General features: G+C 36.2%; 1 pseudogene; it reads left to right on the top strand.

Annotated features, from left to right (window-relative positions):
* Nucleotides 1-23733: 23733 nt before the first annotated feature.
* On the top strand, nucleotides 23734-71785 carry LOC124102889 (spindle and kinetochore-associated protein 2-like; annotated as a pseudogene).
* The last annotated feature ends 304 nt before the right edge of the window (nucleotides 71786-72089 follow it).

The raw sequence follows: 72089 nt of genomic DNA, 5'->3' as shown, positions 1-72089 counted from the left end.
CCTATTGCTATCTTTAACCTAATATCCTTTTTGAAAAAATGTTATATTTCCTGTTATATGCCAGTTGGCTATTATCTTCTATAGCTGAGGCAGTGGCATTTTAGCAAAGAGGCATAAAGAGATTGGAAAACACACTGTATTTCTTAAAATGAAAGAAGTTGTGGGTCTCTGTGCATTCAAGAAAAAGGTACACAAGTAAACCTTCTCTTGAAAAGATGTAGGGAAAAGACAGTACAATGAATTGTACATAACTTTTCATTTTCCTATATGAATACATGACTAATGTAACTCCACATCATGGACAACCACTCAATGGGATCTTAATTAGAATGTTATACCCAATGTATGTACATATGTCAAAAAACACTCTACTGTCATGTATATATAAAAAGAACAAATAAATAAATAAATTTAAAAGAAAAGATATAGGGATGATATCACACACACACAAAAAGAGTTGGTATAGGCTAGTGGAAATCTTTAAATAAGAAAATCTATGAACCTAATTCTAGTGATTAGGCTTGTACTAATCTTCACATAAAAATGACACTTTCATTATTGCTTATGTCATTACCCCCACTTCAAAACTATTTTAAACACTAATACACAGGGCAGCTTTGTATGATTGTATGTGTCGTACACTGCCAGATCTATTCAAATGACCAAACTCATATATTTTTATTTTACTTGAATAATAATTTGACCTTTAAAATGCCAGAATATGATAACTTTTCATCAAATTATAATAAAATTTTGAAGAAAGAGTACCTTTTAAAATGTATTCGAAGTTGCCAGAGAAGCTAGTTGGTGATTGTTTTTCAATAACCCTATATGAAGAAGAACTTTAAAAATAAAAAGATGCATCTGTCAACATTAAAATTGAATGTTTTTTCAACTTTTAACTGAAAAAAAGCCATATTTAATGACACATCTTTGAGAGTCAAGCTATAAAAACTATAAACTATGAAAGTGTTCATATGTTCATTCACTTGTTCATCCAACAGTTATTGGTTAGAAGTCTGTTTTGTGCCTGGCAGCATGCTTGCCAGGTAATAATTATTTAATAAAAATTAAAAATTTAGGTGACCTTAAGTTAACTCACAAATGTAAAACAGTGCCCAATAAAAATGTCAGCAATATTTTTTTTTGTGGAATGAAACAAGTTTATACAAAAATTGATATTTTTTTAAAAAAATAAAATAATAAACATACAAGAATAACTACAAAACCAATGATAGAGGAAGTATTAGAGGGAGAAGATATAGAATGCTAAACATACTGTAAAATAATCAATGAGTTTCTGGCATATGAATAATTAGACAAAAAAAATAAATCAGTCCAAAAATTGACTTAAATATATGAGAACATTAACTATCTCATCATCTTGAGTCATAAGAGTAAAAGATTTTTTAAAATTCATTATTTGGTACTATCAGATATCTGTTTGAGAAAAAAAAGATTTAAAACATCTGTATCTCAAACCATACACAAAAAATAGACTTAAATGAACTAGAGATCTAAACACAAAAATATGAAACTCACACAGATACTAGAAGAAAGCATGTGGGAAAATGTCTTATAACTATAGTTTGAAATACAGATTCAGTAAAATAAAATATTAATAAATTTAATTACACACAATTTTAAGAAAATACTGTAAGTAAAATCAAAAGATACTCAACTACAGAAATACAAACAATAAAAGGTTACTGTGAACATTATTTCAACTTATTTGGAAACTTTTACAAATGAGAAAATTTTCAGAAATATGACTCCCTAAGACATGAAAGAAATTAAATTTGTGGCTAAAAAATTATCACCCTATTCCAGCCTACACACTTAAAACAATATTCTCAGGTTTTACAGGGAAATGTACACCAAAAGAACAAGAATTATTTAATCCAAATGTTTAAAATCGCTAGAAAAGAATAGAAAAATAGGAAATGTTCATTAATTATTTTATGAAGTTAATATAATCTAGAAAGTCTTACAAGGGACTATGTAAGAAAGAAAAATTGAATGCTAATTTCACTTATATTGTGAGGTCACCAAGTGTATGGAGAAAAGTAAATATCCTAGCTAAATATTAGAAAACATTAATTAATGTGTATGAATTTAAAAAAATATTTATGTTATTTACCACACTAATAAATTAATGGAGAAAACTGATGTCAATGGATACATGAAAACATTTACTTTAAAGTTTGAAATATTTCTACATTTAATTAAATTTGTCCCTGTGTTAGATTAAATATTATGAAAATGTTAATTCTCTACAAACTAATTCATAATCAATATAATTTTTTGTTAAAATCTTTTTTCTGTTTCTTCATAGATTTACTGAGATATAACTGATATATAACAGGCCACGTTTAATATATATAATTTGATGATTTTGAATATCCGCATACACCCATGATATACATCCTCACCATAATTAAGTTCATACATATATCAACCACCTCCAAAAATTTGTTTCCCTTTACAAATTTTTTTGTGGTAAGAGCATTTATCATGAGATCTACCTTCTTAGCAAATACTTGAGTTCACCATACAATATTATTAACTACAGGCCCTATGTTATACAGCATTTCTTCATAATTTATTCATCATGCACATCCATAACTTTATACCTAATGAACAACTCTCCAAAAATGCAATACCCTGAAAAAGTGAGGTATTTTATAAATGATATAATGAATGAATGAAGTAAAATTGAGAATCATTCATTCACTGTGAGCAAGATTAATGGAGTGAGTACCTACCAAATAAAATTCTGGGTATGAAAGAAAAACTACTTTTGAATTCCAGTTTCACCATGTGCTGTATGAATTTGAACTAGTTAATCATTCTGTTAAAATTTTGAAAGGGCTGGGGTTGTGGCTCAGTGGTAGAGTGCTTGCTTTGCATGCATGAGGCACGGGTTGGATCCTCAGTACCACATAAAATAAATAAATAAAGGTATTGTGTTAATCTACAACTAAAAAACAAAACAAAAAAATTGAAAGGTTTTTTAAATTTTATTTGTTCTGTTTAGATATACATGACAGTAGAGTGTATTCGGACATGTTTTACACAGATGGAGTATAACATAGGATCCCATTCTTGTGGTTATATGTGCTATGGAGTTTCACTGGTTGTGTATTCATGTGTGAACATAGGAAAAGTATGTCCAATTCATCTTACTGTCTTTCCTATTCCTATTACCCCTCTCTTCCCTTCATTCCCCTTTGTCTAAACCACTAAACTTCTATTTTTACCTCTACCACCCTTATTATGTGGTATCATCAGCATATCAGAGAGAACATCAACCTTTAGTTTGGGGGGATTAGTTTATTTCACTTAGCATAATAATCTTCAGTTCCATCTATCTACCAGAAAATGCAATAACTTCATTCTAATTTATGGCTGAGTAATATTCCACTGGGTATATATACCAAATTTGCTTTATCCATTCATCTGTTGAAGGGCACCCAGGTTGGTTCCATAGCTTAGCTATTGTGATTTAAGCTGCTATGAACATTGATGTAGTTGTGTCACTGTAGTATACTGATTTTAAGTCTTTTGGGTATATGCCAAGAAGTGGGATAATTGAGTAAAATGGCGGTTCCATTCCAACTTTTCTGAGGAATCTCCAGACTGCTTTTCAGAATGGTTGCACCCATTTGCAGTTCCACCAGCAATGAGTGCACCCTCTTTCCACATCCTTGCCAACATTTATTGTTACTTGTTTTCTTGATAATTGCCATTCTGACTAGAGTGAGATGAAATATCAGTGTAGATTTAATTTGCATTTCTCTACTTGCTAGAGATGTTGAACATTTTTTCACATATTGTTGACTATTTGTATTTGTTCTTCTTTAAAGTTCAGTTCCTTTGCCCATTTATTGGTTGGATTATTGTTTTGTTTTTTGCTTTTTTTGGTGCTATTTCTTGAGTTCTTTGTATAATCTAGAGATTAATGCTCTATCTATCTAAGGTGCAGGTGACAAAGATTTTTCTCCCATTCTGTAGTCTCTCTCTTTATGGTCTTGATTGTTTGCTATGAAGAAGCTTTTTAGTTTGATACAATCCCATTTATTAATTCTTGATTTTATTTCTTGTGTTTTAGGAGTCTTATTGAAAAAGTCAGTTCCTAAGCCAACATGATGGAGAGTTGAGCTTAATTTTTCTTCTAGATCAAGGTCTCTGGTCTAATGCCTAGGTCTTTGATCCACATTGAGTTGAGTTTTGCGCAGGGTGAGAGATAGCAGTTCAATTTCATCCTGCTACACATGGATTTCCAGTTTACCTACCACTATTTGTTGAAGAGGCTATCTCTTCTCCAATGTATGTTTATGGCACCTTTGTCTAGTATGAGATAACTGGATTTATGTGGGTTTGTTTCTATGTTTTCTATTTTGTTCCATTAGTCTTCATATCTGTTTTGGTGCCAATATGTGATTGACATAGTTCTATATTTAGAAGACTCAAAAAATTCCACCAGAAAACTTCTAAAACTCATGAACAAAGTTAGTAAATTAGCAGGATATAAAATTAACACCCATAAATCAATTGTGTTCTTATACACCAATGATGGATCAGCTAAAAGAGAAATTAGGAATACTATCCCATTCACAATATCCCCCCACCTCACCCCATCCCCAAAAAACTTGGGAATCAATCTAACAAAAGAGGTGAAAGACCTCTACAATGAAAACTGCAGAACACTAAAGAAGGAAATTGAAGAAGAACTTAGAAGATGAAAAAATCTCCTATGTTCATGGTGAGGTAGAATTAATGTTGTAAAAATGATCATACTACCCAAAGCACTATACAGATGTAACACAATTCCTATAAAAATTCCAACGATGTTCTTCATAGAAATAGAAAAAGCAGTCGTGAAATTCATTTGGAAAAATAATGAGCACAAAATAGCCAAACCAATCCTTAGTGAGAAAAGTGAAACAGAGAGCATCAGAATACTAGACCTTAAATTCTACTACATAGCTATAGTAAAAAAGAAAAAATGGCATGGTATTGACAAGGTATTTTAACAAGCTTTATAAACTGGTCAAAAAGCAAATGGAAGAGCAATGAGCAGGGAGGTGCTTTTACATTCAATGATGATTAATACCTAGTCTTTTTTTTAATTAACTGAATAAATTAGAGAAATAGACAAAATATGATTTTGTTCTACTTGAAAGCATTGGAGAACTGACAGAAGAGTGAAGAATTATTTGGCTCATAATTGAGAATGGATATGCCAGAAAACAATTCAGCTCAAGAGGTTGTTTTTTTTTTTTCCCTAGAAGCATTTGCCATACACATAGGGAATAACTGAGAGGCTGAATAGAGTTGGACAGACTTCTGGGAATAAGAAATGACACTGTAATCTAAAGACAACCAAGAGGAGATAACCTATGGAAATTCTCTTATTTGAGTAACCTAAAAATACACAAAGGATCACTGCATATCTGATTATGAAATTGTATTCAAGTACTCAAGATGAGAATATCCTATGTGCCTAGGAAAAGCAAACAAATTCCTCTGTAAGTGTATTTACCTAGAAATGTTCACAGTTGAAATGAGTTCTAGAATTTGCTTCAAAATGATGGAGATTCTCAGAAAACTTGGAATGGAACCACCATTTCACCCATTTATCCCACTTCTTGGTCTATACACAAAGGACTTAAAATCAGCATATAATAGTCACAGCCACATCAATGTTTATAGCAGCTCAAATCACAATAGCTAAACTATGGAACCAACCTAGATGCCCTTCAACAGATGAACTGATAAAGAAAACGTGATATATATATATATATATATATATATATATATATATATATATATACACACACACATACACACACAAAAAAATGCAATATTGTTCAATCTTAAAGAATAATGAAATTATGGAATTTACCAATAAACGGATGGATGGAACTGGAGAATATCATGCTAGTAAAATAAGTCAATCCCCCAAAACCAAAATTCAAATGTTCTCTCTGATATGCAGATGCTGATCCATAGTGGGGGGAGGGGGAGAATGAAGTAACTTCAGATTGTGCAGAGGGACATGAAGGAGTGGTGGGGCTGTGGAGATGGGAAGGACAGTAGAATGAGGCAGATATTATTACCCTACATATATGTATGATTACACTACTGGTGTGTCTCTGCACCATTCACAGCCAGATGAATAAAAATTTGTGCTCCATTTGTGTACAATGGGTAAAAAAATCATTCTATTGTCATGTATAACCAATTAGAATAAATTAAAAAAAAAACAGAAGGGAGACCAAGAGAATAGAAGAAGGAGATCAGAGGAGGGTGGGGGAGGGTAAGGGGAGATACTGGGGAATGGAATTGATCAAATTATACTGTTTTATTGTGTACACATATGAATATATTATAACAAATCCCACTGTTATGTATAATTATAATGCACCAATAGAAAAGGGAAAAAGTGTGAATACATAAAAAAGTAAAAGTTAAAGTTAAAAAAAAGTAAAAGTATGACAAACTGCATTGGAATAATAAACTCAAATTCAGGACAGTAGTTACCTTTGGGATTAAGAGAAAATTCTAAAGAGGAGGATCATTCAGGTATTTGCAGTACTGCTTTAAAATAGATGATGGTTACAAGCATATTTATTAAATTATTATTTTGATATAAGTTGAACAATTCATCATTAATTTTATTTAAGAGGTGGAGGCCAGACCATGAATAATTTGAGGCTTAAAGGTGTCACATTTACACCATGATTTAGGAAGATTCAGGGACAGCAATAAGTGGTATACATCAGAGAGAAAGGAAAAAGCTATAATTTGAAACATCTAGAACTCAGATGACAAGGGCCTTCCCTAGGACTTGGGGAGTGAAAAAAAGTCAAAAGACATTTAGTGGTGTCTGAACTTTTACCTGGTACCCCTGTGCCCTCTTACATGTAAAAGAACATTTAAAGGAAAACTTAGCCAAGGAGACATTGGATAAACTCTGTATGCCAAAATCCAACATCACATGTCTCATATCACTTAAGAAAGTTCTTTAAAGGAACACTTACAAATATAAATCTTCTCTCATCCTTCTAACCCTGAAAACTTCAAGTTTTAGACTATGCCCTTTTTATTTAAGGTGACAAATATGTTGAGTTTTAATACTGCAATGCATGATTTTTTATTCTATCGTGCTCATAATATTTATTTATTTTAGATACAGCCAGTTGGCAGTGACTTCTGTTCTCAGCATGGCTGACAAAAATTAAGAGTTCATGCAGTGTATGTCTCTCCCACCCAGACTAGTCTCCAGCATTCCTGCTGTTACTTTTGAATTTTGATCTATCAAGAAAATTGTCTGGGTCTTTGCTTTCTCCATATCTAGAGAGTACAGATGCATAAATAGTTACAATTACTTTTGTCAACCAGTCTCTGTTGACAATGAAAAATAGGCTAAATTTTATGAGATTTTTATAGTTTGCTTTTGGAATTTTAAAAAAAAAACATGCTTTTAGTTATGTGAAATAAAAGATTTTGTTATTTATTTTTTAACCTATTTTGTTTTAAAAACTGAAATAAGTGATAGCAGAGTCAAGAGTTCACCCTCTATGCTTTCCATTATACCAAACTGCTTGTAGCATACCTGGATTTCAACAAAGCAACTGAAAAAATATCTCATTATATGTTTATGGCCAAAAAAAAAATCTTTGCATTTGATTAGCCAGTTCAGGTAAGAAGATTACTAAAATTCTGAGTAAGATTGGCAACTAGTGAAAGGATAGTATCTTGAAAGGCAGATTGATCTCTAATGACTGCATTAATCCACACCTAACTGTTACAGCCCTGCATTATACAATGTATAGCCTCTGGTGCCTCAAATCAGGATATCAATGGTGTGCTGGATCTAGTGAGTACAAGAAATTAGAATGAGTTGCTTCACAGATGAGAGAATCAGAATCCAGCATACTCTCTACTGCCTGCAGTGATTGCCAGGAATAAAAACAAACACATTTAAGTATAAAACATGTACCATGTCCTCTGTGCTCGATATTGAGGAAAACCCTGACCTTGTAGCTGGGATTTCCTTACCAATAGCAAATGCATTTATTACTGTATTTTGGAAGGAGAAACTAAACATGAGTTTAGTTTGAACCTCCCCTTCAGACCAATGTGAGACTCTGAAGTTGCAGTTAGGGAAAAGGAAACAGACTCGTATCCTGCAAGATAAGCTGCCTCTTCACCAGCATCTACTCAGCGAGGGCTCACAACTCTCATAAATCTATATTTTGTTGCTAGAGAAAGTGAAGATTAGTAATGTGCCCAAAACCACTTATAACCACCAATGACAAGCAGTGGAGTCAAATTCACCCAGGTCTACCCGCTGCAGAAACTCTTACCACCTTCTACAGTAGGGTACCTCATTACCTCACACAAAAAGTATAATTTCCCAGCTTTTCCAATTTAGCCAGAAAGTCCAGTCCTACTCTTAGGTCCTCAAACAATTCCTACTTCCTTCAACAATTCTGATTTTTAAATAAGCCTTCTAACTGCCAGACATTTCTGGAATGTTCCCAGGAAGCATTTTGTCATCATATTTCTTCATAGTAACTAATATAAATATCTAGTACTAACTTCAAAATATATACTGGAATAATTTTAAATGTATTAGGGAAGAGGGCTTGCTAGGTAAAGGAAATATTGTGTAAAGCAAATAATTCTTCAGTGTCTTTATAAAATTAAACACTTAAATGATTAATTTCCCTTCATTAGAACATATCAATTTTGTAACTATTTTCTATCACAGAGCCACTTTTTAACATTGATTTGAAAAGCTGAAGAGTGGTTACACTTTTAATATTTTAAATAAAATACAAGGTTGGACATTAACTAGATGCTTGAAAGGTCACAGCCAGCAAAAAATATCTATTTATTAATTGCTTAATTTTGCAAGCAGTTGACAGTTGTCAAAACATTTTAGCATTCATTCTCTCATTAAATCCTGACAACAGCCCTCACTGGTTTGAGGGCAGCTATTATCTCTCTGTTCTTGATAAGGAAACATTCTTCTATAATGTGAACTGGTCTACAGTATGGCTTAAGAGGCAGAGTTGAGTAGCCTAGAGTGCACGTATTGAAATGTATCTCCTGAAATCCAGGTCTATGCTATGACAGTCCTCCCTGTAGCAGTTGTGAAACTGGTTTTACCAGCATGTAGTGCTTATACTCAACTTATATACTAAGATTAGAAAGTCAATAATCAATATTGCTAGGAATTTTCTCTAGACCAAAATTAATAATAATAATAATGGGTGTAAGGTAGTGATCCTCAGCAAGAATAATATGCTACCAACAGGATTTGTATAGACATGCAGCACTGCCAAGGACAAAATAATTTGTATCACCTGCACATGCCATGGTACCAAGCCTCCACCCCACTCATAAAAAACCACACCTATAGTTGGTTCTATAGGTAAGGCTCAGTGTGTATCTTCATCAAAATGCAGTTTCAGGCCATTCCATACAGAGACAGGAAGAAGTAAAGAGCAATAGACACCTGGGGCATGACAAGAGAAAGTAAGAAACATTTGAGAAATCCACTGCTCTGAGTAATACAGAGAGTGACTTGGGCATCAGTATATACAGAAAATTCAATATTGTCTTCTTCTATGACCCTAAAAGCTACTGAGTAGATGATAAAATGAACAATCAGGGTTCAGGGAATTTTCAAGTTAGGACAAAATATATAGAGGCCTGGATTGTGATTATGGCCCTGTTTATGGATCTCATTGTATGAAGAAAGCTATTTTTTCTTAAGCAATCCTTCAACTTGAATGCAGTTTATTATAAATAGGTAGAAAATAAACTTACCGGACTTTGAGAATGGTAATGAACCAAATAGTAAATGAAAAATAAGAAGTAAGGTTAAAGGTATATGGAAAATAACACGGTTATTGTGATCCATATTCAAACAGCTACCTATTTTTGCAATGGCTTATACCTAAAATTCAAATGCACATTATCATTTTTTTAAAAATTTCATTAGTTATCGATGGGCCTTTATTCATTTATTTGTTTATACGTAGTGCTGAGAATCAAACCCAGGGCCTCACACATGCTAGGCAAGCGTGCTACCACTGAGCCACAATCTCAGCCCCACATTATCATTTTTAAAAGTGTTTTAAATACATTTTCCCCAGCAATCCTGTGAAATAGCAGGCATTTGAGGAACTTTTTAAATTGAATACTATATATAATAAATTGAATTATGCATCCAGAAAAGTGCCCAGATCATAAGAGTACATACAGCTTGAGAATTGTCACATAGTGAACACACCTGTGTAAATTGTGCCAGATCAAGAAAGAAAATGTGGTCAACAGCTCACAACACCCCACTGAAACCTCTTTCATGCCTTCTTCCCTAACAATAATTATAATTCTGACTTATCCCAGGACAACTTTGCTTAGGCACAGATTTTCAATTTTCATCCTGAGGATTAAGAAATTAGGGTGCAGAAAGCTGCTATGATCTCTCCATAGTTAAACAATTCTCCAGTCTTTCAGGCCCAGTTCTCCTCGTTCTCAGCCCTATGCCTTATATTCTCCAACACACTTACATTTTCCTTTGGTTTCTTGGATAATGGAGAGAATTTTTTATCTTATTTGCTGTTCATGTCCATTTAATATTAAAGGCAGCTGAATGATCAACCTGAATATTAATGTCCAAATATGACTCTTTACAAGGACATTCTAAGCAGGAAACACTATTCCTATTGTTGCCTGTCTACCCTTTGTGATACTGCAAAAATCAAAGGTGTTAACAATTTTCAGTCCTCATGTCACACAGCTAAATAATTATATCCAATTCATCTTTGAAATGCAACATATTGCTATTTTTTTGAATTCCAGTGAAATAGCTGCAATGTTATTTAAATGAAAGAAACTTCCATACAAATACCTACAGTGTAATTCTGATAACTAATGATAATGAAGTTAGTAGTCTCTATAAAGAAATTGTAAGGGCTGGGGATGTATCTCAGTGGTATAGCACTTGCATAGCATGTGTAAGGCTCTGTATTCAATTTCCAGCCCCCCCCCCGCCAGAAAAAAAGAAAAAGAAAAGAAGAAGAAATACAGAGAAAAAAGAAGTTGTGTGTTTCTTCAAAAAAGTTAATGCAAATGAATTTTCCACCTCTCTTCAATTTTCTCTAATTAGTTAGCATTTAAATAAGTTTATGTTATTCTCCGCTTTCTCTTTAACTTTGGGAAAAAACAGTTTGTCATTAACTACTGAATTTTCAAAGTTATCACCTTAAAATTCCAGATATCACATATAGAATAAGTGTAGTTGAAAAAATTGCTATGAAAAACAAACAAAAAATAATGTAGAGCAATTCTGATTCTGACTTTGGTATTTTTGTCCAAAGATAAGAATTTATGTAAGGAATGATTTTTAAAAAAGAAAAAAAGAAATGGTGACTTTTCTGCCAACACGTTTCACACAGCTGCAGATAACTAGCCTACAATAGTTTAAGACTATTAAGATATGCAGAAAAAAATCTTATTCTTTAAAGTGGGGAAGTAAAAGCTTCAATATCTTTGTTAATGTCAGCATTTGAAAGCAACTAGAGAATAAAAAAGTAAAACAACTTCTAAATGAGGTAATGTAGAAATACCATTCTTACTATTGCACTGAATTATTCAAAAATATAATGAAATTCCAGGAAACATCAGATGCTGCAGGTACATGAAGATAATTTTGTTTTTATAACCAATTTCAGGCAGATAAATACTAGAATCCTTTCCAATTTCTCCCCTATGAAACTGAAGTGTCACTAAGATTTACAGCCCCCTCAAGTTCCCTTTTCAGAGGAACATTCATTTACATAAACAGATAATCCTAGATAAAAATTTCCATTAGACAAAGGTGAAATGGATCAATTTTCTCTGCCAAGACAAATCTTAAATCTTGAACAGATAGGGTCATTATTACACCAGCCCCATTTCAGAAATAATGTATTTTTAAAAAATCAGCCGATAGCAGCCATTTCCAGCTTTCCAATTATCTTTAAGAAAAGCTTATTCTGTGGACAATAAAGCACATTACTGCACAATATGATACAGTCCATAAAGATCACAATGTTTTATGAAAGGTTAAAGAAAGCTCAGCACATTTAGGGGAATGTCATAACCTGCAAAGTCTTTCAAGACTTAGCTGAAGCCGAGGGCATGCTGTGCAAAATAGTATGTGAAGCAATTCAGTCTTCCTCTTTCAGTATAAAAACAGTAAAGGAGAAAGCATATGCCAGGATGATTCTATTGTGAATCCTGGGATTCCTGCAGATAAGATGTGAGAAGAAATCAAATCAAAAGAAACACCTCCCCTCCTTTTGAAACCAACCAAATTCATTCATATGAGTTTCATGTTGACAAAAAGGCAACTCTATTTTCTTGGTATCCAGTGGCCCACTTTTTTGTTTTCTCTTCAAGCAACTTTTCCATGCTGTTTCATTAATATTAACAAAACTATAGAGAATTAAGAAAAAAGGTCTCAGTTCACCCCCAACTCCCAGTTCTTTGTAAAATGTCCTAGTAGTTTTAAATGAGCAAGGGATGTGTGCAGTGATACTCACTGTTATAATTAAGTAAAGGAAGTAAAAAACTCTTGAATGCCTGATATAAAGTAGTTTCAATATAAAATTATGGAAATTTAAAGAGCACCCCATATCTTCTGTCCCAGCCAATAACTGCATGAAATATTTTTAGAGGCTATAGCTTCCTGATCAAATTAAAACAGGCAGAATTCACTCTGCATGATTCCATAATCGCCTGGAAAATAGTTGAAGTTAAAAAAAAAAAACTTTGAGGAAGCTTAAGCTAGTCACTGATACTATTTCACTGATAGTTACCCAGGAATGGAGAAAATACCTCTGAATCATCCAAAGAAGAGAAATGTTACACACACACAAAAAAAAAAAAAAAAAAAAAAAACTTGGTTTTTAAATAAAATTCAGTTTCTTTATATCAAGCACAGTCTTCTAGATCATGTAACTAGATTGTTTGGGAAATAAATTACCCTTGACATAATCATAATCTAATCAGATACTTATGCTGTATTTGAATATTTTATTTAGAGGAAACTCAGGAAAGGCTGAATCAAATACATTCAGCTTACTCTTCTAATAGAATAGATCACTTAAGAGAAGTGAGAAGTGAAGAGAAGAGGAGCAATTACTCTATTCCATATTTCTGAAAGGCCAAAGTTCCTATGTGATGGGCCAAAATAGCAACGGAGAAAGATTGTGGTCTCTCAGTTGTCATTTGGATTATAGAGATTTACAGGTCAAAAAAACAGATGAGATTGGATTGCATGGTTCTAGGGCTATGCCATTAGATTAGATATGGAGAGGGAAAACTCTGCTGCTTATTAAACATTCTTATACAGCACTATAAAAAAAGGAAACTAAAACACCAGTATTTCCCCTTTTAAACAGTTGTACATCCTGAGCTCTTTGCTAATCTTATTCCTTCCTTGCTTCCTTTCACCTGCCCAAAAGAAAGGAGCATCAGGAGAAAGTTTAAGAGAAATTTTCCTTCAACATTCATTTAACTGGTGTATGCAGGTGAGCAAAATACTTGGTAGGAACAGAATAAAAGTTTTCAGTCATATAATCAGGGGAGGACACCTAGATAAGTACTTGGCAATGGAAGATAAGATTCAGGGAGCCAGGGTGTGCTCTGATGAGGAGAGAAATGTGTTCTGTGTACTGAGGGAAAAATAGGGGAAGAGGGCACTGGTAAAGGCAGGGAATGGCAGAAGGCTGTAAGGTATGTAACATGACTTTCCAGAGCCTTCCAAATTTTTAACTAAAATTCACAACAAACTCACCAAATGTCTGACATGAATGAATTTCACATAGAAACAAGTAAAGTCCCAAAATAATAAATTGAAATGCGAACAGTGAAGTCACTTGGCAAAGGTAAGAACAGAACATAAGTCAATGAAATCAGAATTCTTCAGGAAACTTAGAACTCTAAAGAGCAGTAGGATTCAAGATTGGAAGTAATACTACTTTGCTGTCAAGGTTAGGGAGGTCCCAGGTTTCAGTCTGGAACAAGTTTTCTAACCCACTTTTTGTTTTGCCAGGAATCTTTATACAAGTCAGTAAAGGGAACATGAATAAGGAATTTGTGGTATTGCTTTAACAAGCACACTTTTCTGAGTGTAAGTACACCTTAAATGTCATTTTAACTTTTTATGTGCATGTAAATAGCTATTATTTCAGTTGCTGGAATATTAGTCATAACATCTAATGATGTGGAGATTGTTGCCTTATAAAACTCACAGCTGGGTAGCTACATGGCTCAAGGCAAAAACCTATTTTAAAATCCATTGCTTTAGGAGGAGAATGTTTATTAAAACATATATCTATTAAAAATATATGATGCATCATTGGGCATTCTCTGTGTTGCAGTGCCAAACACAGTTTTTCCAACAAAGCTTTTTTGAGTTGATACCTGAAAACCTGGCAAGGTCCACAGCCTTATAATTTACCAGTCCATCAAAAAAATAAATAAATTCCAATAACCAGAAAGTAAATCACCAAAGGTGCCTGCACAGCAGCCCATAAACTCATGTTTACACAGGCTCCAGGGGGGTAGATGTTGCTGTCAGTCAAATATTTCTAAGCTTGTAGGGAAGAGAATGTTCAAAAAGGAATAAATGCTTGATCTTCTTGTAACAGAAGTTAAATAAATAAATGATAAAGATACAGTAGGTGGGGCTGATAATTGTAAAATATAGAATTAAGACTGGAAAAAAGGAAAGACTAGCAACTGGAATTACAAGAGCTGAATAAACATGTAGAAAGACTGTGAACTTCACATTATTAAGCTAGAATTTAACTTTAGTAGTTCTCATGTTATTTAAAGAATGGGAGGATAAGGATAAAAATTGATTACTTAATATTTGGTCTTGACCTAGTAGAAGATCCATAAACATGTTCCACTGAATCCCGGTCCTTTAATTGTGTTTATTTTTCTTTTTGACAACCAACTTTGCACAATTATTTTGCCTTAGTAGTCTTTCAGTCAGGGTAAGCAAAGGCACAGATGAAAAAATTGAAGAGGATGAATGAAACAAGGCAATAAGGACATACTTTTCAATAAGAATAAAATATGAGGTTTAAAATAGGCTTATCTTTGACTTTCAACTATTCCAATTCTCTGTTCACCACCATAATTGGGATATAGATGCAAAAAAAAGGGTCAATGCTGGAGACTGACATAATTAAGCAAATAACTTTTGCTAAACCAATGGCACAGAACCTCTTAATCTCTCTTTCTGAAATCCATCTGGGAGCTCTGTTTGATGCTGATCTCACATGGTCATTCCTCTTTCTACACTTTTCAGTGGTCTTTAGCAATAACATGAGTGCACCTCCTAGCTCTCTGCTTCAGGACTGAGGCACTCTTTTCTCCAGCTGCCCAAGTGTGCTAACTGCCACTTGTTCACAGCTGAATTCTTCCTGGGGAATTACCCTCAACAGAAAGCAGCTGACTCACTCCATATTAAGCAACTCCTCTGAGGCAGCCCCCTATCTAGTACCTGGGTCAATGCTGAAATACAAAGGTCCAGTTCCTTTGCCTCAATTCAGCATATCTCTGAAGGGCTTTTTAAGCTTCAGAAAACTTCATGTGGGATCAGCCTAACTGCATCACATTTCAACTTCTCCTTCTGCCCAATCCTGCTTTCCAAACAGGTGTTGTTCTGGAAAACTCCAATAAATTTCCTGCATGGAAATATCTAGCTCAGAGTTCACCCCTAAGAATATGACCTACAAGGACAAAACTAGACTGAAACCTAAGAGAAAAAGCCTCATTGAGAACCAGCCATGGACAGTTTTGGTGCATGGCCCCTACCTATTGTTCCATCTAGGAGACACCCAGTTGCTTACAGTCACCTATCTTTATCAAGAATTAGAAGTTAAATTGATACTTATAGAAAACTAAGAATGGAGAAAGGAAAAATGGAATAATTCAGTGAAACAGCAAATGGTTCAACACTATCTCATTCAATACTCAATGGCTTTCCTGAGGCAATCTTGGCCATATTCTTGGAGCCAAAAAAGGAAATAGAGCTGAAATTGCATAATTCATATGTATTCCCAACAGGAAATAGACCAATTCTAACAAATTTCCACCTCAATAAGTCAGTAACACCCTTGAATGAACCTATCTTCTGTGTCCCACCTGGAACCTCTCAGTGACTGGAAATTCCAAAGCTTTCTTATTTCAAAGTATTGCACAGTCCAGATTACCATGACACTCACCATGTGTCTTTTCTCCAGCTACCAGGTTGTAATAGCTAAAGCTTTTCTCCCATCCTTAGTGTTCACTCAGATTTGTTTGTTTGGGAGAAGAATAAATGTTCAAAATGTAGAGTTTCTATTTGGTAGCCATGGTATTAATTTCCTATTAGTGCTATACCAAATTATTACATAGTGGCTTAAGAATATGTAAACTTAAGATCTTAAAATTTTGTGGTTCAAAAATCTGAAATGTGCCTTACAGGCTAAAATCAAGATGTTGTCAGGACTGTGTACTTTCTAGAGGGTCTAGGGAAGATTCCATTTCCATACTTTCCTAGATTCTAGAGACTTTCCACATTCACTGGCACATGACTCCATCTTCCCTCATTAAATCCAGCAGTGTGATCTTCAAACATCTCTTACCTGTCACCATTTTCTTACTCTGACTTTTCTGTCTTCCTTCTATAAGAACTTGTGAGTATAGTAGAGCCACTGCATACTCCAGGATAATCTCCCCATCTAAAATCCCTTAATGTAATCACAGCAGCAAGATTCTCTTTGTCATGTAAATTAATTCATAGTTTCCAAGCATTAAACATGGACATGTTTGAGATGACCATTTTCAACCTACCTTACATAGCTATTCATTTTTTCTAAGGAAATGAAAAATAATTATCTAAATTCTCTAGGAGAATTAGTTCTAAAGTTCAGGTCACACAGTCCCATATCATAAATACTGGTTCAGGCTCTTCCCCCCAGTGGCTACAGCTGCATAATCAAACATCATTGTGCTAATAGAAACTCATCCATTCAGTTGCCTGGATTCTGCTAACTCAGCTGGGAGCTTACCCATTTAGTGAAGCTGTATTTGTGGAAATCCTTTTCCAGGTTTGCGGGGTTAGAGTTAAGATTACAGTATGCTTTTGAACATGGGGGAAAAACAACTTTGTGGCTGAAAGTACAGTAAAATAATCTTCGTGCAAATTTCAAAAATCAAGGCAAATGAAGTTGTAAAATTTGATCATTTACAGGGCTCTTAAGGAACCTATTTGATGAATTCTTTCTCAGAAAAAACTAAGGAGCAGTAAGATTGTCAAGCTCACCAGTCCTTACTTTCTGTTGCAGGGATTATAAGAAGAAAAGGCATTAAGAAAGAAAAGAACAAAGGGATGAAGGGAAGAAAAAAATTAAAATGATTTGGTCATCCATCTTATACTAGATTTACATAAGTCACTTTGCTGCATATTATATTTTATATCATCCTTAAAAATACTATACCCTTGAGTGATATGGAGATATTAGCCTAATTTTTTTTAACACCAAGAAAACAAAGTTCAAAGAGGCCGATATGTAAGTTCAGACCCCTGATAGAGTCAGCTCTTGATTAACAAAGATAAAGGTAAAAAGGGCTAAAAATCATGTATAATCAAAAACCCTGATTAAAATAAAACTAATGTAAAACTTAGTGCCAAATAAATTTATATAAACACATTTTCTTGTAATTATATCTAATATTTAGGAACACATTTACCACTCTCCAGATGTCCAAAAGTGTAAAAATAACGCTAGTGCAACTCATTAGGAACATTAAACACCACATGTGTCACTTGATGAGAAACTGTTAAAAGCTTGCTAATAAATAGTCTCATTTCTATTTGCTCCCTAGTTAATCTCTTATTTTTAAATGTTAGAACAGAACTAAGTTAGGCAGAGTAGTTGTAGTGTTTCAATCTTCCTTTTCTTTCTCTTTCTCACGTAGTTCAAACTATAGTTATAGTTCTTGAATCCACAACCCTCCTAATTCCTCTTTGAAGGCTTAGGGATGGATCCCAGAACTAACCTGATTGTCAAGGTAGAGTGGTCGGATGGGTACTGGTCAGCTATGATCAATGAAAGCCTTCAGATATCTGGATGTTTGCATTTATTTAAGATGATTTTTATATTTTTTGCACTCAAAATGCACATTCAATTAATCCATAAAACAGAAAATACAAGCCTAACTAACTGGGCAATGACCATACCTAAAAATCTAGGATGTGACTTTAGCTTTCCAGGATTCCCATGACTCTTACATTTATTGTTCACACAGGACAGACAGAAATGTGTGTTCAAAAGCTGGCTTAAAGCCATATGCAGACCTAGCATAGCTTTGAAATATACTATAAAATAGGACCCTGAAGGTTGTATATGAAGTGAATTTTCATTAAAATAATCACAACTTGACATTAATTTGAAAACAGTTACACAGATGTGTTCCACAAGTCCCCAAAATAAACCTTCTCCAGCCTATCATATAGGTGTACTATTAGTACACACACACACACACACACACACACACACACATCTGGCTGGCTTTTTTCATCACTTCATCAGGCAAATCTATACAAACCCTCTAAATGGCTGGTGCGATGGCACATGCTTGTAATCCCAGTGGCTTGGGAGGCTGAGGCAGGAGGATCTCAAGTTCAAAGCCAACCTCAGTGAAAGCAATGCACTAAGCAACTCAGTGAGACCCTGTCTTTAAATAAAATACAAAATAGGGCTGGGGAAATGGCTCAGTGGTTGAGTGCCCCTGAGTTCAATCCTCAGTATCACCGTCCCCCCCCCCCCAAAAAAAAACCTTCCAAACTAGGCTTAATCTTCTTTATCCTCTCATCTCTGCAGTTCTTACCACTGTTATAAACTGAATAATCGTATATTAACAGCATAAAATAATGTTTATTCAGGTTTTGTATTCTGGAGCCAATCTTCCTAAGTTCAATTATCAGCCGTGTCACTAGTTGTGATATTTTAAGCAAGTTTATTTACCATTGGTGAAATAATATATGTAAAGCATTTGGGAAAATGTTTGGCATGTAAAAAGTTGTATACAAATATTTTTTATTACAGTAGTCACCCCCTTTTTATTTTGTTTGTTTGTTTGGAGGGAGGGAGGGGGTACTGGAGACTGAACTCAGTACATCCCCAGCCCTATTTTTGTATTTTTTTTATTTAGAGACAGGGCTCACTGAGTTGCTTAGCAGCTCACTTTCACTAAAGCTGGCTTTGAACTCACAATCCTCCTGCCTCAGTCTCCAGAGCTGCTGGAATTATAGGCACATGCCACCTTATCCACCTCATCCTTTTCTGTTTCAGTTACCTGCAGTCAACTGCAATCTAAAAATACTAGTTAGAAAGTTCCACAAATAAACAATTCATAACTTTTGAATTGAATGACATTCTGAACAATGTGATAAAATCTTGTGGCATCCTACCTGGGACAGAACAGAATCATATTCTTGTCCAGCAGATCCACAATGTATATGCTACTGGTTCATTAGCCACTTAGTAGTAATCTTAGTTATGAGATTGTCATAGTATCACAGAGCCTCTACTAAAATAACATATGAAAGTATTCTTAAAATATTTGAATTCATGATAGTTAAGGCCCAAACTGTGTTCAAGTAATCTCTATTTTACCTAAGTACCCCCAAACACAAGAGAAGTGATGCAAAGGAGATACCAAAGCACAAAATATGAAAATACAGATAAACTATGGTACTATGTTACAACACTTCAGGGTATACAGAAAAAAAAAACATAGTCTATACATATAGGTTTCATTACTTTTCACAGTTTCAGGCAACTATTGGAGGTCACAGTAAGGAGAATCTACCATATTTCTTTACACTTCTGAAAAAAACTCAACAAACTTTAAAAATTATAGCTTATCAAAATTTATAAAATCAGATCCAATTTTTTCTCTAAAATATCTTTCATTGGCTCAACAACTATTTATTTAACCCCTGGTAGGTACTAGTAGATGATTTACTAGGCAATGAGGATACAATAATAATCAAATGTAAGATGTGAATTTTGCACACATAAAGCTAAAAGTACACTTTATAAAGTGGACAAAGCAGGTTGAAAGAAGTAGTTTATACAAGGCTACAAACACAACAAAAATAAAACTTCGATTAATATCTTCTCTTCTGATTTTAGTACAATATTTGCTTTCAAAATTTTATATTGAAATTTAGAAATGGAGATGACTGTTTACACCTAATACAAAGGGGAAAGCCAGATAATCAACAAAATCATAGCTTTTTTAACCCATCAAGAGAGTTGAAAGTACAAATAAAATGAAACTGACCTCAAGTCTACATAGGTATGATCTTGCTCTAGGAGAGAGGAGACCACTGCACACATCTTGCTGGTCAAGTGGTAAAAGATAGAACATACCAGAGAGGGGAAAAGAAGAAACTTCTTGAATCTTAAAGCATGATTTGTACCTGTGTGCAGACTGACTTGACGTTTTGGAGTTCCAAGGAAACTGATCCACATAGTGAGGTTATATCCAAAGGTCAACCCATCATTATAGGCCTTCACCACACTGAAGATTAAGGGCAAGTAAGGAAGTCTGAGAGCGATATCCCTGAAGCATGTGAGGACACCCCTAAGTGCAAGGCAACATCCCAATGAAGACTGGAATCAGAGCAGAAAAGATGAATTAAATCTGTCTGTAAAAGTCTGGTCCTTTATCTAGGTCATTAATGCAACTGAAGCCTGAAGTAAGACAGGAAGACAGAGAGGAATTCCTCAAGGCACTGTAAACTTTCGTTAAATGCAAGGCATTGTATACCAAAGGCTGAAAGCAGAGCATTAGCAAGAAGAGAGACTTCAGTAGAAAAGGTAGACAACATGCAGGAATAGTCAAAGGATTTCAGAAGAAAAGAAGACTATAAAAAGGTACTTGAGTGAACTGTCAAAAATGAAAAATACAGTATAAGCAATGAAGGATGCATGTTATGAGTGTAAGAGAATACTATTAGCAACAGAAAAAATAAGTAGCAAACTTGAAGCCACATCAGTTATCCAAACTGGAACTAAAAGGAAAAAGAAAAGTGGAAAATTGGAACATAGTCCATGGACTGTTGAACAATATTAAACAGTTTGATACACATTTTTAATAATTGATTTTATGTTTTTAAATACACAACAGTGGAATGCATTACAAATCTTATTACACATATAGAGTTTAATTTTTCATATCTTTGTATATAAAGTATGTTCATGCCAATTCATGCCTTTATACATGTACTTTGTGGGGGTTTTTGCATTACAATTCTTATTACACATATATACCACAATTTTTCATATCTCTGTTTGTATATAAAGTATGTTGACACCCAATTCAAACCTTCATACATGTACTTTGGATAATGATGTCCATCACATTCCACCATCCTTGCTAATCTGCTGTCCCCTCCTTTTCCCTCACACCCCTCTTCATTATCTAGAATTTATCTAATCCTCCCATGCTACTCCTCCCTATCCCACTATGAGTCAGCCTCATTATATCAGAGAAAACATTCCGCATTTGTTTTTTGGGGGGATTGGCTAACTTCACTTAGCATTATCTTCTCCAACACCATCCATTTACCTGTAAATGCCATGATTTTATTCTCTTTTAATGCTGAGTAAAATTCCATTGTGTATATATACCACATTTTTTTAATCCATTCATCCACTGCAGGGCATCTAGGTTGGCTCCACAGTTTAGCTATTATGAATTGTGCTGCTATAAACATTGATGTGGCTGTGTCCCTGTAGTATGCTGTTTTTAAGTCCTTTGGGTATAGTCCAAGGAGAGAGAGATAGCTGGGTCAAATGGTGGTTCCATTCCCAGATTTCCAAGGAATCTCCACACTGCTTTCCATACTGGCTACACCAATTTTCAGTCCCACCAGCAATGTATGAGTGTACCCTTTTCCCCACATCCTCCCCAACACTTACTGTTGTTTGTCTTCATAATAGCTGCCATTTTGACTGGAGCGAGATGATATCTTATAGTTTTGATTTGCATTTCTCTGATTGCTAGAGATGATGAACATTTTTTCATATATTTGTTTATTGATTGTATATCCTCTTCTGAGAAGTGTCTGTTCAGGTCCTTGGCCTATTTATTGCTTGGGTTATTTGGTTTTTTTCAGTGCTTAGCTTTTTGAGTTCTTTATATTCCCTAAAGATTAGTGCTCTATCTGATTTGTGAGGGGTAAAATTTTGCTCCCAGGATATAGGCTCTCTGTTTACCTCACAGATTATTTCTCTTGCTGAGAAGAAACTTTTTAGTTTGATTCCATCCCATTTATTGATTCTTGGTTTTAATTCTTACACTATAGGAGTCTTATTAAGGAAGTTGGGGCCTAATCCCACATAATAAAGATTAGGACCTACTTTTTCTTCTATTAGATGCAGAGTCTCTGGTTTAATTCCTGGGCCCTTGATCCATTTTGAGTTAAGTTTTGAGCATGGTGAGAGATAGGGGTTTAATTTCATTTTGTTGCATATGGATTTCCAGTTTTCCCAGCACCATTTGTTGAAGATACTATCTTTTCTCCGGTGCATGTTTTTGGCACCTTTGTCTAATATAAGATAATTGTAATTTTGTTGGTTAGTCTTCATATCCTCTATTCTGTACCATTGGTCTACCAGTCTGTTTTGGTACTGATACCATGGTGTTTTTGTTACTATTACTATGTTGTATAGTTTAAGGTCTGGTATAGCGATGCCATCTGCTTCACTCTTCCTGCTAAGGATTGCTTTACCTATTCTGGGTCTCTTATTTTTCCAGATAATTGCCTCCTTGATAAATAGAAAATGGATCAGAAGAAATATAAAAAGATATGATGGTCAAGAGTTTCAAAACTTGTTCAAAAAAAAAAAAAAGAAACTTCAACCCTCAGAATCAGGAATTGTAATAACCCCAAATGAAAATAAACACACAAAAAAATAAAAAGAAAGAAAGAAACTAAAAAAAAAGCAATATACACCTTAGTCAAACTGCTGAGAGCCAAAGATGGCACAAAAATATTAAAAGCAGTCAGAGAAAGCAGAAACATTATGTGTAAGGAAACAATGATGCTATGGTTTGGATATAAGGTGTCCCCTAAAAGCTCCTGTGTTAAGGGAACATTCAGAAATAAAATGATTGGTTTGTGAGAGCTGTAACCATCCAGACTGACTGGATGGTAACTGTAGGCAGGTGGGGCATGGCTGGAGAGGATGGGTCACTGGGATTGTTCCCTAAAAGGGTTCATCTTCCCTCTGGCCCCTTCCCCTCTTTCTCTGCATCCTGGCAGCTGTGAGGGGAGCAGCTTTCCTCTCCCATTATCTCCTGCCTTGAAATTCTGACTCACCTTGGGCCCATGGACCTAGCCCAGAATGAATGGAACCTCTGAAACTTTCCCTCTTGTAAGTTGTTCTTGTTGGATATTTTGGTCATAGCAACAAAAGCTGACACAAACAATAAGAAATATGTCTGATTTCACATGAGAGACAATGAAAGGTAGCCAAAAATGGAATGACATCTTTAAAGAGCTAAAAGAAACAACATGTTCCTCTATAATTTATACAAAATTAAAGATAGATTCTAAATAGAATTGTAGGGATTCAACATGGAGGTTGAACTGATGTTGGTAACCTTGAACTGATGTTCCAGAAAGCTGACTCTGATCTGGATTACATTGAGTATAGACTGGAATATAAAATCAAGACTAATGATCCTGATTCCTCAAGCCAGAAAATATCAGTTACAGTCTTAAAGAAATTGTCAGCTACCGCAGTCTGGCTGGGCACAATTCAGGAGCCACTTGTCAAAAGAAACGAACTTTATTTTTAGAACACACACACCAAACCACCCAGCTCCTCAGGAAAAACCTTCAGAGCCCAACTGCCACCACCGGCTTCCCACAAGCCTCTCAACCTCCCCCACTCCTCCTGCTCTTGAGGCTGACAGGCTGGGTCGCCTGGGCAAAGCCAAAAAAAGTCCCCCAATGAGCAGCTCCCTGGTCTGAAAGGGCGGGGAAACAGCCCAATGAGCATCACCGCAGAGGAGCCAATCAGTTGGCAGCTAGAAGTTTGCTGGGGCCGCTGTGAGCCAATCATCAGCTGGCAGCTGGAAGTTTGCTGGCAGCTGGAAGTTTTTGCTGGCAGCTGGAAGTTTGCTGGGGCCCCTTCGGCTATGGCTCTCAACAGTCAGCATTAAAGTCTCACTATCAAACTTTATACGCATATTTTAAGCCAGTTGGTTTGGGCAGAAAAAGATTACAAGCCACATTTATGCTACTTTGAATGAGACTGTGACCACAATAAGAAGACTACAAAGGTAAACAGACCTGGATCTGTCACCACTCATTGAAAAACAGAAAACTATGACAGAGAAAGTAAAATCTCACATGCTAGACTTACCAAGAAATGGAGTAGCAAAAGGGAACTTTAATGAAGAAATCAGGGTTGCAGTTGATCTAGAGGTGGTAAAGAAGAAGGAGGTTTGGCTTAGTGAAAGGATAGTGATATCTTTGATGTCTTTAATATGTGTGGAAAATGAAAATATAACGACAGATATTATTTGTATAAAATTTAGCCAAAAGAATGGAATGGGAAAAAGGGATTTAAATATACATAATGCAAATTTATATACACACACATATATATACAGATTATATATATATATATATATATATATATATATATATATATATATATATACACACACACACACACACACACACCAGCACTTACTTTTATAATTTTCCTAAGGAAGTCCTTTAACACTGTTTTAGACCTGTTTTCTGTTTGTATAGTTGGGATAATATACATGCTCTGGTCTATCATAAAAGAATGTTTCTGTACATTTTAGTCTGTCAATGTGTGAATAATCATGCTTTAGAAATTAAAAAATAGGGAAAATATTTGTATTATTAAAACATATAGGTGTATAAATTCATTTTGGGAAATTTTTATTGCAGATGTGAATCATTATTGATGAGATCATTAATATATTATGTGTACTCTCTCACAAAATCTAGCTAATGTAATAAGCTGGCTTTCTTGTGATAGGCTGGCTTTTATTTATTTGTTCCTTATTCTTTCTGCATCCAAATGTTGAGCAACATGAGCTTGTCTTCAGATGCTGTTTTATTTCAATTGCCCCTTTGTTCTCTTTCAGCCTATATTCGTAATTGTTTTTTCTCTTTACAACTCCAGGGATTGAACCCAGGGCCTTGCACATCCTAGGCAAGTGCTCTACCACTACATCCCTAGCTACATTGCTAGCCCTGTAATTGTTCATTCTATACAAAAGAAAGCCAGGTGAAGTTGTGCATGCCTATAATTCTAACTGCTCAGGAGGCTGAGACAGGAGGATTCCAAGTTCAAGGCCAGCCTGGGCAACACAGCAAGACCTTTTCTATAAATAAATAAATAGATCGATAGATAAATAGATAAATAAATAGATGTATATGAGATCTACATTGGAGCACATGTCTGCTACTAGTAAATTTTGTATGTGTGAGCCCATTTCCCTACTTATTTTTAAATAACTACGGGCAATAAGGTAATTGTCCAAAATAGGGACAGGGCTGGAAAAGTAGCTCAGTGGTAGAATGCTTGCCTAGCATGTTCAAGGACCTGGATTCAATCAGCAACACTGAAAATTTTTAAAAAATAAAAAACCCAAAATATGGTCAAACAAAGAAAAATGTGGGACGTAGTCCAGTGGTAGAGCATGTGCCTAAGCACATGTGTGAGGCTCACAGTTCAATCTTCAATATTTAAAAAAAAGGAAAAGGAAAAGAAAATAAAGAATTATAGAGCTATTTATAACAGAAGTACACACACATCTGACAAATCTTTATAAGATTATTGAATAATCAATAAACAATTATTGTCATTGTTCTTAGAAATGCTGAAGCTATACACAGTTGGGGAGAGGAGAAGCATGTACAGCAGTTTTGTAGTTAAGATTGGGCTGAACATAAGTACAGTAGTTCTCCTCTTTAATCTGTAATTTGTGGTTTTAGGTACCTGTGGTCAATTGCAATCCAAAAATAGCAATTTCATAAATAAACAATTCTTAAATTTTAAATTTTAAAATAAATAAATAGAATTAGAGGTATTTTTATACCATACAAAAATAAATAACAAATACAATTTAGATCCCTCCCAAGAAAAACAGAATTTTTCTCTAATGGAACTATACAGCAATAAATACTAAAAGAAATTCTGTAACTTTGCCAAGAGATTATATTGAATAAATGCTGAATTCTACAGAAAGGAATAAAAAAAAGACACAAGAAGAAATAAATGCTTGAGTAGTTGTGAAAGATTGTTTTCTAAATTCTTTACAGGATTATTGCCTGTTTAAAACAAAAATAATAATGATATACAATGGGTTTATAGCAAATGTAGAAATAAAATAATCAGCAACAAAAACACAGAAGGGCTGGGGATGTGGCTCAAGCGGTAGCACGCTCCCCTGGCATGCACGGGGCACTGGGTTCAATCCTAAGCATTACATAAAAATAAGATAAAGATGTTGTGTCCACCGAAAACTAAAAATAAATATTTTTAAAAATTCTCTCTTTCTCTCTCTTAACAAAAAACACACAGAAGAAGGAAGGATATAATAATATTGAGTATGGTTCATACATTATTCATGAAGTGGTATGATATTATGTGAAGACAGATGACATTAAATTAGCACATTATATTCTTTAGAGCAACTTCTAAAACTATTTTTTAAGGTTGTATGGCTAAAAAGTCAATGGAAATATAAAACAGGATTCTGAAAAAACACTCCAATCACTCAGAAAGAAGTAGGTAAGAGAAACAAAGAATAGAATGGGAATAACCGAAACAAATAAAATGATAAAAAACACAACTATCCATGCATGTCAATGCCTACCTTAAATGTAAGTGAACAAAATATTTCAATAAAAAGGTAAGGGTTTTCTGATTCTATTTTTTAAATTAATACCTAACTACACATTTAAAATAAGAAAAATATGAAGACTCAAATAGGTTGAAAGTAAAAGGATCCAAAGATATAGCATACAAATAATAAGCATAAGAAATCTATCTATATTAATATCAGACAAAGCATACTTCAAGCTAAAGTATATACCTCAGCATAAGGAAACTTGAAAATTATAAAACAACCCATTTATTAAGAACACATAAGAATCATAAGTGAATATTCATCCAATAGAAGACTTTAAAAATGAATGAAGCAACAACTTCAAAAGGGAAAATAGATAAATTCACATTCATTGTTCAAAACTCTACTCTCTCCCCCCAAAATCAATAGTATATAAAAAATAAAAAGTTTAGAAAACATATAGAATATTTGGATAATGCTATCAATCCATTTGACCTAACTGAAATATATAAAGGATTATACCCAATAACAGAGATATATTCATTATTTTCAAGTACATAAAGAGCATACACCAAACAGACAATGTTATCCCTCAAAATAGGTCCCAACCATTTTCAAAGACCCAAATAATTTAAACTATGTTATCTGGCCATGGTAGCACAAAGTTAGAAATCATATGAGAAAGAAAGAAAAAAAAAAGAAATGAGTCATACAGTAAATATTGCAGAAAATTTCTCAATTGATTTTATGAGGCCAGAATAATTCTGAAAGAAAAATCTGACAAACCATTACAAGAAAGAAAAAATAAAGGTTAATAATCTTCATGAATTAATAATTCTTTTGAAAACTGAGCCAGCAATGTTTTTTTTTTTTTTAAACTACATCATGATCAAGTAAGGTATATCTGAGAAATCCAACCTTGGTCTGACATTCAAAAAATAAATAAATACTCATCTGCTTCTGACTACAATGGATTTATCCTCCTATTATATCAAGCAAAAAAAAGACAAATATATATATAAAACAATGGTTTGAAAGTCATCAGACATCAAGCAATGAAGAACGGAGAATGGTGGAAATGGAGGAAAATAAGGTAAGCCTTAGGATCAGACTAGATTATTAAGGTTCTAAGAGTTTACAATGAGAGGGACTCCAGACAGAGACCAAAAGACTCCCTGAATTGTGGAGACAGAACTGAGGATTCAGTGACATCAAGACAGCAAGAGCTTGCTACAGAATTCCAGAGAGGAGAGAGCTACACAGAAAGAAAACCTAAGAATCTATAATAGATCCCTCCTGCATAGTACTAATCGGCACAGACATGAGAAACTACCCCAGGACAGGGAAAATTTTACTTTGTGGTAATAATATCTGGTACTTACACAGTGCTGTTAATAATAAGTACAATTAGCTATGAATATAGAATAAAGGAAAAAATAAATAATTATTTTAAATAAATGATAGAAAAGTCTTTGACAAAGTCCAATGCCTATTCAAAATTTAAAATTTTCAGCAAACAAGATGGAAAAATGAACTCCCTCAATCTGAAAGAGAATCCTATGAAAAATCTACAATTAAAATCATAATTAATGGTGAAAGATAAAAAATTTTCCCACCCCAATAACTAAAACTATATATCATCACTTTTATTCTACATTGTGTTAAAGGTCCAAACCAGCCAAGCATGGTGAAGCCTATAGTTCAAGGCCAGCCTTAGCATCTTAGAGAGACCCTGTCTCAAAATAAAAAAGGCTGTGGATGTAGTTCAGTGGTAAAGTGCTTGCCTAGGATTCGAAAGCTGTAAGTTCAATCCCCAGTATCACAAAGGGACAAAAAAAAGTCCAAGCCAGTGTAACAGAAAAGAAAAATAACTAAAAGACATCAACATGGAAAGAAAGAAATAAAACTCTTTTTTCCTCCCACAGGCAACATGATCATTGTATAGATAAACTTTGGAAACTCCCCGCGTCCTATCATACAAACCCTACTAGAATAACTGAATTTCATAAAGTACAGGACATAAACAAAATCAGCTATATTTCATATATTAGCCACAAAAACGTTATTTTATTGAAAAATAAAAATTAGAATGGAGTATCATATACACTAGCTTTTAAATAAGGCAAAAATACCTAAGGACAATTGTAAAAATTATGTAAGACCCACTACACTGAAAGTATAAAAATTAAAGATTTGAATAAAAGAGAGATGTAACATGCATATGGGATTTAAAATTTCCAACATTATTGTCGTCTGTTCTCCCCAAACTGGTCTATATATCTAATGCAAACCCCTTTAAAATCCCAGCAGTCTTTTTGGAAGAAATTGAAAATTTGGTTCTAAAATTGATATGTAAAGTATCTATTTTATATCAAGTGGTATTTTAAAAGATGAAGTTGGGATTCTAGGGAAGATGGCGGCGAGGGGAGTGCATTACCCCCGTGTGCTGCTTCACTGTGTGGGAGTATGACAAGTCAGGACGGCTAAAGGATATCTTGTTAGGAATTTCCAGCAATAGTGGGGTGCGCCGGAACCTGGAGGAAGGATTTCCATCGCATGAGGATCGGCTACGGGGACTCAAACGCGAGAGGTTTGTCGCACGGAGGGTAACACTGCTTATTCAGCAAATCGCCCCGCGGCTAGAGTCTGCAAGGCGCGCTGGGATAGAGACGCAGGGTTACAGCGCTGCAGTTTCTGCCAGACGCGCAAGCACCGCACTCAGGGCTGAATTCTGGGTTCGAGACGGGGGAAGGAAGCGGTCCATCTCGGTTCTCCACACCGGTCAGACCACAGAGGAGGCCAGCAGCCACCATGTTGGTAAACTGACGTCACCACACCTGTTTTTGACTGACCGCAGCTCATTCAGCCATAGAACAGGTAATTTCAGGCTGCAATTCGCCTGCGGCTTGCAGACAGATTGCTAGGGTTCAGCGCCTGGGGGCTTCTTAAAATCTGATCTTATCGGAGTGAACACGGAGCGCGGGGCGGCCGAGTTCCGGCTCCCGGAACCGTCCCGGAACCGCCCTGGCTCAGGGCTGCGGAGCCTGCGGAGGCTGCTTCTTGGACCCTGCTACTATCAGAGCAAACACCAAGCACCAAGAAGGCGAATTCCAGCTCCCGGAACTGAGCCCGCGGGGACTGCTTCTTGGAGCTTACACTTATAGGAGCTTACACCGAGCACAGAGCGGCCGAGTTCCGGCTCCCGGAACCGTCCCGGAACCGCCCTGGCTCAGGGCTGCGGAGCCTGCGGAGGCTGCTTCTTGGACCCTGCTACTATCAGAGCATACACCAAGCACTAAGCGGCCGAATTCCGGCTCCCGGAACTGAGCCCGCGGGGGCTGCTTCTTGGAGCTTACACTTATAGGAGCTTACACCGAGCACGGAGCGGCCGAGTTCCGGCTCCCGGAACTTCCCTGGACCGGGGCTAGGAGCCCGCGGAAACTGTGTCTCGGTCCGGGTCCTGCTGAGGGCAGGTCAGGACTCACCCATTGCTTGGGTTGCCCGGCAAGGGGAACGAAATGCTGCCATTCGCATAGGATACCAACATGGCAGAGATCTGATGTCAGCAGAAAGCGGTGGAGGAGAGATCTTCATCAATACCAGCGGTGACATAAGCAGTTGGTCTCCTGGTAAGGGGGGTGAGGCTCAGTAACCCGAGTCTCCTCAATTTGTCCTCGAGCCAGAGGGAAGGAGCCGGGCCGCCGCCAGCCCCCGGAGCAGGCCCAGCGGCTCGCCGGCGTGGTGACCGCGTGACCCCAATTGGAGAGGGGGCGGAGCGGAGCCGCCACCCACACCCGCCAGGTGGGCAGACCCACGACCCAGTAGTACATGGGCGTGGTAGGAGGGGCAGGGCAGAGCCGCCCTTCGCGCTTGCAAGGTAAACAGACCTGTGACAGCCTGGCGGGTCAGGCCCAGTGGCCTGCCAGTGTGGTACACACGTCACCCCAACTCGAGTAGGGGCAGAGCAGATCCTTATCCCACGCCCGGATCAGGCCCTGCCGGTGTGGTGGTCACGTGACCCCAATTGGAGTGGGGGTGGAGCGGAACCGCCACCCGTGCCCGCAGGGTGAGCAGACCAGTGATCAACCTGCAGATCAGGCCCAGGGGTCCGCAGGCGTGGTAGGAGGGGCAGGGCAGATCCGCCGCCCGCGCCTTCAAGGTAGGCAGACCTACAACAGACCGGCGGATCAGGCCCAGGAGCCTGCCAGCGTGGTACAAACACCACCCTAATTGGAGTAGTGACAGAGCAGAGTCGCCTCCCTTGCCAGGAACAGACCCAGCGTCCTGCAGGCGGGGTAGTCACGACACCCCAATTGGAGTAGGGGCAAAGCAGAGCCTCCACCCGTGCCCGAAAGGTGGGCAGATCTGCGACCGACCAGCGGGACAGGCCCAGTGGCCTGCTGGTACGACAGACACGTCACCCCAATTGGAGTAGGGGCAGAACAGAGCCGCCACCAGCTCCCAGAACAGGCCCAGTGACCTGCCGGCGTGGTAGCCACGACACCCCAATTGGAATAAGGAGAGAGCAGAGCCGCCGCCCGCACCTGCAGGAAAGATACGCAAGCAGTATGAAAAGACAAGGAAAGAAAGGACCACAAGCAATGCAGGTCAACGCAACTTTAGAAGAGGTAACAGCTGCAGCAGATGGAATGTCAGATAAAGAATTCAGGATATACATGCTTCAGATGATCTGGAGTATCAAGGAAGACATTAAACAGCAAAATCAGACAATGAAAGATCACTTCGACAACGAATTACGCAAACAAATCCAGGAAGCAAAGGATCAACTATACAGGGAGATAGAGGTTATAAAAAACAAGCAATCAGAAATCCTAGAAATGCAGGAAGCAATAAACCAACTTAAAAACTCAATGGAGAATACTACCAACAGAGTAGAACACTTAGAAGATAGAACATCAGACAATGAAGACAAAGTATTTCAACTGGAAAAGAACATAGACAGCTCAGCAAGACTGTTAAGAAACCATGAGCAGAACATCCAAGAAATATGGGATAACATTAAGAGACCAAACTTAAGAGTCATTGGGATACAGGAAGGTACAGAGCTCCAAACCAAAGGAATGAGCAGTCTATTCAATGAAATAATACAAGAAAACTTCCCAGACTTGAAGAATGAGACAGAATCCCAAATCCTAGAAGCCTACAGGACGCCGAATGTGCAAAATCATAAGAGATCCACACCTAGACACATTATAATGAAGATGCCCAACATACAGAATAAGGAGAGAATTTTAAAAGCTACAAGAGAAAGGAAGCAGATTACATTTAGGGGCAAGCCAATCAGGATAACAGCTGATCTTTCAACACAGACTCTGAAAGCTAGAAGATCCTGGAATAACATATTTCAAACACTGAAAGAAAATGGGTTCCAACCAAGAATTGTGTATCCAGCGAAATTAAGCTTCAGGATGGAGAATGAAATTAAAACCTTCCACGATAAACAAAAGTTTAAAGAATTCGCAGCTAGAAAACCATCTCTTCAAAACATCCTAGCCAAAGTATTACAGGAAGAGGAAATGGAAAATAACAATGAAAACCAACAGTGGGAGGTAGGACAGTAAAGGGGGGGGAAACAATCAAAGAGGAAAACAAACAATGTTTAGTAACAGAAATAAACAAATATGGCTGGAAGAACAACCCATATCTCAATAATAACCCTAAATGTTAATGGCTTAAACTCACCAATTAAGAGACACAGGCTAGTAGAATGGATCACAAAACAAGACCCAACAATATGCTGCCTACAGGAGACGCATTTGATAGGAAAAGACATACATAGGCTGAAGGTGAAAGGTTGGGAAAAATCATATCACTCATATGGACTTCGGAAACAAGCAGGCGTGTCCATACTCATATCAAATAAAATAGATTTCAAGCCAAAGTTAATCAAAAGAGATAAAGAGGGACACTACATACTGCTTAAGGGAACCATACACCAACAAGACATAACAATCATAAATATTTATGCCCCAAACAATGGTGCAGCTATGTTCGTCAAACAAACTCTTCTCAAGTTCAAGAGTCTAATAGACCACCACACCATAATCATGGGAGACTTCAACACACCTCTCTCGCCACTGGACAGATCTTCCAAACAAAAGTTGAATAAGGAAACTATAGAACTCAATAACACTATTAATAACCTAGACCTAATTGACATATATAGAGTATACCACCCAACATCAAGCAGTTACACTTTTTTCTCAGCAGCACATGGATCCTTCTCAAAAATAGATCATATATTATGTCACAGGGCAACTCTTAGACAATATAAAGGAGTAGAGATATTACCATGCATCTTATCTGATCATAATGGAATGAAACTGAAAATCAACGATAAAAGAAGGAAGGAAAAAGCATACATCAATTGGAGAATGAACAATAGGTTACTGAATGATCAATGGGTTATAGAAGACATCAAGGAGGAAATTAAAAAATTCTTAGAGATAAATGAAAACACAGACACAACATATCGGAATCTATGGGACACACTGAAAGCAGTTCTAAGAGGAAAATTCATTGCTTGGAGTTCATTCCTTAAAAAAAGAAAAAACCAACAAATAAATGATCTCATACTTCATCTCAAAATCCTTGAAAAAGAAGAGCAAAACAACAGCAAAAGAAGTAGAAGGCAAGAAATAATGAAAATCAGAGCTGAAATTAATGAAATCGAAACAAAAGAAACAATTGAAAAAATTGACAAAACTAAAAGTTGGTTCTTTGAAAAAATAAACAAAATCGACAGACCCTTAGCGATGCTAGTGAAGAGAAGAAGAGAGAGAACTCAAATTACTAGCATACGGGATGAAAAAGGCAATATCACAACAGACACTTCAGAAATACAGAAGATAATCAAAAACTATTTTGAATCCTTATACTCCAATAAATTAGAAGATAGTGAAGGCATAGATAAATTTCTTAAGTCATATGATCTGCCCAGATTGAGTCAGGAGGATATAGAAAACCTAAACAGACCAATATCAATTGAGGAGATAGAAGAAACCATAAAAAGACTACCAACTAAGAAAAGCCCAGGTCCCGATGGGTATACAGCAGAATTTTACAAAACCTTTAAAGAAGAACTAATACCAATACTTTTCAAGCTACTTCAGGAAATAGAAAAGGAGGGAGAACTTCCAAATTCATTCTATGAGGCCAACATCACCCTGATACCTAAACCAGACAAAGACACTTCAAAGAAAGAAAACTACAGACCAATATCTCTAATGAACCTAGATGCAAAAATCCTCAATAAAATTCTGGCGAATCGGATACAAAAACATATCAAAAAAATTGTACACCATGATCAAGTAGGATTCATCCCTGGGATGCAAGGCTGGTTCAATATACGGAAATCAATAAATGTTATTCACCACATCAATAGACTTAAAAATAAGAACCATATGATCATCTCGATAGATGCGGAAAAAGCATTTGACAAAGTACAGCATCCCTTTATGTTCAAAACTCTAGAAAAACTAGGGATAACAGGAACATACCTCAATATTGTAAAAGCAATCTATGCTAAGCCTCAGGCTAGCATTATTCTGAATGGAGAAAAACTGAAGGCATTCCCTCTAAAATCTGGAACAAGACAGGGATGCCCTCTCTCTCCACTTCTCTTCAACATAGTTCTCGAAACACTGGCCAGAGCAATTAGACAGACGAAAGAAATTAAAGGCATAAAAATAGGAAAAGAAGAAATTAAATTATCACTATTTGCAGATGATATGATTCTATATCTAGCAGACCCAAAAGGCTCTACAAAGAAACTATTAGAGCTAATAAATGAATTCAGCAAAGTGGCAGGATTTAAAATCAACACGCATAAATCAAAGGCATTCCTGTATATCAGCGACAAATCCTCTGAAATGGAAATGAGGACAACCACTCCATTCAAAATATCTTCAAAAAAAATAAAATACTTGGGAATCAACCTAACAAAAGAGGTGAAAGACTTATACAATGAAAACTACAGAACCCTAAAGAGAGAAATAGAAGAAGATCTTAGAAGATGGAAAAATATACCCTGTTCATGGATAGGCAGAACTAACATCATCAAAATGGCGATATTACCAAAAGTTCTCTATAGGTTTAATGCAATGCCAATCAAAATCCCAATGGCATTTCTTGTAGAAATAGAGAAAGCAATCATGAAATTCATATGGAAAAATAAAAGACCCAGAATAGCAAAAACAATGCTAAGCAGGAAGTGTGAATCAGGCGGTATAGCGATACCAGACTTCAAACTATACTACAGAGCAATAGTAACAAAAACAGCATGGTACTGGTACCAAAACAGGCGTGTGGACCAATGGTACAGAATAGAGGACACAGAAACCAATCCACAAAACTACAACTATCTTATATTTGATAAAGGGGCTAAAAGCATGCAATGGAGGAAGGATAGCATCTTCAACAAATGGTGCTGGGAAAACTGGAAATCCATATGCAACAAAATGAAACTGAATCCCTTTCTCTCGCCATGCACAAAAGTGAATTCAAAATGGATCAAGGAACTTGATATCAAATCAGAGACGCGCCGTCTGATAGAAGAAAAAGTTGGCTACGATCTACAGTCGGTGGGGTCGGGCTCCAAATTCCTCAATAGGACACCCATAGCACAAAAGTTAATAACTAGAATCAACAAATGGGACTTACTCAAACTAAGAAGTTTTTTCTCAGCAAAAGAAACAATAAGAGAGGTAAATAGGGAGCCTACATCCTGGGAACAAATCTTTACTCCTCACACTTCAGATAGAGCCCTAATATCCAGAGTATACAAAGAACTCAAAAAATTAGACAATAAGAGAACAAACAACCCAATCAACAAATGGGCCAAGGACCTGAACAGACATTTCACAGAGGAGGACATACAGTCAATCAACAAGTACATGAAAAAATGCTCAACATCTCTAGCTGTCAGAGAAATGCAAATCAAAACCACCCTAAGATACCATCTCACTCCAGTAAGATTGGCAGCCATTAGGAAGTCAAACAACAACAAGTGCTGGCGAGGATGTGGGGAAAAGGGTACACTTGTACATTGCTGGTGGGACTGCAGATTGGTGCAGCCAATTTGGAAAGCAGTATGGAGATTTCTTGGAAAGCTGGGAATGGAGCCACCATTTGACCCAGCTATTCCCCTTCTTGGTCTATTCCCTAAAGACCTAAAAAGAGCATGCTACAGGGACACTGCTACATCGATGTTCATAGCAGCACAGTTCACAATAGCAAGACTGTGGAACCAACCTAGATGCCCTTCAATAGACGAATGGATAAAAAAAATGTGGCATTTATACACAATGGAGTATTACTCTGCATTAAAAAATGACAAAATCATAGAATTTACAGGGAAATGGATGGCATTAGAGCAGATTATGCTAAGTGAAGCTAGCCAATCCCTAAAAAACAAATGCCAAATGTCTTCTTTGATATAAGGAAAGTAACTAAGAACAGAGTAGGGACGAAGAACAGGAGAAGAAGATTAACATTAAACAGGGATGAGAGGTGGGAGGGGAAGGGAGAGAGAAGGTAAATTGCACGGTAATGGAAGGAGACCCTCAGGGTTATACAGTGGAGGGGGTAGAGAGAGAGGAGGGGAGGGGAGGGGAGAGGTGGGGAGGGGGGAGGGTGGATGATGGGAAAGGCAGCGGAGCACAACAGACACTAGTATGGCAATTTGTAAATCAATGGATGTGTAACTGATGTGAATCTGCAATCTGTGTATGGGGTGAAGGTGGGAGTTCATAACCCACTAGAATCAAAGTGTGGAATATGATATGTCAAGAAATTTGTAATGTTTTGAACAACCCACAATAAAAAATTAAAAAAAAAAAAGATGAAGTTGGAGGACTAACAATATTTGCTAAAGCTATAAAGACAATATAGTAGTGGCTTAAGGATAAAATGGACAAATAGAATAGTCTGATACATACCCACACATTTATGGTCAATTAATTATCAACTAAAGTGTTATATAAATGTATCAGGAAAAGAGAATCTTCCAAATGGCAATGAAAAAAATTGGGTATCTAAGTGGGGGAAAAATAAACAACTTCTACCTCACTACATAATAAAAATTAATATGAAAATGAATCATATACCTCAACATAAATGCTGGAACCATAAAGTTTCTAGAAGAAAATATAAGCAATTCTTTCCAAATCTTAGGCTTTGTAAAGATTTCATAGAGAAGAGATACAAAAGCACTAATTATAAACCATAAAAAGAAAACTTTGTCTTTATACTATAGTAACAAAAACAGCATGGTATTGGCATTGAAACAGGCATGAAGACCAAAGAAATACAATAAAAGACACAAAGACAAATCCATACAGATACAGTCATTTAATACTTGTCAAAGGTGCCAAAAACATATGTTAGAGAAAAGACAGACTTTTTAACAAATGGTGCTAGGAAAACTGAATATCCATGTGTAGAAGAATAAACTAGATCCTTATCTTTCAACCTGCACAAAATTCAACTCAGAGCAAGTGAAAGACCTAGGAATTAGACCAGAAACACTAAAACTTCTAGAAGAAACATGACAATTTGTGTTGTGTTGACAACACTCCAACATATTATTACAGGCACTAACTTCCTAATAAGGCTGCTAAAGCTCAAGAAATAAAACCGAGAATCAGTAAGTGGGATACCAGCAAATTTAAAATATTCTGCACAGCAAAGGAAACAAGAAAGAGTATGAGGAGAGAGCTTACAGAATGGGAGAAAATATTTGCCAGGTACTCTTCCAACAGGGAATTATTCAGAAAATATAAAGAACTCAAAAAACTTAACATAAAGAAATAATCCAATCAATAAATGGGCAAATGATCTAAAAAGACATTTTCCAAAAGAAGAAATACAAATGCCCAACAAGTATATGTGAAAATTTTCAACATCCTTACCAATCAGGGAAATGCAAATAAAGCTCCATTGAAATTTCATCTCACTCTAGTTAGAATGGCAATTATCGAGAATACAAATAATAAAAAACAACTCTGTTAAAGATGTAGTGTTCAGTTATAGTACACTTAAACTTTGTTGGTGGGGGTGCAAATTAGTACAACCACTTTGGCAAGCAGCATGGAGATTCCTCAAAGGTCTAGCAATGGAACCATCACATGACACAGCTATCCCACTCCTCATTAGTTATCCAAAAGAACTAAAATCAGAATATTAGTGATACATAAATACTAATATTTACAGCAGTGAAATTCACAATAGCCAAGCTATGATACCAGCCGAGGTGTCCATCATCAGACCAATGGATAGAGAAAATTTGGTATATAAAGAAAATGAAACTGGGGCTGGAGTTGTGGCTGAGTGGTACAGCACTTGCCTAGAATGTATTAGGTACTGGGTTTGATCCTCAGCATCACATATAAATAAATGAATAAAACAAAGGTCAATCAACATCTAAAAAAAAAAAAAAAGAAAATATGTCATTTGCTGGTAAATGGATGAAACTGGAGAACATCATGGTAAGTGAAATAAGCCAAACTCTGAAAGTCAGGGTTTAATGTTTTCTCTCATATGCAGAAGCAAAAGGGGTCGGGGAGGATCTCACAAAAATAGAAAAAAAAACAATAGAAAGAAATTGAGAGGGAGGCAGATAGAGAGGGTACAGGGAAGTATTAGGGAATGAAATCTACCAAATTATTCTATATCCGTGTACAAATACAACACAATGAATGCTGTTTATACATATATACACATATACATATGTATATATACATATATACACGTGTGTGTGTGTATGTGTGTGTATACACCTTTGGGAGAATCACAGATGTTAATTAGAGCTAGAAATATTCTTCAGTCTACTTTGCATTTTACAGATAATACATCTGAAACCCAAACCCAAATACACACACACACATACACACACACACGTGTGTATGTAATATATATATATATATATATATATATATATAAAATACATATGTATATATAATGCACTAAATAATAATAGAAGGGAGCTCAGTAGAATAGAGCAAGTAGATTGGAGGAGAGAGAAGGAGAGGAAAAAGAAAGGCACCAGGGAAGTAGATTGAGCAAATTATGTTATATGCATGTATGAATATGCATAATGAACCCCACTGTTATGTATAATTATAATGCACCAATAAAAATTTGAAAAATGAAGCAACTTGCTTTTTAAATTATATTAAAATTATACAAAGTTCATTTTCCTTCTCCAGTACTGTTAGTTCTTTGTAAATAATTGGTGGTAGTGTCAATATTGTGTGGTATTCTGATGGTGGTGGTGGTTGCAGTAGTAATAAGAGAGGTCTAGGAAGGAGTAACAATAGAATACTAGTAGAGGAGGAGAAAAAAGGAAGAAAAAAAAGAAAAGGAGGAAGAACAAAAGAATCTAGTTATTCCTCAACTAAAGAACAAATATAGTAATTCTAATTTCTCATCATTACAAGCAATGCTACAACAAACAACTTTATACAATTCTCCTGTGCACACAACCGGATGTATCTTTGGAGGAGAAAAGTAGATGATCAAAAAGTTTGCCCTTGGAAGTGTTCATACCTAATTAGGGTCTATGAAAAAATAGACATTATTTTAAAAAGACAAGATATACCTTCCTGAATACCACTGTAACTGATCCCCTTCTTAAAGTACAATAAATTTCTGCTGTGGTTTCAAAAATACTCATATTTTAGTAAGAGACATGCAAATAATCACATAATGATGGAATAAGAATTATAGCTAAGTATACAATCTTACGTAGGAATAAATAGTAGGAAGTTGTCTAATAAAGTCAAGGGAGGTACACAAAGGGGGAAAAATGTATTTGCTGAATCTTGAAGAATTTGTAATCTGCCAAACTGAAAAACAGAAAGATAGAGGGAAGTCTTAGAAGAGAGAAGGAGAAAAACACATCATCAAAAAATAAAAAATGTGGTTGCAACTCTCTCTTCAGATGCCAAACAGATCTAGGTTCCCCATTAGCTTTGGGGAAATCACAGATGTTAATCATAGCTGAAAATATTCTTCAGTCCCTTTTGCATGTTACAGATAAAGCATCTAAAGCCCAAGCCCAGAATGAGTTTTCCAAAAGCAAAAGCGTATTAATTAAACACTCAATAATGGTATTCAAATCCATATACTCTTAGACCATCATTTTTCTATAGCAATGAGCTACCTTCATGAAGCAACAAGGATGATTCTAAAAAATGCTATCCATAAGGTTCATACAGACTATTTTCAAACAATATAAAAGATAATTTTTATCTCCCTAGCCCTATAAAATTCTGAAGTCTTGGTTTCAAATATGTTTTTATGTTAAATATGACTCTGTTAATCTAAGTTTAAAAACTGTGACCAATGTGTAGAATAACTCCAGATTTACCAGGATATTATCAATAATAAAAAATTGATAAATTATTTCTGAAAAAATGTACATATTAAACATACACTATATATATATAATAGACTACATTAGGCACTCTGGGGCATGATAGAGCACATAAGACATTGCAATTTAGCACAAGACCTACTCTAGTTCATTTACATTATTACTGGTTTAACTCACTTTCTATGCGATCTTGGCCAAATGATCAAGCCTTTTAAAGCTTTGATTTCTTTTTCTTTAAACTGATACAATAATAATACACAGTTGCTGGTTGTAGTGAATAGTAACTGAAATGAATTAAACAGTATATTGCTTGATAATTATCAGGGGTCATCAGTAAGAACTGGTTTACATCATTCTAATCAGGATTTTTATCATACTAATCTTGGCAGGTGACCGAGATCAAGATCTTCACTAGATTGTCCAGAAAAAAAGGAGTCTGAGTCAAGGATTAAGTGCTGATGCTTTCTTTGGGATCTAGAAACCAGGCCAGTGAAAAGTAGAAAAAAGAAAAATGAGGCAAGGAAGACTGTAAATAAGTGCAAAATGCTGTGTTACACTGCTGGGCACTGCTTCCCAGTGAACCATAAAAAGACACAGCAGTTTGTCAGGGTTTTTTAGCCACCCACCCCTTCCCTCATGACCTGCGGGAGAGATGGGGAAAGCACGCCCCCGACCAGGGAGAACTGTCAAAGCAGGATCTCGTTTAATGAGAAAACATACACAGCTAATATAATGTACTGGAACCAATCAGGGTGAAGGTCAGCAGGGTGGGGAGAATTTACATTTACACCCATCCTATGGCAGTAATGAGGGCAGAAGAGTTCCGAGCCTATCCTAGAGGTGGTCCGATTCTTCATCACAACCCATGGCAATGCCTTCTGGCTAATCGCTAGGTGCTCTCTTAGCCTCATGTGGCCCCAGGACTGGGAAGCGGGTAGCAGCCAGCAAGTTAAGTTTCCTCTTTTCTGATGCAACATGTCCCACGTTACATCATGCCCTACAGCAGTTCACTCAGCAGCAACATCTGTGTGGTCATACAGAACTTCTTTACATTTTTAATTCTATGACTGGAATCATCCATGAGGAGTAAGAAGGTAAGAGGAGTATCTGCTCTCTCTCTCTCCCAACTTCAGTTTCTCATTGATCAAAGATTGTTCCATGAATATATTGTCATACTTCTGAGTTGAATCACCTAGCTTTTCTGGCAGCTACTTTAGGTACCAGATTAGATCTGGGCACAAAAGTTCATGTCTGTAATCCTAGCAACTCAGGAGGCTGAAGCAAGAGGATCACAAGTTTGATGACAGCCTAGGCAACTTAACAAGACCCTGTCCCTGAGTTCAATCCCCAGTACCACAAAAATAAAAAAAAGAACAAAAAAAACTACCTTACACCATATTCAGCACTTGTGGGATTTCATTTGAGTCTAAAAAAAGTGATGGGAAGAATAATAAATTCTTTTTTGTAGCCAGCAAATCTAACTACATTGCAGTAACCACACAGTGACAGCAGGCATCACTTTTAAACCACTGACATCAAGACCTGGGAAACCAACATGCTGAGGGAATCTGAGGAAGGACATAAGATCTGGGTTAGATAAACTCTATTTCTCACATATCAACAGCCTGTAAAAAGATATTTCAAATAAAGTTGTTTAGGTCAAGTTTTGCTGCAATCATAATGAATAACAAAGAATCCACCAGCTCTCAGAAGTTAAAAACAAGGACATTTATTTTCTCCTCACAGTTCTACATGTCAGCAGTGAACTGACTGGGCTCAATTAGGCTCAGCTCAACTTGTTCAAGTAGGTTCCTTGTATCTCTGATTCTGGGCAAAAGGAACTATGGCTAACTGCAGCATGTTCTTCTCATGGCAGATGGCAGGAATATAACAGAGGCCAATGAAAACCTGTCATACCTCCTAAAGCTCTGGTTCAGAGTAAGCATACTGTCAATTCTGTGAAAGACAGCAGCAACTCAGAAAACTCAAGTTTAGAGCCACATTCTTCTTCTAAAATGCCTAGTAGGTCCCCCATCATAACCAACCCCCATTTTTGATATGTTCGCATTACTCAAGATAGTCTTTATTTATTAACAACTAAAATAGTATGGGTATTTCTTTCAACTAAGTTGGTTTTTATAATCACATTCTGAATCCTTTTAGGTATCTATTCTTCTAGGTCATCTTCCTTGTATTGAATTTTGATTATTGAACACAACTTGAATTTTACTCCATTAACAACACCATTTGTTCCTATTAACACTCCCAGAGACAAAGAACATCTAGAGAAATATAGAACTCCCAAATAGTATGCATTCGTGAACTGGAAGTAAAAGTTCCTAAGTAATAGGGTTCTGGATACAAGAATAGTCTCTCGCTGTTCCCTAGCCTTCTTCCAAGCCCCATGTGTTTGCTTCTTTAACATGCTAAACTATTTTTTTAACTATTGCCAACATTGCAAAGTCAAAATAGCTGTGGAGGAACAAGCTGTTCTGCCTCATGTCTCATCAACATTCCTTGCTCAGTGTATCAAAACACAGAGAGCATACAGAGCAAATGCAACAACTCCTCAGAAAGTTCCCTTTTGGAGATTTTCTTCCTAGAGAACCATCTACAACTGCCCACTTGAAACATCAGAAGAAAGTTGGGTCTCCTACCTAAATCCAAATGAAGTCACAGCAAAAAAGTATAGATGTATAATGTCATTTGCCACTTGAAAAATAAAAATTGATTATGTTGTCTGCATGAACTAGTGACAAAATTAAAACTTACAATTTATAAGAACCAATTTAAAATTACTAGGGAAACTTACATCCTAAATTCATTGGGGGTAAAAATAAGTTAGATCCACTCTAAATCTCCTTAGTTAGTTGGGAATAATTTTTATTTCAAACAGTAAATTTATTGCAAGTGGCCCTATGTCAAGTATATAAGATGAATCCACCAAAAGAAAGCTGAGAGAAAAGATTGATAAGATGACCAAAGCCATTTCCCTTCAGATCACAGTTCAGTTAATCAAATCTGATTTTTAAGATAAAAAAAATCATTAGGAGATTGAGTAACCCACTTATCTTCATTTGAACACATATATAAGTGAATAAGCCACTTAATAGTCTCTGTTATTAATGATCTTGTAAATAAATTAGTATCTATCCCAATAAAAGTTTCTATTTGCATAGTTAAAACAAATATTTCATTTAATACATAAACAGGTCACAATTAGTCTTAGGCTAATAACTGAATTAATATTTAATAATTAATTATTACTACTATTGTAACTTAAGAGATGAATAACTATAACAATGGCCAGCAAGAACATTTGCTAGAGAAGAGTAGTGATTTTTTAGCATAACTCTGGCAAGAAGTTGCTGCCTTTCCAACAAAAGCCAAGATGATCTAAACCACCATCCCTGTCTACCACTGCTCCTACCTCCCTGCAAGGAAGTCATTCCCAAGTATTCTTTTCAAGGGGCTATATTAGAAAACTATGCATAGATATATGGGAAGATAACCACTACTTTGCGTTCCAGCAAAGTGGTAAGAACAGATAAGAAACTATTGTAAGAATAATACAGCATGAAATATAATACTTTAAGTCTACAATAAGAGCAACTGCAGATAGAGAAATGATAATTCTGTGGGCACAGGTCACTGCTGAAACAAAATGGCCAATTTGGAGTGAATTATGAGCATTGTAATTTACTACAGAACTTAAAAGAGAATGGTACAGAGCCAGGGCAGCAAAAAAGAGGTTGTGACAAGATAGACCTAAATTTGTTCACATTCTCTTCTTTCTTTAAAATGTTTCATTTATATTTTAGTAATGAAGTATTGGGAATCACCACTAAATACCTCAAACCAAGTATAATGAATGTTTTTTGAAGTTTGCTGTTTAAGTCATTATGTAAAGAATTTTTCTATTAATTAGAGCAAAAGGCTGAGCTGTGATTATAAAGAGACCAACCATAACCAAAACCAACCAACCAAACAACAACAACAACAACAACAAAAAACAGTTTGTGTCACTTCTCAGTTTTAAGGTGAATAATCCAATATGGTGGGGACATTCTGCTACATACTACCCCTTGAAGTACCAGATTCCCTTCATCCTACTGTCCTATCCTCTCAGGCATCATTGTCATCTACATGATTAAGCTGGATCACCAGAGATTCCACATAGAGGAAAAGGGAAAGCATGAAAAAGAGTGTGTTACTATGACAAATTGCAGAGATAATCAGCTTATAAAGAGAAAAAGTTTATTGCTCACACTCTTAGAGATATCAGTCCATAATTGGTTGGTCCATTGCTGTGGGAACATAGCAGCACATATGGCAGGAGCACAGTAAAACTGCTTATCTCATATCCAGGAAGTCAAAGAGAAAGAGGAAGAGACTCAGGTCCCATAATCCCTTCAAGAACTCATTCTCAATGACCTAAAGACCTTCCACTAGGTTTCACCTCCTAAAGACTCCACCACCTCCCAATAGCACTACATGAACCTTTGGTAGACACTTAGTATACACACTACAGCAGAGGCAAACCCACTGTCTTCAGGACTGGAATCAGAGTTTGGATACTTCAATTCTCCTTCAGTTCTATTAATGAAATGTAATCACACTCACCCAAGTGCTAGAAGTCTGGGAAATATGGTCCAGACTCATTTTTAAGTCATTATCTTCAGGCTGAATCTTAAAGACTGCAATACCCCCAAACAGGTTTGGGGGGTTCAAAAGCAGAAGAGATTTGCAACTCATTGTCCTTGGAAAGTGCTGGAAGTGTCAATAATCCAGATAAAAAACAGTTTCAGAATATATCTTCATAAACCACATTATGGTATGGAAATAGCAGTATAGTTCCTAGTCACTAAAGAGTGGCCTGGAAATAATGGAGAAAAAGGAAATCCAGAAGAGGTCATAGAAACGGGAGCAAAGGTCATCTTTGCATCAACCAGCAAGGAGCACTGATGGCAGACCAAGTGAGGGACAGCTCAGGGAAGCTTGTAGTTATGTGTAGCCTTGTGATGTTAAGGATCTGACATCCTGATCCTAACATCACATCTTGCTGCTACTTATTAACACACCCCCAGAGACAAAGAAAGCATTTCTCAAACTGCATGAGCTTAATTTTCTGCCATTCCAACTCAAAAGGGAGTTTTGTATTGGTTTTCTTGGGCTATCATAACAAATTCCCATAAACTGGGTATCTTAACTGAAATTTATTCTCTCATAGTTCTGGAGGCTAGAAGTCTGAAATTAAGATGCTGGCAGGGCCCTGCTTCTCTGAAGTCTCTAGGGAAGAAACTTTCCTGGCCTCTTCTAACTTCAGTGGTTTCCAGCAATCCTCTGTGTTCCTTGACTTGTAGATGCATCCCTCCAATTGCTGCCTCCATCTTCATTTGGCTGTCACCCCTGTGTAATGTAATCACATTTCCCATTTCTTATTAGGGTCTGCCCAAATCCAATATGACTTCATCTGAACTTGATTAAACTGCAAAGACCTTATTTTCAAATAAAGTCATAGTCACAGATTCTAGATGATCATGAATTGGGCTGGGGACACTATTTAAACTAGTACAGGCTGTAATCAAAGTTAAGAAAGCTTTAGAAAAATGAAGTTTTATCTTTTTGCTTGCTTAATAGCTTAAAGTATGTACCAATCATAGGAAATCAAGAAAAAACATTACTATAGCAGGAAAACTTGTATATTCCAGATCTTCAAATATAAACCATTTCTCTACTATAGTTCTGAGGAAGAATTAGATTTTTCTTTAAGTTATATTATAATATGTGCTAACCATCTACTGTAAAAAAAATTCACTAACATAAATTTTTTTGCAAAATTTTACTAATTTGATTTAAAATAAAGATAAAATTTATAAAAAAACCTTTCTCCTCACTTGCAAGTAAAAACTTCTGTCTCAATGTGTTTTTCTTCTCTTGAAAAACTGGCCATGTATATCACAATACTAACACTAAGAGAGAGCACTGATGTTTAATTTATAACTATTTTGAGCAAGGCACTAAAAGAGATCAAGAAGAAAAAGACAATTTCACCAACAAAAAAATATGCACCCATGTAACTCAATAGGTAAGCCACAAAATAGGCCCATGCTTACAGCAATACACATTTCCTTCTGCTTATCTGTAACATTAGAACAATTACACAAAATAAAAGAAGATCAACACCACACCAAGTTGACTATGATGTTGGAAATTCTGATGAAAAGAACATAGGGCTCATTATGGTAGTCTACCTGTCTTGTTTACCTATTTTTTCTATTTGCAGAAAAGAAGATACAATTAAAAAAAAACAAAGTTGTCATTTCCCCACCAACAGGTAGACTATCCAGGCTACGCTTGGGTGTGAACTAACATTCCAAGCCACCCTGGGTTAAGAAGCACAGTAAAGCCTAGGCTGTTACACTATCTTCCCACTCTGCACTACTTCCTCTATCAAAGTGTGCATACGAGATATATACTAGCACATGATATACAGAGGGGATGTGTGTGAAGCATGTTCACTCTGCACTAGTTATCAACTGGCCTGAATGTAGTGAGACAGAACATTCATACATATGGTGAGTTACAGGAAAAGGATTTCTTACTTACCAATAGACTTCAACAGACAATAGAAGCCTAAGATTCATAAAAAACTTGAGGCTCAGAAAAGCTGTCCAGGGCAGATAAAATGTCATCTGCATGTACCCCAATTACAGCCCTACTGAGGGACCCTGGAAAGCAGACTGCCTTAGGTTTTATCCCCAGTGACTACATCATATGCTAGGCTAAACTGGTGAAGAAGATCCTTTTTGGAGAGAGGACTGGGCTGTTCCTGCCAGCCCCTCCTTGTCTGAGGAAGTTGCATTCCCTATATATTCTGTTTTTGAGAACTACAAGTGAGAAAGAAGATTGATACAGGACCATCTGGAGAACTGTCACACAATATGTTGGGTCAACAAATATTTTTTAATTTAATATAATATACTACGCCCTGTTTTATACAGTGGTAAAAATTGATATCAAGAATGGCATTAAGGGGCTGGGGTTGTAGCTCAGTGGTACAGCACTTGCCTCGCATGTGTGAGGCCCTGGGTTCGGTCCTCAGCACCACATTAAGAAAATAAATAAAAGATATTATGTTCATCTACAACTAAAAAGAAAAAAAAGAATGGTAGTAAGAGAAAATCAGCTAACTGAGAGGCAATCTAAGAGTCAGTGTAAGAGGCACTATTTTTGGTAGTGACTATCAGACCCTAACTAGTATCCCTATTGGGAGAGACAGTAATAATATTAGTTGAGTTAACATTTCAGTTGAGCCCACAAAACTCTTCTAGAGTGTGTACCAATCCAATTAAGACTTTTCTTCTCCCTTTACTTCATCCCTGGTCATGTCATGTTATTCTATTGTTGTTATTATATTATTTTAAATATTGATTCCAGCAATATTTAAGACAAATGAATCATCGAAAGCAGAGTTACATAAAATTTCTCAATCTTATTCACCATTTATTTTGTGTTAATCCATCAATCTGGTGGATTGTTGAAAAATGTGGCATACTAAATCAGTTTTTAATACACCAAACATAACATCTAGATCAGTTATCACAGTTTAGTTGTTTGATTACCCAGATGTGTCCTTAGCACACAGAATTATTTACTAAATGCTAACTTAAGATAGCCTCCTACTACTAAAAGGAAACATAATCCATGCTTCATTATTTTATCCACTTATCTATCCAGTAAGCCAGCCAACAATACTTATTAATTACCTAATAATGACCAGACATTGTGCTAAACAATTAGAGTTGTCAAGAAGAAAGGATATCATCCACATCCTCAAGAAATTCATAATATTGAACAATGTTTTTATGCAGGAAAAAGATTAGACACATAACCCCATGCCTCAAATGTGTATTTACTTATTTATAAATAATAAAATCTGTTACTATCATACTGACTTAGTATGTATAGAAAACAATGCCACAATTTTCTAATAGTATATAGCTATTCAGACATCATATATATATATATATATATATATATATATATATATATATATAAAAGTGCATAGAAAAATTGAAGTTAAAAGAAATAAAGTAAAAAATAGTTCTGAGTAAGAATATGAAGGAAATAACCAGACACCTAAATAAATAGCTTCAGGAAGAGTACCAAAACAAGACACTGCCCTTTTGCCAGAGCACTGCCAATGTAAGTCTCCTAGGCACATAAGGGCTTCACTGTGGCCCCCATCTCCTGCCTACCCCAGAATACCCTGTCTCATTATTGTGATTGCAATATACAACCTCAATGTGTTGAGAAGTGAGGAGGGAATGTTAAATATTGAGGTTAGAGAGAAAGTTTTGCTTTCCAAAATCCTTAGTTTTAATTTTGGGTGAAATTTTAAGATACTTCATGAAACTGAAGCCTATGTCTAAAATAATATTACACATAAATTCTCTTTTGCTGTCATTAGTAACATAACAGTGAAAAGCCAAATTCTGCCACATTATTGGCAACAGTCTTCTATCACTAAAAGGAATGATCTTATCATTGACAGATGCTAAGACTCAGTGATTTGAATCACACCATGTGTTGCAAATTAAAATGGCTAAAATCACAATAAAACTAATCTGGAAAATAATAGGAGAAAAACAATTGTTAGGAGTTAAAAGGCCAACATTCAAATGTAACCTGCAGATAGTGATCTTAAGAAGCTATGCAAAATCAGATATTAGTACAGTAATGAACTTGTAATAAAGCTTTAAATGGAAAAGCATATCTATAATATATTCTGATTTTTATTAAAGAGGTAAATATAAATTTACATATAGGAAATACATTAAAACACTATTTATATATGAGAAAGCTGGAGTAAGGGGAACTTTTATCTTCTTAAACTTTCAATCTTCTAAATTTGAATTTTTTAAAGATATATATTATCCTTATAATAAGAAAATATATGTAACTATTTTTAACAAACAACAAATCCTATTGAAATAAATTATATTATGGTATAACAAAAAATATTAAACTATAAATCAGAAGCCTTCAGTTAAAAAAAAAAAAAAAATCAATGCTGCCACTCACCAGCCATGAAATAGATGGCCATTAATATAGGTAGTGATGTCATTAATATAGGTAGTGGTGTTGATGCTAATAGTGAGTTTCGGTGATAGCAACAAAGTTCCACTGATTGATCCCAAAGACCCCTTAAATTTGTCCAAATCTCCTGTTCGGGGAAAAAGGCCTGTATCGTATATATTATATACCAGCATTGCCCCCTACCCACAATGTGTTGTATTACAGTTTGCTCAGAAATGTTTTTTCCACCTGTTCTGCTGCAAAATAACTCCTCTAGGTCTGAACAACCCTGACTTCCAGTATTGCATCTACCTCTAAATAGTTGCAGGGGCCATAACAAGTCCTCTAACTCTGTGAGAACAATACAGGCACATGCATGAAAGTGAGACTGTGTTTTCTTGCTGTCCATGTACATTGTATGGTGACTTGTAGGTAGCTTCGTGAACTTTACTTCAGCCAACAGTTAGCCAGTGCTGTTGTGTGCTAGTAGGTACTGTGACAAAAGCTGGGAATATGTACATGAATGAAATATGATCCTACCCTCAGCATCCACAGTGTCTCAAGCTTGTATATGGAAAAAGAAGTAAAATATACATATTTTCATTCACAGGTTTGTTCATTCATGTTCACAGATGAAGAAGCCATAATAAGTGTTATCCTCATGGAGTCCATTTATTAACATTTGGTTTATCCTTGTATACAGGAAAAGAAGTGGGAGGTAGGATTTTTAATCTTTCAGCAGTCAGTCATTTACTGTCTCCTAGGTACTAGCATAAATTCAAAGAAGACTATTCCCAAGAAGATGATAGGAAACAAAGGAACCAGAGAACAAGGCAGTAAGAGCTTTATGCTCTGTCACTGGTTGGTCACCTCTTCCTGGAGGATTTCAGGAATTCTCCTCTGAGGAAGGACATTGCCTTAGATCTTGCTAGGTAATGAATGGAAGAAAAAGAAAATGGCCAGGAGAGACCAGACTGGGGCGGGGGTGGAGACGAAGTTAAGCAGGAGATCCTAATTGTGCCAGGCTTAATCCAGAAGAAACATGCCAAAATTTAGGGTTCCCTGAAGCTAACAGTGGGGACCTTATTAAAATGCACTGAAATCTGGGGATTCTTAGATCATCTTTAGCAAACTGGGGATAAACTTTAATTAATTGAGAATAAAGAATATGGGCGAGCCCTGAGGATATCTTTAAGTGGAAAAGGATAGCAGCTGGAGGCCAGGACCAAAATCAGAGTTCTAATTTGTGCTCAGGGAACTGCTGAGCTCCTGAGTTGACTGTTTTTCATTGTTCTCAAACTTTAGTTAGGGTAAGAATCACTGTAATTCTTTATAAATTCTACCTAGAGTCTGGTTCTCTTGATGGGAAGATAGGACTAAGATATTGCTTTGTTTTTTTCTTAACAAAATGATTAAGAAATCACCCTAGTGATTCCAAAGCAGATGATCAACAGACCACGTACTAAAAGGAATTGCCTTAGAACTTTACAAAGGGATCTAGTAAGACAGGTAAATATTTCAGAGATCTCAGATATAAAACCCTTAATGTTTTAAATGTGTACTCCAAAACTTGATGCTATCACTGGATATAACATACTGACTCACTAGAGTCATACAAGAGCTAAAAATATTTTTACACATTTGCCAAAAAAGCTTACAGAAAGCAACACAAGCCATAAAACAGGTTTTTGTAATATCACAGGATAGTGATTGCTGTTAATTGTGCTTTACTCTTCCCTCCTATACTTTCAAGTTCCCAAAGGCCTGTACTCTCAGCAATAGCTTTGGCCACAGGATAGAAGGAAAAGTTGACACTGGTTCACGTGGAGGTAAGGCTGACGAACTTAGCCTCTGCCCAAGAACCAGTAATGTTTGACTAAACATATTAATTTCCCCAAGCTCAGTTACCCTAAACCCCCTGAAAGAAAGAGGGGATTTGAGTTAAAAAAATGGAGTAGAGGGGGCCGCTCAAGGATAGAAGAAAGGAGGAAATTTCATTCCATCTTCTGAGCTAAGATTTGCCTTTGAAAAAAGCATTCTTTATTTCAATTTTCCTAAGGAAAAGAGACCAGCAAATTGTATTCTATTATGCTAAAGACAAAGGTAAAGCTGCACAGCCATTCAAAAAGTAGGTTAACTTAATTACCACATTTTCTATTTAAAAAACTTTTAAAATAAAATATAATTTTCTAACAGGCTGGCTCATTCATTCCTAGTTAGGTCAATTCATATATAAATAATGAATTGTCTTATTTTTAAAACTATCATACACTAATCTTAAAATCACTCTTTTCTCTGCCTCTCTCAGTAGAATGCTCTAGCCAGGGGCTCAAGGTGTAACAATTCTGCAGGAGAAGAGTGTCATCTGCAGGAAGACTGAGTAACTACATGGTAAAATCCATAGGAATTCTCAAAAATGAAACAATTAGTTGCTGCACAGAACACTCACTCAGCAAGTTGCCTGGCACAGAATAAATTCTCAACAGATTATTACTAATGTTTGTGTGATGGTGATAATGATAGTATATTGTTTTGCATTGTGTTTCTTTAAATTAAAGAAAAAACAAAAAAGTCCAAGGAAGAAAAAGCTGTTCAGATTACTTAGATTATTTTCCCACTTTTATAAGAATCATTCCAAATGAAAATATATCTCCTTCTTAAATACTTTATAGAAAGCAATTCCACAGTCTTCGACGTTCATTCCATGGCTCCACAGTCTTTAGCAGGCCAGGTTCAGGCAAACTTTGGTACGTAAATTTAGTTTGCAGAGCTCTCTTACCTCCTAAGAATCGACACCACCCTCCTTTTAGAGCACACATTCTCTGGTCTGTTCTATAAAGACTTGTTATGTACCTGCTATGTTCCAGATGTTGTGTTATTTTGCCAGCATACATAGATGAGCCAACTTTATTTCCTATCCTTAAAGATTTTATAGTGCTGATGTTACATGGTGCTCCTGCTTCCTATTCCCTAAGTCCCATCTCCTTTATTGGCTTCTCATTTGCTCTTCCTTATAAACAATTTATGCTGGGAACTTCCTAAAATCTTCCCCATTCCCAAAAAAACTAAATTGCTTTTTCTGCATTTTTTCAGAATCACTAGATAATCTGATAACTTATTCCATGACAATTGCTAATTGATCAACTCACTAAGGTAATTTGAACACAATTTAATACAGTCTTTCTGAAGATACAATAATCACTTATTCCTTGGTGTCAGACTGCTGGAGACAATATTTTGAATTAGGCAGGGCTCTCTAGTACAGCCCTATTTCACCCATCTGGTACCTAGTACTCCAAAGAACAGATCCAAACTTGATTTTGTTTTATGCCACTTTTAAAATGTATTTCCTAATTGGTTGGACATATATTCAATTATCTTCCACTACAAAGTAGCTCCTTCCCCCACCCCCTTTCAGAGCTGAGATTGAACCCTGGGCCTAGTAAATGCTAAGCCAATACTCTAGAATTGAGAATTCCTATGCCTGCAGCTCCTTTAAATTCCTGGTAAATATGTCTCTTCTCACATTCTTTTCTCTGACACAAACAGGTGCTCTATAATAATCCAAAACATCATTGAAAATACAAGATTACGTCAACTGAATTTTTCATACATTATGCATATTTCCTGAATTTTACATAACCAACAGCCAAAAGATAAAGCCACCACTGCTCTTTCTTAATTTTATAACATCAAATCAAATATAAGATAATTAGTAAGCTAACTATCCCTGCTTGTTTAACAGGTGACCTCTCCAAGTAGTTTTTGACCTGTGCTCTTGGCTATTCTACAAATTGGTGTTTGTTTAGGATTCTGAGCTCTGTAGGTGGTGGTCCTGTTTCTGACAGCATTTCATTATTAAAAATATGGGCTGGGGCTGTGCTCAGTGGCAGAGCGCTTGCCTCACATGTGTGAGGGACTGGGTTCAATCCTCAGCACCACATAAAAATGAATAAACAAAATAAAGATATTGTGTCCATGTGTAACTAAAAATTTTTTTTAAATAAAAAAATACATCATCCCATATAAAGAAGCACAACTCCTTCATTTACTTGAACGAAATTGTAGTGGATATATATTCATTAACAAGAAATAAGATAGATTTTGTGTACCAAAATCTCAACATTTTCAGTGTGATAAACATTGTTTTATATTAATGTCTAACTATAATTTTAAGAAGGCCCATTTGGCAGATGGCACCACCTGTCCTTGAATGTTTTTATCTGACTGGTATTTTTAAACTTTTTCTCTCAATTCTCCTGGATAAGAATTGTAACAACTCACTACAAACTTAAATACCATTTATAAATAAGCTCTGGTAATTTATTCCTAGGAAATTAAAAATGGCACTGATGAAAGTAATTGAATATTATGATATGCCAGATACTTTGTATACATTATTTCATTGGACTATGATGGTAGCCCTGTCACGTCATTTAGGTTGTTCAGGATGATACCCAAGTAACAGATGAGAAAATGAAGGCAAAGAGAAAACTCAGAATGCCAGCAAGTGATATTTAGATTCAGTGTCACATCCATCTAGGTGTAAAGCATATTGCACCCTCCATGATATTGGAAGACCCTTGTTGTAAGGGCTAAAGTCAAAAGAAAGGCCTAGTATTGGAACAGGATAATTCCATCAGAACATAATGGAGCACCATAAAAATAGAAAAGTATCTTAAAAGGGCTTGTGGTTATTTATTTAATGTACACTACTGATTATCAAACTATGTTTATCATTTGTAGAGGAGTTTAACTTAATTTTCAAAGTGTAGGCATTTGAATATTATAGTGCAATGTTTGTATATCATTTATAATGAATCAGATCATCTCATTATTGCTATAAAAATTTTGGACTAAAAACCCCTAACTCTTGGAGTAATAAATAAGCTTATCATATTTAAATTGTATTAATTTATTAATTTCTCCTTTGAAGCAAGTTTCAGTTTATTTAGAATATTATTTTTCTGTACTAAACGAGTGGCATAAAATCAGTAAAAACTGTTATTTTATCCTAATTTTCAATCTAAAGATTTTTTTATTATTCTTATTATTATTATTTTTATTTATATGTGATAGCAGAATGCATTACAATTCTTATTACACATATAGAGCACAATTTTTCATATCTCCGGTTGTATACAAAGTATATTCATAACAATTTGTGTCTTCATACCTGTACTTTGGATAATAATGATCATCACATTCCACCATCATTAATAACCCCATACCCCCTCCCTTCCCCTGCAACCTTTCTGCCCTATCCCTCCCATGCTCCCTCTCCCTATCCCACTATGAATCAGCCTCCTTATATCAAAGAAAACATTCAGCATTTGTTTGGGGGGGATTGACTAACTTCACTTAGCATTATCTTCTCTAACTCCATCCATTTACCTGCAAATGCCTTGATTTTATTCTATTTTATTGCTGAGTAATATTCCATTGTGTATTCATGCCACATTTTTTTTTATCTATTCATCTATTGAAGGGCATCTAGGTTGGTTCCACAGTTTAGCTATTGTGAATTGTGCTGCTATAAACACTGATGTGGCTGTGTCCCAATAGTATGCTATTTTTAAGTCCTTTGGGTATAGACCAGGAGAGGGATAACTGGGTTAAATGGTGGCTCCATTCCCAATTTTCCAAGAAATCTCCATACTGCTTTCCATATTGGCTGCATCAATTTGCAGTCCCACCAGCAGTGTATGAGTGTACCTTTTTCCCCACATCCTCACCAACACTTATTGTTGTTTGTCTTCATAATAGCTGCCGTTCTGACTGGAGTGAGATGATATCTTAGAGTAGCTTTGATTTGCATTTATCTAATTGCTAAAGATGATGAACATTTTTTCATATATTTGTTGTTCAATTGTATATCATCTTCTGAGAAGTGTCTGTTCGGGTTCTTGATTGGGTTGTTTGTTTCTTTGGTGCTTAGCTTTTTGAGTTCTTTATATACCCTAGAGATTAGTGCTCTATCTGATGTGTGAGGGGTAAAAATTTGCTCCCAGGATGTAGGCTCTCTGTTCACCTTAAAGATTGCTTCTTTTTCTGAGAAGAAACTTTTTCGGGGCTGGGGATGTGGCTCAAGCGGTAGCGCACTCACCTGGCATGCGTGCGGCCCGGGTTTGATACTCAGCACCACATACAAACAAAGATGTTATGTCCGCTGAAAACTGAAAAATAAATATTAAAAAAAAGAAAAGAAACTTTTTCATTTGAGTCTATCCCATTTATTGACTCTTGATTTTAATTCTTGTGCCACAGGAGTCTTATTAAGGAAGTTGGGGCCTAATCCCACATGATGGAGAATAGGGCCTACTTTTTCTTCTATTAGACTCAGGGTCTCTGGTTGTCTTCCTAAATCCTTGATCCATTTTGAGTTGAGTTTTGTGCATGGTGAGAGATGGGGTTTAATTTCATTTTGTTGCATACAAATTTCCAGTTTTCCCAGCACCATTTGTTGAAGAGGCTATCTTTTCTCCAATGCATGTTCTTGGCACCTTTGTCTAACATAAGATAATTGTAGTATTGTGGGTTAGTCTCTGTGATCTCTATTCTGTACCACTGCTCTACCAGTCTGTTTTGGTGCTGACACCATGCTGTTTTTGTTACTATTGCTCTGTAGTGTAGTTTAAGATCTGGTATAGTGATGCTACCTGGTTCACTCTTCCTGCTAAGGATTGCTTTAGCTATTCTGGGTCTCTTATTTTTCCAGATGAATTTCATGATTGCTTTTTCTATTTCTATGAGGAATGTCATTGGAAATTTTATTGGAATTGCATTAAATATGAATAGTGTTTTTGGAAGTATGGTCATTTGGATAATATTAATTCTGCCTATACAAGAGCAAGGTAGATGTTTCCATCTTCTAAGGTCTTCTTTGATTTCTTTCTTTAGGGTTCATTATATAGATCTTTCATTTCTTTTGTTGATTCCCAAGTTTTGTTTTTTTTTTTTGAGGCAATTGAAAATGGGGTAGTTTTCCTCATTTCCCTTTCTGAGGATTTGTCACTGATATACCGAAATGCATTTGATTTATGGGTGTTGATTTTATATCCTGCTACTTTGCTGAATTCATTTACTAGTTCTAGAAGTTTTCTGGTGGAACTTTTAGGGTCTTCTAGGTATAGAATCATATCATCAAGCAAATAGTGCCAATTTGAGTTCTTCTTTTTCTATGTGTATCCCTTTAATTTCTTTCATCTGACTAATTGCTCTGGCCAGTGTTTTAAGAACTATGTTAAATAGAAGTGGTGAAAGAGGGCATCCCTGTCTTGTTCCAGTTTTCAGAGGGAATTCCTTAAATTTTTCTCCATTTAGAATGATGTTGGCCTGGGGCTTAGAATACATAGCCTTTCTGATGTTGAGATATGTTCCAGTTATCCCTAGTTTTTCTAGTGTTTTGAACATAAAGGGGTGCTATATTTTTTCAAATGCTTTTTCTGTGTCTATTGAGATAATCATATGATTATTATCTTTAAGTCTATTGATGTGATGAATTACATTTATTGATTTCCATATGTTGAAACAACCTTCCATTACTGGAATGAATCCCACTTGATCGTGGTGCATGATCTTTTTGACATGTTGCCAGAATTTTATTGAGAATTTTTGCATCTATGTTCATTAGAGATATTGGTCTGAAGTTTTTTTTCAATATGTCTTTGCCCAGTTTTAGAATCAGAGTGATATTGGCCTCATTTATAGAATGAGTTTGGAAGTGCTGCCTCTTTTTCTATTTCCTGAAATAAATTGAAGAGTATTGGTATTAGTTCTTTAAAGTTCTTGTAGAACTCGGGTGTGTATCTGTCCAGTCCTGGCCTTTTCTTGGTTGGTAGACTTTTGATGGCTCTGCTATTTTGTCACATGAAATTGATCTATTTAAATTGTGTATATCATCCTGATTCAATTTGGGCAAATTATATGTCTCTAGAAATTTATTGATGCCTTCGATAACTTCTATTTTATTGGAGTACAAGTTTTTAAAATAATTTCTAATTTTCTTTTGTATTTCTGTAGTGTCTGTTGTGATATTTCCTTTTTCATCACATATGTTCGTGATTTGAGTTTTCTCTCTCCTTCTCTTTGTTAGCATGGCTAAGGGTCTGTCAATTTTATTTATTTTTTCAAAGAAGCAACTTTTTGTTCTGTCAATTTTTCAATTGTTTCTTTTGTTTCAATATCATTGATTTCAGCTCTGATTTTAATTATTTCCTATCTTCTTGTGTTGATTTGTTCTTTTTTTTCCTAGGGCTTTGAGATGTAATATTAAGTCATCTATTTGTTGATTTTTTCTTCTTTTAAGGAATAAATTCCATGCAATGAACTTTCCTCTTAGAACTGCTTTCATAGTGTCCCAGAGATTTCAATATATTGTATCTGTGTTCTCATTCACCTTTAAAATTTTTTTAATCTCCTCCTTGATGTCTTCTGTAACACATTGTTCATTCAGTGGCATATTACTTAGTCTCCAGGTGTTGGAGTGAATTTTATTTCTTATTTTATCATTGATTTCTAATTTAATTCCATTATGATCTGATAAAATGTAGGGTAGTATCTCTACTTTTTTATATTTGCTAAGAGTTGCTTTGTGGCATAGTATACAGTCTATTTTACCAAAGGATCCATGTGCTTCTGAGAAAAAGCGTATTCTCTTGTTGAAGGACGAAATGTTCTTATATGTCAGTTAAGTCTGTAATTGATTGTATTATTGAGTTCTATAGTTTCTTTGTTCAGCTTTTCTTTGGAAGATCTATCTAGTGATGAAAGAGGTGTGTTAAAGTCATCCAATTATTGTGTTGTGGTCTATTTGACTCTTTTTTTTTTTTTTTTTTTTTTTTTTTTTTTTTTTTAAATATTTATTCTTTAGTTCTCAGCGGACACAACATCTTTGTCTGTATGTGGTGCTGAGGATCGAACCCGGGCCACACGCATACCAGGCGAGCGCGCTACCACTTGAGCCACATCCCCAGCCCCTATTTGACTCTTGAGCTTGAGAAGAGTTTGTTTGATGAACGTAAATGCTCCATTGTTTGGGGCATATATATTTATAATTGTTAAGTCTTGTTCGTGTATGGTTCCCTTGAGCAGTATGTAGTGTCCTTTTTTTTAAATCCTTTTTGGTCGACTTTAGTTTAAGTCTGCTTTATTTGATATGAGAATGGAAACCCCTGCTTGCTTCCTCAGTCCATGTGAGTGGTATGATTTTTCCCAACCCTTCACCTTCAGTCTGTGGATGTCTTTTTATATGAGGTGACTCTCTTGGAGGCAGCATATTGTTGGGTCTTTTTTCTTTTAATTCTATCTGCTAGTCTATGTCTTTTGATTGGTGAGTTTAGGCCATTAATATTCAGGGTTATTATTAAGACATGATTTGTATTTCCAGACATTTTTGTTTATTTTTGGTATTTAACAATGACTTGGTTTCTCCTCTGATTAGATTTTCCTGTAGTGTAATCCCTCCCTCTGCTGATTTTCATCATTGTTTTTCATTTCCTCTTCTTGGAATATTTTGCTGATGATGTTCTTTAGAGCAGGCTTTCTTTCTTTCTTTTCAGATATAAGTATAAATTGCATTTAATTTATTTTTTTCTTTTTTAAATTTATTTTTGCATTACAATTCTTTTTATATTATTTTTTAATTAATTTATTTATTTTTTAATTAGTTACACATGCCAGTACAATGATGTTGACATTTCATACATTTGAATCAAATGGGGTATAATTTCTCATTTTTCTGATTGTATAGGTTGCAGAATCACATTGGTCATACAGTCACCTATATACATACAATAATAATAATGTCTATTTTATTCTGCTGCCCTTCCTATCCCCCTTCCCCTCCCCTCCCCTACCTTCGCTTCTCTCTACCCAATCTAATGTGGCACAATTCATTTTTCTTTTCTCCTCACAATATCATACATGTATTCTGTATAACGATGAGGGTCTCCTTCCATCTTCCGTGCAATTCCCCTTCTCCCTCCTTTTCCCTCCCACCTCTCTTCCCTATTTAGTGGTAATCTTCTTCTCATGCTCTTCCTCCCTATCCCATTTTGAGTCACCCTCCCTTATATCAGAGAAGACATTTGGCATTTATTTTTTAGGGATTGGCTAACTTCACTTAGCATAATCTGCTCTAATGCCATCCATTTCCCTGCAAATGCCATGATCTTGTTATTTTTTAGTGCTTAGTAATATTACATTGTGTATAAATGCCAGTTCATCTATTGAAGGGCATCTAGGTTGGTTCCACAGTCTAGCTATTGTGAATTGTGCTGCTATAAACATTGATGTGGCTGTGTCCCTGTAGTATGTTCTTTTTAGGTCTTTTGGGTATAGTCTGAGAAGGGGAATAGCTGGGTCAAATGGTGGTTTCATTCCTGCTTTTCAAGGAATCTCCATACTGCTTTCGAAATTGACTGCACCAATTTGCAGTCCCACCAGCAATGTATGAGTGTACCTTTTTCCCCACATCCTTGCCAGCACTTGTTGTTGTTTGACTTCATAATGACTGCCATTCTTACTGGAGTGAGATGGTATCTTAGAGTAATTTTAACTTGCATTTCTCTGATTGCTAGAGATGGTGAGAATTTTTTCATGTATTTGTTGATTGATTGTATATCCTCTTCTGTGAAGTGTCTGTTCAGGTCCTTGGCCCATTTGTTGATTGGGTTATTTATTTTGTTGTTGTTTAGCTTTTTAAGTTCTTTGTATACTCTAGAGATTAGAGCTCTATCTGATGTGTGAGGGGTAAAAATTTGTTCCCAGGATGTAGGTTCCCTATTCACTTCACATATTATTTCTCTTGCTGAGAAAAAAACTTTTTAGTTCGAATTCGTCCCATTTTTGATTCTTGGTTTTAACTCTTGTGCTATGGGTGTCTTATTAAGGAATTTGAGGCCTGCCCCAACGTGATGGAGATTAGGGCCAACTTTTTCTTCTATTAGACACAGAGTCTCTGGTTTGATTCCTAGCTCCTTGATCCATTTTGAGTTAACTTTTGTGCATGGTGAGAGAAAGGGATTCAATTTCATTTTGTTGCATATGGATTTCCAGTTCTCCCAGCACCATTTGTTGAAGATGCTATCCTTTTCCCATTGCATTCTTTTAGCACCTTTGTCTAATATAAGGTAGTTGTAATTTTGTGGATTGGTCTCTGTGTCCTCTATTCTGTACCATTGGCCTACCCACCTGTTTTGGTGCCAGTACCATGCTGTTTTTGTTATTGCTCTGTAGTATAATTTAAAATCTGGTATTGTGATACCCTCTGTTTCACTCTTCCTGCTTATTTGGGTCTCTTGGGTCTCTTCCTGGGTCTCTTATTTTCCAGATGAATTTCATGATTGCTTTTTCTATTTCTGCAAGGAATGACATTGGGATTTTGATCAGAATTGCATTGAATCTGTAAAGTGTTTTTTGTAATAAGGCCATTTTAATAATATTGATTCTGCCTATCCATGAGCAAGGTATATCCTTCCATCTTCTAAGGTCTTCTTCTATTTCTCTCCTTAGGGTTCTGTAGTTTTCATTGTGTAGATCTTTTACCTCTTTTGGTTGACTGATTCCCAGGTATTTTATTTTTTGTTTTTTGAGGATATTGTGAATGGGGTAGTTGTCCTCATTTCCATTTCTGAGGATTTGCCACTGATATACAGGAATGCCTTTGATTTATGGGTGTTGATTTTATATCCTGCCACTTTGCTGAACTTCTAGTTCTAGAAGTTTCTTGGTAGAACCTTTTAGGTCTGCTAGGTATAGGATCATGTCATCAGAAAATAGTGCCAATTTAAGTTCTTCTTTTCCTATATTTATGCCTTTAATTTCTTTCATCTGTCTAATTGCTCTGGCTAGTGTTTCAAGAACTATTTTGAATAGAAGTGGTGAGAGAGGGCATCCCTGTCGTGTTCCAGATTTTAGAGGGAATACCTTCAATTTTTCTCCGTTTAGAAAGATGCTGGACTGAGGCTTAACATATATAGCTTTTACAATGTTGAGGTAAATTCCTGTTATCCCTAGGTTTTCTAGTGTTTTGAACATAAAGGGATGCTGTATTTTGTCAAATGCTTTTTCTGCATCTATCGAGATTGATCATATGGTTCTTATCTTTAAGTCTATTGATGTGGTGAATTACATTTATTGATTTCCATATATTGAACCAGTCTTGTATCCTGGGGATGAATCCCACTTGGTTATGGTGCATGATCTTTTTGATATGTTTTTGTATCTGATTTGCCAAAATTTTATTGAGGATTTTTGCATCTATATTCATTAAAGATATTGGTCTGAAGTTTTCTTTCTTTGAAGTGTCTTTGTCTGGTTTTGAAATCAGAATGATATTGGCCTCGTAGAATGAATTTGGAAGAACTCCCTCTTTTTCTATTTCCTGAAATAGATTGAAGAGTATTGGTATTAGTTCTTCTTTAAAGGTCTTGTAAAACTCTGCTGTATATCTGTCTGGTCCTGGGCTTTTCTTGGTTGGTAATCTTTTGATGGCTTCTTCTATTTCCTCACTTGATATTGGTCTATTTAAGTTGTGTATATCCTCCTGACTCAATCTGGGCAGATCATATGACTTAAGGAATTTATTGATGACTTCACTATCTTCTATTTTATTAGAGTATAGGGTTTCAAAATAATTTCTAATTATCTTCTGTATTTCTGAAGTGTCTGTTGTGATGTTGTCTTTTTCATCCCATAAGCTAGTAATTTGGGTTCTCTCTCTTCTTCTCTTCGTTAGCATGGCTAATGGTCTATCAATCTGATTTATTTTTTCAAAGACCCAATTTTTAGTTTTGTCAATTTTTTCAATTGTTTCTTTTGTTTCGATTTCATTGATTTCAGCTCTGATTTTAATTATTTCTTGACTTCTACTGCATTTGCTGCTGATTTGTTCTTCTTTTTCTAGGGATTTGAGATGTAGTGTGAGGTCATTTATTTGTTGGCTTTTTCTTCTTTTAAGGAATGAACTCCATGAAATGAATTTTCCTCTTAGAACTGTTTTCACACTGTCCCAGAGATTGCGATATGTTGTGTCTGAGTTTTCATTTACCTCTAAGAATTTTTTAATTTCCTCTTTGATGTCGTCTATAACCCATTGTTCATTCATTAGTGTATTTTTCATTCTCCATGTGATATAGGAATTTTTCTTCCTTATTTTATCATTGATTTCCAATTTCATTCCATTATAATCAGATAACATGCATGGTAGTATCTCTACTCCTTTGTATTTGCTAAGAGTTGCCCTGTGACATAATATATGGTCTATTTTTGAGAAGGATCCATGTGCTGCTGAGAAAAAAGTGTATCCACTTGATTTTGGGTGCTTTATTCTATATATGTCAATTAAGTCTAAGTTATTAATTGTATTATTGAGTTCTCTAGTTTCTTTATTCAACTTTTGTTTGGAAGATCTGTCCAGCAGTGAGAGAGGTGTGTTAAAATCTCCCATGATTATTGTGTTGTGGTCTATTTGACTCTTGAACTTGTGAAGAGTTTGTTTGATGAACGTAGCTGCACCATTGTTTGGGGCATATATATTAATGATTGTTATGTCTTGTTGGTGTATGCTTCCCTTAATTTAAGTGTCCTTATTTATCCCTTTTGATTAACTTTGGCTTGAAGTCTATTTTATTTGATATGAGTATGGACACCCCTGTTTGCTTCTGAGGTCCATGTGAGTGGTATGATTTTTCCCAACCTTTCACTTTCAGTCTGTGTATGTCTTTTCCTATCAGATGAGTCTCTTGTAGGCAGCACATTGTTGGATAATTTTTTTAATCCAGTCTACTAGCCTATGTCTTTTGATTGGTGAGTTTAAGCCATTAACATTTAGGATTACTATTGAGATATGGTTTGTACTTCCAGCCATATTTGTTTATTTTTGTTATTTAACATGATTTGGTTTTCCTCTTGGATTAGTTTTTCCTTTACTGTACTACCTCCCACTGTTGGTTTTCATTGTTATTTTTCATTTCCTCTTCATGTAATGTTTTGACAAGGATGTTCTGAAGTGCCGGTTTTCTAGCTGCAAATTCTTTTAACTTTTGTTTATCATGGAAGGTTTTTATTTCATCTTCAATCCTGAAGCTTAATTTCACTGAATACAAGATTCTTGGTTAGAACCCATTATCTTTCAGCGTTTGAAATATGTTGTTCCAGGATCTTCTAGCTTTCAGAGTCTGGGTTGAAAGATCAGCCATTCACCTGATTGGTTTGCCCCTAAATGTAATCTGTTTCCTTTCTCTTGTGGCTTTTAAGATTCTCTCCTTATTCTGTATGTTGGGCATCTTCATTATAATGTGTCTTGGTGGGGATCTCTTGTGATTTTGCACATTCAGCGTCCTGTGGGCTTCTAGGATTTGGATTTCTGTTTCATTCTTCAAGTCTGGGAAGTTTTCTAATATTATTTCATTGAACAGATTGCTCATTTCTTTGGTTTGGACCTCAATACCTCCCTGTATCCCAATAATCTTAATTTGGTCTCTTTATGTTATCCCATATTTCTTGGATGTTCTGCTAATGGTTTCTGCTGCCTAAGTTCTTTTCAAGTTGATATACTTTGTCTTTGTTTTTTTTTTTTAATTTTTTTATTGTTGGCTGTTCAAAACATTACATAGTTCTTGATATATCATATTTCACAATTTGATTCAAGTGGGTAATGAGCTCCCATTTTTACCCCATATACAGATTGCAGAATCACATCAGTTACACATCCATTGATTTACATATTGCCATACTAGTGTCTGTTGTATTCTGCTGCCTTTCCTATCCTCTACTATCCCCCCTCCCCTCCCCTCCCCTCCCCTCTTCTCTCTATGCTCCCTCTACTGACATTCGTTTGTCCCCCTTATATTATTTTTCCCCTTCCCCTCACTTCCTCTTGTATGTACTTTTGTATAACTCTGAGGGTCTCCTTCCATTTCCATGCATTTTCCCTTCTCTCTCCCTTTCCCTCCCACCTCTCATCCCTGTTTAATGTTAATCTTCTTCTCATGCTCTTCGACCCTACTCTGTTCTTAGTTACTCTCCTTATATCAAAGAAGACATTTGGCATTTGATTTTCAGGGATTGGCTAGCTTCACTTAGCATAATCTGCTCTAATGCCATCCATTTCCCTGTAAATTCTATGATTTTGTCATTTTTTAATGCAGAGTAATACTCCATTGTGTATAAATGCCACATTTTTTTTATCCATTCATCCATTGAAGGGCATCTAGGTTGGTTCCACAGTCTAGCTATTGTGAATTGTGCTGCTATGAACATCGATGTAGCAGTGTCCCTGTAGCATGCTCTTTTTAGGTCTTTAGGGAATAGACCAAGAAGGGGAATAGCTGGGTCAAATGGTGGCTCCATTCCCAGCTTTCCAAGAAATCTCCATACTGCTTTCCAAATTGGCTGCACCAATTTGCAGTCCCACCAGCAATGTACAAGTGTACCCTTTTCCCCACATCCTCGCCAGCACTTGTTGTTGTTTGACTTCATAATGGCTGCCAATCTAACTGGAGTGAGATGGTATCTTAGGGTGGTTTTGATTTGCATTTCTCTGACAGCTAGAGATGGTGAGCATTTTTTCATGTACTTGTTGATTGATTGTATGTCCTCCTCTGAGAAGTGTCTGTTCAGGTCCTTGGCCCATTTGTTGATTGGGTTGTTTGTTCTCTTATTGTCTAATTTTTTGAGTTCTTTGTATACTCTGGATATTAGGGCTCTATCTGAAGTGTGAGGAGTAAAGATTTGTTCCCAGGATGTAGGCTCTCTATTTACCTCTCTTATTGTATCTTTTGCTGAGAAAAAACTTTTTAGTTTGAGTAAGTCCCATTTGTTGATTCTAGTTATTAACTTTTGTGCTATGGGTGTCCTATTGAGGAATTTGGAGCCCGACCCCACCGACTGTAGATCGTAGCCAACTTTTTCTTCTATCAGACGGCGTGTCTCTGATTTGATATCAAGCTCCTTGATCCATTTTGAATTCACTTTTGTGCATGGCGAGAGAAAGGGATTCAGTTTCATTTTGTTGCATATGGATTTCCAGTTTTCCCAGCACCATTTGTTGAAGATGCTATCCTTCCTCCATTGCATGCTTTTAGCCCCTTTATCAAATATAAGGTAGTTGTAGTTTTGTGGATTGGTTTCTGTGTCCTCTATTCTGTACCATTGGTCCACCCGCCTGTTTTGGTACCAGTACCATGCTGTTTTTGTTACTATTGCTCTGTAGTATAGTTTGAAGTCTGGTATCGCTATACCGCCTGATTCACACTTCCTGCTTAGCATTGTTTTTGCTATTCTGGGTCTTTTGTTTTTCCATATGAATTTCATGATTGCTTTCTCTATTTCTACAAGAAATGCCGTTGGGATTTTGATTGGAATTGCATTAAACCTATAGAGAACTTTTGGTAATATCGCCATTTTGATGATGTTGGTTCGGCCTATCCATGAACAGGGTATATTTTTCCATCTTCTAAGATCTTCTTCTATTTCTCTCTTTAGGGTTCTGTAGTTTTCATTGTATAAGTCTTTCACCTCTTTTGTTAGGTTGATTCCCAAGTATTTTATTTTTTTTGAAGATATTGTGAATGGAGTGGTTGTCCTCATTTCCATTTCAGAGGATTTGTCGCTGATATACAGGAATGCCTTTGATTTATGCGTGTTGATTTTATATCCTGCCACTTTGCTGAATTCATTTATTAGCTCTAATAGTTTCTTTGAAGACCCTTTTGGGTCTGCTAGGTATAGAATCATGTCATCTGCAAATAGTGATAATTTAAGTTCTTCTTTTCCTATTTTGATGCCTTTAATTTCTTTCATCTGTCTAATTGCTCTGGCCAGTGTTTCGAGAACTATGTTGAACAGAAGTGGTGAGAGAGGGCATCCCTGTCTTGTTCCAGATTTTAGAGGGAATGCCTTCAATTTTTCTCCATTCATAATGATGCTAGCCTGAGGCTTAGCATAGATTGCTTTTACAATATTGAGGTATGTTCCTGTTATCCCTAGTTTTTCTAGAGTTTTGAACATAAAGGGATGCTGTACTTTGTCAAATGCTTTTTCCGCATCTATCGAGATGATCATATGATTCTTATTTTTAAGTCTATTGATGTGGTGAATAACATTTATTGATTTCCGTATATTGAACCAGCCTTGCATCCCAGGGATGAATCCTACTTGATCATGGTGCACAATTTTTTTGATAAGTTTTTGTATCTGAGTGGCCAGAATTTTATTGAGGATTTTTGCATCTAGGTTCATTAGAGATATTGGTCTGTAGTTTTCTTTCTTTGAAGTGTCTTTGTGTGGTTTAGGTATCAGGGTGATGTTGGCCTCGTAGAATGAATTTGGAAGTTCTCCCTCTTTTTCTATTTCCCGAAGTAGCTTGAAAAGTATTGGTATTAGTTCCTCTTTAAAGGTTTTGTAAAACTCTGCTGTATACCCATCCGGTCCTGGGCTTTTCTTAGTTGGTAGTCTTTTGATGGTTTCTTCTATTTCCTCAATTGATATTGGTCTGTTTAGGTTGTCTATATCCTCCTGACTCAATCTGGGCAGACCATATGACTTACGAAATTTATCTATGCCTTCACTATCTTCTAATTTATTGGAGTATAAGGATTCAAAATAATTTTTGATTATCTTCTGTATTTCTGAAGTGTCTGTTGTGATATTGCCTCTTTCATCCCGTACGTTAGTAATTTGAGTTATCTCTCTTCTTCTCTTCGCTAGCATGGCTAAGGGTCTGTCGATTTTGTTTATTTTTTCAAAGAACCAACTTTTAGTTTTGTCAATTTTTTCAATTGTTTCTTTTGTTTCGATTTCATTAATTTCAGCTCTGATTTTAATTATTTCTTGCCTTCTACTTCTTTTGCTGTTGTTTTGCTCTTCTTTTTCAAGGATTTTGAGATGAAGTATGAGATCATTTATTTGTTGGTTTTTTCTTTTTTTAAGGAGTGAACTTCAAGCAATGAATTTTCCTCTTAGAACTGCTTTCAATGTGTCCCATAGATTCTGATATGTTGTGTCTGTGTTTTCATTAATCTCTAAGAATTTTTTAATTTCTTCCTTGATGTCTTCTATAACCCATTGATCATTCAGTAACCTATTGTTCATTCTCCAAGTGATGTATTCTTTTCCCTTCCTTCTTTTATCGTTGATTTTCAGTTCCATTCCATTATGATCAGATAGGATGCATGGTATTATCTCTACTCCTTTATATTGTCTAAGAGTTGCCCTGTGACATAATATATGATCTATTTTTGAGAAGGATCCATGTGCTGCTGAGAAAAAAGTGTAACTGCTTGATGTTGGGTGGTATATTCTATATATGTCAATTAAGTCTAGGTTATTAATTGTGTTATTGAGTTCTATAGTTTCCTTATTCAACTTTTGTTTGGAAGATCTGTCCAGTGGTGATAGAGGTGTGTTGAAGTCTCCCATGATTATGGTGTGGTGGTCTATTAGACTCTTGAACTTGAGAAGAGTTTGTTTGATGAACATAGCTGCACCATTGTTTGGGGCATATATATTTATGATTGTTATGTCTTGTTGGTGTATGGTTCCCTTGAGCAGTATATAGTGTCCCTCTTTATCCCTTTTGATTAACTTTGGCTTGAAATCTATTTTATTTGATATGAGTATGGATACTCCTGCTTGTTTCCGAAGTCCATATGAGTGATATGATTTTTCCCAATCTTTCACCTTCAGCCTATGTATGTCTTTTCCTATCAAATGTGTCTCCTGTAGGCAGCATATTGTTGGGTCTTGTTTTGTGATCCATTCTACTAGCCTGTGTCTCTTGATTGGTGAGTTTAAGCCATTAACATTTAGGGTTATTATTGAGATATGGGTTGTTCTTCCAGCCATATTTGTTTATTTATGTTACTAAACATGGTTTGTTTTCCTCTTTGATTATTTTCCCCCCTTTAGTGTCCTACCTCCCACTGTTGGTTTTCATTGTTATTTTCCATTTCCTCTTCCTGTAATGTTTTGCCAAGGATGTTTTGAAGAGATGGTTTTCTAGCTGCAAATTCTTTTAACTTTTGTTTATCGTGGAAGGTTTTAATTTCATCTTCCATCCTGAAGCTTAATTTCGCTGGAAACACAATTCTTGGTTGGAACCCATTTTCTTTCAGTGTTTGAAATATGTTATTCCAGGATCTTCTAGCTTTCAGAGTCTGTGTTGAAAGATCAGCTGTTATCCTGATTGGCTTACCCCTAAATGTGATCTGCTTCCTTTCTCTTATAGCTTTTAAAATTCTCTCCTTATTCTGTATGTTGGGCATCTTCATTATAATGTGTCTAGGTGTGGGTCTCTTATGATTTTGCACATTCGGCGTCCTGTAGGCTTCTAGGATTTGGGGTTCTGTCTCATTCTTCAAGTCTGGGAAGTTTTCTCGTATTATTTCATTGAATAGACTGCTCATTCCTTTGGTTTGAAACTCTGGCCCTTCCTGTATCCCAATGACTCTTAAATTTGGTCTCTTGATGTTATCCCATATTTCTTGGATGTTCTGCTCATGGTTTCTTAACAGTCTTGCTGAGCTGTCTATGTTCTTTTCAAGTTGAAATACTTTATCTTCATTGTCTGATGTTCTGTCTTCTAAGTGTTCTACTCTGCTGGTAGTATTCTCAATTGAGTTTTTAAGTTGCCTTATTGCTTCCTGCATTTCTAGGATTTCTGTTTGTTTGTTTTTTATAACCTCTATTTCCCTGTATAGTTGATCTTTTGCTTCTTGGATTTGTTTATGTAATTCATTGTTGAAGTGATCTTTCATTGTCTGATTTTGCTGTCTGATGTCTTCCTTGAGACTCCAGATCATCTGAAGCATGTATATCCTGAATTCTTTATCTGACATTCCATATGCTGCAGCTATTACCTCTTCTAACGTTGAGTTGACCTGCAATGCTTGTGGTCCTTTCTTTCCTTGTCTCTTGATACTGTTCGCGTTCCTTTCTACTTGGTGAAACTGTTGTGCTATTGAATTTTCCCCCTATATATTTATATTGGTCTTGTATAGTTGCAAAGTCTCCCTCGCAGGCGCGGGCGGCGGCTCTGTCCCTCTGCGGGCCGCTAGGCTTGTTCTGTCGGTGGTCACAGTTCTGTCTACTTTGCAGGCGCAGACAGCGGCACTGCCCCTCTGCAGGCCTCTGGGGCTGTACTGCCAGTGGGTCGCAGGTCCGCCTACCTTGCAGGCGCGGGGGGGGGGGCGGCTCTACCCTTCCTGAGGCCACTGGGCCTGTTCTGTCTCTCGGTTGCAGGTCTGGCCTGTTCTGATGGTGGTCACAGTTCCGTCTACCTTGCAGGCTCGGGGGGGAGGGGGCGGCTCTGCCTCTCAGCAGGCCGCTGCTCCTCTTCTGCCGGTGGGTCGCAGGCCCGCCTACCTTGCAGGAGTGATTGGAAGCTCTGCCACTCCGCGGGCCACTGGGCCTTTTCTGTCAGTGGTCACAGTTCCGCCTACCTGACAGGCGCGGGGGGTGGGGGGCGGCTCTGCCCCTCAGCAGGCCGCTGGGCCTGTTCTGTGGGTGGTCACAGTTCCCTCTACCTTGCCGGCGTAGGGGGAGGGGGCGGCTCTGCCTCTCAGCAGGCCGCTGCTCCTCTTCTGCCGGTGGGTCACAGGCCCGCCTACCTTGCAGGAGTGATTGGAAGCTCTGTCCCGCCACGGGCCACTGGGCCTTTTCTGTCGGTGGTCACCGTTCCACCTACCTGGCCTTTGTCTTTGTTATCTGAAGTTCTATCTTCTAAGTGTTCTACTCTGCTGGTAATACTCTCATTTGAGTTTCTAATTTGGTTTATTATTTCCTTGATTTCCAGGATTTCTGTTTTCGGGTTATTTTTTTTTAATAACCTCTATCTCCCTGTAGAGTTGATCTTTTGTTTCCTGAATTTGTTTATGTAATTCATTGTCAAAGTGATCTTTCATTGTCTGAAATTGCTGTCTAATGTCTTCCTTGAGACTCCAAATCATCTGAGGCATGTATATTCTGAACTCTTTATCTGGAATCCCATCTGCTGCAGATATTACTCTTCTAATGTTGAATTGACCTGCATTGTTTGTGGTCCTTTCTTTCCTTGTCTTTTCTTACTGCTCACATTTCATTGAAGCTTTGTGAAACTGTTGTGTTAATGATTTTTCCCCATATATTTATATTGCTCCTGTATAGTTTCAAATCTCTCTTTTGTGGAGAAAGACAATGTTAACAGTTCCCAATATCAATAGTACATCATCTAAGCGCAAGTTTTCATTATTAATACATTTATAGTTAGACTCTATGTCTACAGATGTTGGCTTCAATTATTATTTAAAAATATAGTCATTAGTTTCATAAAAGGCGTATCATTTCTGGCGGCATATAGAGAACGAATTTCCAATGTAGGATGTTATGTTTAGGGGGAAAGGAGTGAGGGTATGGGGTTAATCTAATTTAGCAACTTTGGAGGGGAATTCTAACCAATAGACAGGTAATTTACAGAAGAATGTATAAATTCAAACCCTATCTGTATTGAGAAAATTACCCTACATATAAATAGTAAAAGTTAGGGGGTTGAAAGTGGGATAGAGGGAGTAAGGAGGGAAAAAAATAACAAGGAAGGAAAGAGAAAAAAGAGAGAGGGAAAAAGAAAATAAGAAAAAAGGGGGAGTAGGTGGGGCATATGTAATTCCTCTATATTATATTATTCTGGTGATTCAGTTGTTAAAGTCCTATTTCATGCAAAGTTCTTGGTTTCACATATGTTGAGTTGAGGTTGTGAGGAACAGAGGGGGAAGGGTAGAGGAGAATGGATGAATGGATGAGAAGAGAGAGAGAAGAAAAGAAAGCAAAAAAAAAAAAAAATCTCTCAGAACTCTGTTTTCTTTTCTTCCAGTAGGTGGAGTTGTCTATTCCTAGCTTGAGTCTCTGCATTCAGGGTGGTTCAGGTGTGAGAGGACTTGAGCTTCCACCTATAGCCTCCCTGCTCTTAGTCTCTGAGATGGAAACCAGGTGCCTGTACAGTTGTTGTTTTGCATTGGTAGCTACACCCCCCCCCCAAAAAGCTTGTGGGAAAAATTTTGAGTTATCGCAGCTAAGGGGAGTTGGAAACTGGGTACCTGATCAGCCGCAGAACTGTGCTGGTAGCCACGCCCACTGGTTGATGGGTTTTAAGGGTTGATGGGATTTTCCAATATATGTTCTGTCTGTTTCCCTCATAAGGTGTTTGGTGAGGTGGTGGGTGCTGGGGAGACCTTGTGTTTGTCCAGAGCTCGGTCTGGTGACCCGCATGCAAAGCGGGTCTGTGCCTCCTCTGGTCTGTACCCGAGATGCCCGCCCTGTGCCGGCTGGGCTCCTCCTCAGGTCTGACACTCGGTCCACGCCAGCTGGCATTACAATTCTTAATACACCATTATACCATAATTTATCACATCTCTGATTATATATGTTGACACCAAATTCACATCTTCATACATGTATTCTATATAATGATGAGGGTCTCTTTAGTGCAAGCTTTCTAGTTGTAAATTCTTTTAACTTTTGTTTATCATGAAAGGTTTTTATTTCATCATCAAATTTAACGCTTAGTTTTGCTGTATGTAAGATTCTTGGTTGGCATCCATTTTCTTTTAGCACTTGGTATATGTTGTTCCACGATCTCCTGGCTTTGAGG

This window comes from Marmota monax, unplaced genomic scaffold (assembly GCF_021218885.2).
Source record: "Marmota monax isolate L192 unplaced genomic scaffold, Marmota_monax_Labrador192_F-V1.1 WCK01_AAM20220418_F8-fsc00112, whole genome shotgun sequence".
Lineage (NCBI taxonomy): Eukaryota > Metazoa > Chordata > Mammalia > Rodentia > Sciuridae > Marmota > Marmota monax.
This window is presented reverse-complemented; position numbering and strand designations above follow the sequence as displayed.